This window comes from Bos grunniens, chromosome 1, assembly GCF_055505025.1.
Source record: "Bos grunniens cultivar Pamir isolate PY7600 chromosome 1, Bosgru_T2T1.0, whole genome shotgun sequence".
Classification (NCBI taxonomy): Eukaryota; Metazoa; Chordata; class Mammalia; order Artiodactyla; family Bovidae; genus Bos; species Bos grunniens.
The window spans coordinates 156,327,546-156,388,493 of NC_141165.1; the positions used below are offsets into that span (position 1 = coordinate 156,327,546).

At 46.6% G+C, this 60,948-nt stretch overlaps 4 protein-coding genes across 8 annotated transcripts; 3 read left to right on the plus strand and 1 right to left on the minus strand.

Annotated features, from left to right (window-relative positions):
* The first annotated feature begins 3,534 nt into the window (after positions 1–3,534).
* KCNE2 (potassium voltage-gated channel subfamily E regulatory subunit 2) lies at positions 3,535–12,473 on the plus strand. 2 transcript variants are annotated; one of them, XM_086413975.1, is made up of 2 exons: positions 3,535–3,669; positions 11,801–12,473. In XM_086413975.1, exon 2 carries the CDS (start codon positions 11,813–11,815, stop codon positions 12,182–12,184), a length of 372 nt encoding a protein of 123 aa, XP_086270101.1. In that variant the 5' UTR covers positions 3,535–3,669; positions 11,801–11,812; the 3' UTR covers positions 12,185–12,473. The 2 variants fall into 2 exon arrangements, with proteins under 2 accessions (XP_086270101.1, XP_086270113.1); XM_086413987.1 differs by having other exon boundaries at positions 3,537–3,669; positions 11,804–12,473.
* A 5,366-nt stretch (positions 12,474–17,839) lies between these two features.
* Positions 17,840–40,032, plus strand: SMIM11 (small integral membrane protein 11). Of its 4 annotated transcripts, XM_086414010.1 has the most exons (5): positions 18,121–18,179; positions 23,270–23,352; positions 24,185–24,284; positions 30,724–30,901; positions 33,381–33,562. In XM_086414010.1, the coding sequence occupies exons 3-4, from the start codon at positions 24,273–24,275 to the stop codon at positions 30,886–30,888; spliced, it is 177 nt and encodes a 58-aa protein (XP_086270136.1). In that variant the 5' UTR covers positions 18,121–18,179; positions 23,270–23,352; positions 24,185–24,272; the 3' UTR covers positions 30,889–30,901; positions 33,381–33,562. The 4 variants fall into 4 exon arrangements, with proteins under 4 accessions (XP_086270146.1, XP_086270136.1, XP_086270153.1 ...); XM_086414020.1 differs by lacking the exons at positions 18,121–18,179; positions 23,270–23,352 and adding an exon at positions 17,840–17,920; XM_086414027.1 differs by lacking the exons at positions 23,270–23,352; positions 33,381–33,562 and adding an exon at positions 39,660–40,032.
* C1H21orf140 (chromosome 1 C21orf140 homolog) lies at positions 36,314–37,321 on the plus strand. The gene has a single exon (XM_086413964.1). It carries the CDS (start codon positions 36,357–36,359, stop codon positions 37,110–37,112), a length of 756 nt encoding a protein of 251 aa, XP_086270090.1. The 5' UTR covers positions 36,314–36,356; the 3' UTR covers positions 37,113–37,321.
* An 18,265-nt stretch (positions 40,033–58,297) lies between the features above and the next one.
* SMIM34 (small integral membrane protein 34) lies at positions 58,298–60,379 on the minus strand. Its single transcript, XM_086414038.1, has one exon. The coding sequence runs from the start codon at positions 60,119–60,121 to the stop codon at positions 59,648–59,650; it is 474 nt and encodes a 157-aa protein (XP_086270164.1). The 5' UTR covers positions 60,122–60,379; the 3' UTR covers positions 58,298–59,647.
* Positions 60,380–60,948: the final 569 nt, after the last annotated feature.

Consider the following 60,948-nt stretch of genomic DNA (forward strand, 5'->3'; position numbering starts at 1 on the left):
ATTCCAGCTTGTGCTCCCTCCAGCCCAGTGTTTCTCATGAGGTACTCTGCATATAAGTTAAATAAGTAGGGTGACAGTATACGGCCTTAACGTACTCCTTTTCCTATTTGGAACCAGTCTGTTGTTCCATGTCCAGTTCTAACTTTTGCTTCCTGACCTGTATACAGATTTCTAAAGAGGCAGGTCAGGTGGTCTGGTATTCCCATCTCTTTCAGAATTTTCCACAGTTTATTGTGATCCACACAGTCAAAGGCTTTGGTGTAGTCAATAAAGCAGAAATAGATGTTTTTCTGGAACTCTCTTGCTTTTTCCATGTTCCAACAGAAGTTGGCAATTTGATCTCTGGTTCCTCTGACTTTTCTAAAACCAGCTTGAACATCTGGAAGTTCAAGGTTCATGTATTGCTGAAGCCTGGCTTGGAGAATTTTAAGCATTATTTTAATAGCGTGTGAGATGAGTGCAATTGTGCAGTAGTTTGAGCATTCTTTGGCATTACCTTTCTTTGGGATTGTAATGAAACTGACCTTTTCCAGTCCTGTGGCCACTGCTGAGTTTTCCAAATTTGCTGACATATTGAGTGCAGCACTTTCACAGCATCATCTTTTAGGATTTGAAATAGCTCGACTGGATTTCCGTCACCTCCACTAGCTTTGTTTGTAGTGATGCTTCCTAAGGCCCACTTGACTTCACATTCCAGGATGTATGGTTCTAGGTGAGTGATCACACCATTGTGATTATCTGGGTCATGAAGATCTTTTTTGTACAGTTCTTCTGTGTATTCTTGCCACCTCTTCTTAATATCTTCTGCTTCTGTTAGGTCCCTACCATTTCTGTCCTTTATCAAGCCCATCTTTGCATGAAATGGTCCCTTGGTATCTCTAATTTTCTTGAAGAGATCTCTAGTCTTTCCCATTCTATTGTTTTCCTCTATTTCTTTGCATTGATGGCTGAGGAAGGCTTTCTTATCTCTCCTTGCTATTCTTTGGAACTCTTCATTCAAATGGGAATATCTTTCCTTTTCCCCTTTGCTTTTCGTTTCCCTTCTTTTCACAGCTATTTGTAAGGCCTCCTCGGACAGCCATTTTGCTTTTTTGCATTTCTTTTCCATGGGGATGGTCTTGATTCCTGTCTCCTGTACAATGTCACTAACCTCTGTCCATAGTTCATCAGGCACTCTGTCTATCAGATCTAGTCCCTTAAATCTACTTCTCACTTCCACTGTATAATCATAAGGGATTTGATTTAGGTCATACCTGAATGGTCTAGTGGTTTTCTCCACTTTCTTCAATTTCAGTCTGAATTTGAATTTCTTCAGATCACATCTAACACATTAGCTATGGTACTTGGTTGTTGCTGTTGTTCAGTGTCCAACTGTCTGTGACCCCATGGACTGCAGCACGCCAGGTTCTTCTGTCCTCCACCATCTCCTGGAGTTTGCTCAAACTCATGTCCATCGAGTCAGTGATGCCATCCAGCCATCTCATCCTTTGTGGTCCCCTTCTCCTCCTGCCTTCTATCTTTCCCAGCATCAGGGTCTTTTCTAATGAGCCGGCTCTTCACATCAAGTGGCCACGGTACTTTGTAGGTCATTTTAAACCCCAGCCCTCTTCCACTTGCCAGCCAGAGTACTGCAATACTTATTGTTCAGAGTACCACGTAATGAGAAAATCCAAGATGAAACAAAGTTAACGTTCCTTTACACTGGAACATTACTGAATAATGACCAGTCCTGTGACTCAAGTGACTTTGGTGGAGTGTAACTTCTGCAGCCACCATTCAACAACCAGACTCAAACCCTGACTCTACTTCTTTAAAAACAAACAGGCAAAAACTTACTTTTAAAATTTACTCATTTGGTTGTGTCGGGCCTCAGCTGTGGGACAAAGAATCTTCCTGCGTCTTGGGAGACATTTTTTTGTGTGCCCCACAGAGTTTCCCAGGTGACTCAGTGCTAAAGAATCTGCCTGCCGATGCAGGAGACTCAGGAGACGTGAGTTTGATTCCTGAGTTGGAAAGATCCCCTGGAGAAGGAAATGGTAACTCAGTCCAGTATTCTTGCCTGGAAAATCCCATGGACAGAGGAGCCTGGTGGGCTACAGTCCTTGGGGTCACCAAAGAGTTGGACACGACTTAGCAACTAAACAACAACAACACAGACTCTCTAGTCATGGCTTGAGGGCTTAGTTGCTCTGTGGCACATGGAATCAGTTTACACCATCGGGAATCGAGCTTGCATCCCCTCCATTACGAGGTGGACTCTTAACCCCTGGACCACCAGGGCGACTTCCCCGGCCCTACTTCTATTTCCTCCTGACCTGTTGACCTTACTGTGCCTGGATTCCCTAGTTGTCAAGTTCACGGCACTTCTCACACTGGGTTGTGGAAACAATCACATGATGCTGATACAATAAAAGCATTGGAGAAGAGCTTGGCACATGGTAAGCACTTGAGTGTGTCAGCTTCTGTGAAGTCCCACTCTGCTCAGTTCCAGTGTCTCCAACTACCATAGAAAGGATCATTTAATAAGAAGAGTTTATTTAATTTTTCTTATTCTTTGCAGACTTGCTTCCATTTCCTCCATATAACACCTTTTGTGACCAGTTTCTGTTTTACCAGACAACAGTGTTGTTATAATTCATTTGGAAATTGTTCCCAGAGAGAGGTGAAATGAAGTGAAGTGAGAGTCGCTCAGTTGGGTCTGACTGTTTGCAACCCTGTGGACTATACAGTCTACGGAATTCTGCAGGCCAGAATACTGGAGTAAGTAGCCCTTCCCTTTTCCAGGGGATCTTCCCAACCCAGGGATTGAACCCAGGCCTCCCCATTGCAGGCAGGTTCTTTACCAGCTGAGCCACCAGAGAAACCCACAGTATTTAACAAAATTTGGCTTATGAGGAGGTGGTCAGAATAGGCGGTCCTGCCTTGAAATATACTGATCTTCTTCTCACTTCAGTTCAGTTCAGTCGCTCAGTTGTGTCCAACTCTTTGCAACCCCATGGACTGCAGCATGCCAGGCCTCCCTGTCCATCACCAACTCTTGGAGCTTGTTCAAACTCATGTCCATTGAGTTGGTGATGCCATCCAGCTATCTCATCCTCTGTCGTCCCCTTCTCCTCCCGCCTTCAATCTTTCCCGGCATCAGGGTCTTTTCCAAGGAGTCAGGTCTTCACATTAGGTGGCCAGTATAGTGGAGTTTTGGCTTCAGCATCAGTCCTTCCGATGAATATTCAGGACTCAACCCACACCAACCACCCATGGCCATATTCACGTCAGCTCTCTGGGACACATTCCCTCCTCATGAGGTCTGCAGGGAAGGGTGCTGTCCACTGAGATTTGCCCCAGGAAGGGAGGCTCCCGGTACCCCGACTGGAGCTGGCATCATGGGGCTGGAGGAGGGGAACTTGTGCCCAAGGCCAGACTCCACCCAGGCACACCCCTTCCAGACACCAAGGTGAATTCCCAACTGCTGGTCGGTATTTGACTTTCCACATAAGATTAGATTAAATATTTGGGTTCATAAACATCTAGGACTGCAGACAGCAGTCAGCGAGGGCTCGGCTGACTACAGGCGAAGCTGCACACAGGCCAGATTTATGCAGCACTCTGGAAGTTCCCCAAGCCAGCAGGAAGGTGCAGCGAAGATTTCCCTACCGCTCACACACCACACAGGCAAGTTTCCATCACAAATTCTTTATTGTTTGAGGAATTAAGTAACAAAGCTATTTTTTTCACCAGAAAATGATGAAAGGAATGATTTTCCCAGTACAAGACCTGGCCTTTCCTTCCTTTCTGCTTTCCTTCCTTGCTTTCTTCCTTCCTTCCTTTTCTGCACCCTTTTGCTCTCTCTCTCTCTTCTCTCTCTCTTCCTCCCCTTCCTCCTGTATTTTCTTCTTCTCCTTTCCCTCTTTTTCCTCCTTCTTCTTTCTGTAGGGCTTTCTGTACTTGTTTCTTCAGTAGTTGCCTTTGCCCGGGCACTTTGAATGTGTGTTTCTTTATTTTTTTTTAAATATTTTATTTAATTAATTGCACCAGGCCCTAGTTGCCATATGTGGGATCTAGTTCCCTGACCAGGAAACGAATGTGGGCCCTCTGCACTGAGAGGGTGAAGTCTTAGCCACTGGACCACCAGGGAAGTCCCTGAATATTTAATTTTCTAAATGGAAGTTTCATGGTAAATGCAGATACTCTTCTTTTTCTATTCCTGTTATAAAAGGGAAAGACTACTGCCTTTAGGTCCGGATGATACTGGTGAGCCACAGTCTTTGTAGGAAAGAGAGTTTTGGGTTTGAGAATCAAGGGCATGTGGCTTTCCTCATAGTGTCCCTTTGTCCTTGTCATGAATTATGCACATTTATGACAGGGGCTCCCCTGGCAACTCAGACAGTACAGAATCTGCCTGAGTTGTAGGAGACCTGGGTTCAATCCCTGGGTCAGGAAGATCCCCTGGAGAAGGGAATGGCAACCCACTCCAGTATTCTTGCCTGGAAAATCCAATGGACAGAGGAGCCTAGTGGGCTACAGCCTATGGGGTCACAAAGAGTCAGACACGACTGAGCCATTGACACTTTCATTGTGTGACAGTTTAGGGGTTATTATGTGTCCTGAAGATAGGGCTCAACCCACTGATGTGTGTGGAGTCCAGCTTGGATCTTGGTCTCATTTCTTTTTGCCCAGTGAGCTGACTGGTTGCAGGCGATGGAAACAGGGAGTTTCTGGACTTCGTGACCTCTTCTAGGACAAAGTAGGGGCTGGGTGCCAGCCTGGGTGAGTTGGGTTTCGAGACTCAGCACTGTGACCTTGGACAGGGGATTCCAAGGGCTTGTCTCGGGCTATAGTTACTCTCTCCCCAAAGCAGCAGACAAGCTCCAAGAATCTCTAGGGACCCATCCTTTTTTTTGACTGAGCAAGAACCATCTATTAAGAATGCCTGAAAATGTAGACCAATTTGTATTAAACTGTATGACCTTGCCAATATCCAACAATTTTTAACCTCTATAAATGGCAACTTCAAATGGTTCAACAGGATGTAAATAATAGTGGCCTCTCCATTCCTTCCTAAGGTGAATGCCTATTATGATATTCAACTTAGAGGAGGAAAAACTGTTTATACTAAATGTGGTCAACGTCTATCAGTTAAATAGTTATTCTGGATATCAGAAATGTTAATCTGTTTGTTTCAGCAGAATGTCCATCAATGAAACAGCTTTCACACACCATGATTTGGTTTTTGCCTGTGGGTATGGGATGAGTTGCCCAGCCATGTCTCATAAACAGCGTCTAAATAGTGAATCCTCCTTGGCCTTGACTTTTTCAGTCTGGCCAGGGGTCAGCACTGAGGCATTTTATCCCCAGAGGCCCTTTTCAGCTCTGTGCTTAAAAAGCACCTCCTGATCTGCTTATCAATGGCCTCTGTCCATATAAAAGAGCTGAACAAATAATCAGCAGTATTAGCTCTAAGAGGCTGGTCAGTGCAGCTTTGTCCACACCCAGAAACAAAGCCAACTCCAGGGGAACTCTGAACTCCGAACTCCTTCATCTCAAAGCTACTCTGTAGCAAAGATTCTTGGTTGGGTTTCAGGGGCCCAGGAGTCCCCCAAAAGTGAATGTAGAGCTTTGTGTCTGCATACATATACTTTCCTGGGGAAAAATAGTCATATTTTTCAATTTTGTTTTTCAAGGAATCTGGGGACCCTCCCTACCCTCCCCTCCCACAAATAATTTAAGAATCACTATTGTAGTTTCATGTTGAAATCTGCAGAACACAGGTGAATGAATGAGTAATAAAAGTCTGCTCCTCACCAACCCCGGGCTTTCCTAGGGGCTCACATGATAAAGAATCTGCCTCCAATGCAGGAGACCTGGATTCAATCCCTGGTTGGGAAGATTCCCTGGAGAAGGGCATAGCAACCCCCTGCAGTATTCTTGTCTGGAGAATCCCATAGGCAGTGGAGCCTGGCGGGCTACAGTCCATGGAGTCACAAAGAGTTGGACATGATTGACTTTCACTTCACCCAACAACCCCTGTGCAGGCCCAGGGATTCAAAGATGCATAAAATGATCCCTGCCCTCCAGCAGCTCCATTCTCTTGTCTTTTGAAACCAAAGGATTTATTCTCTAAACATCAGTTTCCTCATTTGTAAAACAGATTCAATTCAGTTCAGTTGCTTAGCCATGTCTGACACTTTGCAACCCCATGGACTGCAGCATGCCAGGCTTCCCTGTCCATCACCAACTCCCGGAGTTTACCCAAACTCATCTCCATCAAGTCGGTGATGCCATCCAACCATCTCATCCTCTGTTGACCCCTTCTCCTTCTGCCCTCAATCTTTCCCAGCATCAGGGTCTTTTCCAATGAGTCAGCCCTTCGCATCAGGTGGCTAAAGTATTGGAGTTTCAGCTTCAACATCAGTCCTTCCGATGAACACCCAGGACTGATTTCCTTTAGGATGGACTGGTTGGATCTCTTTGCAGTCCAAGGGACTCTCAAGAGTCTTCTCCAACACCACAGTTCAAAAGCATCAGTTCTTCAGCACTCAGCTTTCTTTATAGTCCAACTCTTACATCCATACATGACTACTGGAAAAACCATAGCCTTGACTAGATGGACCTTTGTTGGCAAAGTAATTTCTCTGCTTTATAATATGCTGTCTAGGTTGGTTATAACTTTTCTTCTGAGGAACAAGCATCTTTTAATTTCATGGCTGCAGTCACCATCTGCAGTGATTTTGGAGCCCCCAAAAATAAAGTCTGTCACTGTTTCCCCATCTGTTTGCCATGAAGTGATGGGACTGGATGCCATAATCTTAGTTTTCTGAATGTTGAGCTTTAAGCCAACTTTTTCACTCTCTTCTTTCACTTTCATCAAGATGCTCTTTAGTTCTTCTTCACTTTCTGCCATAAGGGTGGTGTCATATGTGTATCTGAGGTTATTGATATTTCTCCCAGAAATCTTGATTCCAGCTGTGCTTCATCCGGTCCAGCATTTCTCATGATGTACTCTGCATATAAGTTAAATAAGCAGGGTGACAATATACAGCCTTGATGTACTCCTTTCCTGATTTGGAACCAGTCTGTTGTTCCATGTCCAGTTCTAACTGTTGCTTCTTGACCTGCATACAGATTTTTCAGGAGGCAGTTCAGGTGGTCTAGTATTCCCACCTCTTGAAGAATTTTCCACAGTTTGTTGTGATCCACACAGTCAAAGGCTTTGGCATAGTCAATAAAGCAGAAGTAGACATTTTTCTGGAACTCTCTTGCTTTTTCTGTGTTCCAACAGATGTTGGCAATTTGATCTCTGGTTCTTCTGCCTTTTCTAAATACAGCTTGAACATCTGGAAGTTTTTGGTTCATGTACTGTGAAAGCCTGGCTTGGAGAATTCTGAGCATTACTTTGCTAGTGTGTGAGATGAGTGCAATTGTGTGGTAGTTTGAGCATTCTTTGTCATTGCCTTTCTTTGGGATTGGAATAAAAACTGACTTTTCCAGTCCTGTGGCCATTGCTGAGTTTTCCAAATTTGCTGACATATTGAGTGCAGCACTTTCACAGCATCATCTTTTAGGATTTGAAATAGCTCAACTGGAATTTCATCACCTCCACTAGCTTTGTTTGTAGTGATGCTTCCTAAGGCCCACTTGACTTCGAATTTCAGAATGTCTGGCTCTAAGTGAGTGATCACACCATCATGATTATCTGGGTCGTGAGGATATTTTTTTTTTTTTTCTAGTTCTGTGTATTCTTGCCACCTCTTCTTAATGTCTTATGCTTCTGTTAGGTCCATACCATTTTTGTCCTTTATTGAGCCCATCTTTGCATGAAATGTTCCCTTGATATCTCTAATTGTCTTGATGAGATCTCTAGTCTCTCCCATTCTATTGTTTTCCTCTGTTTCTTTGCATTGATCACTGAGGAAGGCTTTCTTATCTCTCCTTGCTATTCTTTGGATCTCTGCATTTAAATGGGTATATCTTTCCTTTTCTCCTTTGCCTTTCACTTCTCTTCTTTTTATAGCTATTTGTAAGGCCTCCTCAGACAACCATTTTGCTTTTTTGCATTTCTTTTCTTGGGGATGGTCTTGATCACTGCCTCCTGGAGAAGGAGGTAATTGTCTACATTTAAGAGAGGTTTTGATCATCCTGTGAATAGCACACAATGAACAGGAAATTGAAACTAAGCAAGCAAGCAAACATGACCAGGAGCTTAGGGAAATGCTTGTGTTGGGGTGACCACTGACCTAGGTTCCTGAAACTACAAGAGCAAACCACCTTTTTACCATGTGTGAATCTTGGGCTTTCCTGGTGGTCCAGTGGTTAAGAATCCATCTTGCAATGCAAGGGACACCGGTTCAATCCCTGGTCTGGGAAGATCCCACATGCTGTGGAGCAACTAAACCACAACTTACTGAGCCAGCACTCTAGAGCCCACAAGGTGAAACCACAGAGCCCATATGCTGCAACGATTGAAGCCCATTCACCTCGAGCCCATGCTCTGCAACAAGAGAAGCCACCGCAGTAGAAGCTTGAGCATTGCACCGAAGAGTAGCCCCCACTCACCACAACTAGAGAAAGTCTGCATGTAGCCAAAAGACCCACCACAGCCCCAAACTAAATACATCTTAGAAAAATAAAATAAAATAAAATGTGTGAATAAAATGTGTCCCAGCTCCCTCCTGTAGTGGAGCTGTATTTCTTCCTTCCTCTGCAGTGATCCTCCCCTCAAGATTCAAAGTGCCCCATCCTCATTCCCTTGAGGCACCCCATCCTGGATGGCCTTGCTAAACATCAAAACACGCCTCTCCTGTGACCACTACGTTCCCTCGGAGCCCTGAAGGAACAGGGGGCTAATGACTGAACTCTTCTTATGAGTCAGGCTCTGGCCCGGAGTGTTCATAGGTGGTGAAGAACTTAGGAGTTGCTTTGATGAAAACATTCACAGAACAGTGTTGGCAGTGAGCGTGACTGACATTACCGTCCCTTCCATGTGACACTGGGACTCTACTGCCTCTGCCTGGAGGATACAGGAATTACAGGCACAGAGACACAGCCCACAAAGGAGACTCATGGAAGGTGGGTAGGCCAAGGAGCTCAGTGCTTGGAGGAGCTTGTAATGTGACCACCTCTCTGGGGGAACCCCGATCCTACGTGGGCCTCCAAGGTGGGCCTCAGGTGGCCCAGGGCATGCTGGAGCCACTTCACAGAACAGCACTTCAATGAACAGAGACAACTTGAATAGTTCTCATCTCCACAACAACAACAACAACAACAACAAAACCACAAAAAACACAACAAAACATGAAGGGGATCCAGTTCTCTGCCCAGAAGAGGTCCCTTCTTCCCCTTCTCAGTTGCCTCCTACTCCACAGTCGCTCAGGGTCTTCTCCCAGACTAAACTTCCCGCGTCACCCACCAACCAGCCTTTTTATTTCGTAAACTTAGCTCTTCTGGGATTTTTGTTTGTTTTGCTGGTTTTTTTCCCCCCGTTGTCTCTATGTTCCAACCATTTTTCTACTTGACTTAACCAGAGGAAACCAAATTCTCTCTAGCGGGTGTGGCAGGGGGATGTATACACTGGGAAATCAGTTTTCTTTATTGGCTGAAGCTGTGGGAAAGGGCTGGAAGGACCAGAGGGTGAGAACACTGGTGGGTGAAGCAGTCGGGCTCCATCACATTTGAGAGGTGAGCCCCAGAGAATACGGGAAGGGCTGGTTGTCTGTTGATGCATGAGACACATGTGAGGTCCCCCCCGATGAGTAGACCTGGACTCTTAAAGGTGGAAGAAGCCAGTGGTGATGATGTCTTGAGTCTGGTTAAAGTCAGTTCAGCTACACTCTTAAACAGTGAACTGCTATTTTAAGGAGGACAAGCATACCTCTGTCACATTGCTTGGAAAATGTGCTTGGCAAGTTGTTGTTCAGTCACTCAGTTGTGTCCAACTCTTTGGGACCCCATAGACTGTGCATGACGAGTACTTCAGGGCAATCTGACATCTTTGTTAAATTTCTTTTTGACCCTCTCTGTTCACACCTGTTACAATGCTTTGCACCTCGCACGCTCCTTTGTGTCCATCTCTCCCACAACACTGAGGTTCCACAGGTAGAATTCTCATATTCGCTGTTGCTGCATTTCCAATGCCAGCACATACCTGGCACATGCATTTACTCATCAAACATCCATTGTGTGCCCAGTGTGTGCCAGACTCTGTGCCAATGTTTGCTAAACGAGGGTAGACAGAGGCGTGGTGACAGATGGGAAACATGAGACCACAAGCCAATAATTACACACATACAAAATGACATATACACATAATTACCACATATTGGAGAGAGTGCTTTGAAGAAAAGTAAAAAGACACTGGGCTTACCTGGTGGCTCAGTGGTAAAGAACTCATCTGCTAATGCAGGAGATGGGGGTTCGATACCTGGGTTGGGAAGATCCCCTGGAGAAGGAAGTGGTAACCCACTCCAGTATTCTTCCCTGGAGAATCCCAAGGACAGAGGAGCCGGGCAGTTTCCATAGAGTCGCAAAAGAGTTGGACATGACTTAGCAACTAAAACAACAACCAAACAACACAAAAAAAGACACTATTGGAGAGAACTGGGGGAGGGGAGAATGGCTGAGAGCAGGACCAGGGATATTTTCTCAGAAGCAGCAGCTAAGCTGGGCCCCAGAGGTCGAGGGGGTAGCAGAGGGAAGAGAAGGGGAAAGTATTCCAGGCTGAGGGAATAGAATGTGCAAATGTCCTGATGCAGAAGAATGTTTACTGACATGGAGGAAGGCAGGCCAGGCCAGTAAGACCAGTTGCCATAAGGGAAGAATAATTGGGGATGTGGTTAGGGGCTGGCCTGGCCAGGCCAGGAAGGAGGATTTTACTTTGAGAACAACAGGAAGGTATTGCATGTTTTCAAAACAAGGGAACGATATGCTCCCATTTCCCTCTTAAAAAGAGCACATTGACTGGGCAGAGATAGGCAGATGTGACCCCGGGGAGGCGGTTTTAGGGAGGGTTGTATTGTACTGCATTGTGTCCGCCAGGTGAGAGACGCTGGTGGCCAGGCAGTGGGAACAAGGATGGAGTTGCGAAATATGAGTAATCTCTCACGTTCCTTTGTATCACTTACTGAAAGTGCTTCGTTCAAATACAGAAGGACATACTCATACCTTAGGGATACCTGGAATAAATCACAGCCTACACATAGGAAACGGAGAGCATCACAATGTCTGTCCACGGCCCTTGCAGACTTCTGCCCCATAATTCCCTAAGAACACAGAACATACATCATCATTGCTCCCTTCAGCTGATGTCTGTGGAATATCTATTATGAATAAGGCATTGTGCTAGCTATTGTGAGGTGACCCGTCTATTTAGAAACAAAGTAATGGATGAAGGGTAATCGATGAAAATTTTGAAGGTAAGAAAAATATAAGGAAGAAAAAATCTGAGTATACCAGCCATGTTAACACTTTAACCTTATTTATTTCCAGGCTTTTTTCATTTTCTTCTACATATATTATTTATTTATATATGCAAATTGGGATCATAATACATATAGTTTTATATGCTCTGTAACTATTATGTGCTTATGTTACTTTTATTATAAGATACTGTGCATGAAAAACTGTTGCATAAAACATGCAAAATTTAAAGAATAATAAAATATGCACTTAATCACCAGCCAGGTAAAGAAGAAATAATATTACTCCCCCCACCTAACCTTGTCTGGCCCTCCCTCCATTCCTTAAGGCAGCCAAATAGAGAAAGAATTCATTTTCTTAAACTTGTTCACCTATTTTATTTAAATTGCAGCAGGACGGAAATATGCCAACTCTATCCAATCTGACACAGACACTGGAATATGTCTTCAAAAAGATTTTTATCACTTACATGGAAAACTGGCGCAGGAACACAACAGTTGAGCAAGAGGCCCTGCAAGCCAAGGTTGATGCTGAGAACTTCTACTATGTCATCTTGTACCTTATGGTGATGATCGGAATGTTCTCTTTCATCATTGTAGCCATCCTGGTAAGCACGGTGAAATCCAAGAGACGAGAGCACTCCAATGACCCATACCACCAGTACATCGTGGAGGACTGGCAAGGGAAGTACAGAAGTCAAATTGTGAACCTAGAAGAACCAAGGGCCACCATCCATGAGAACACAGGTGCAGCAGCGCTCACGATGTCTCCTTAATCAGAGGTGGAGGCATGGAGTCAACATCTGATATGCAAATAGGAAGAGATGCTGGTTCCATGGAGTCAATCCAAGTTGTCATGCTTCGAAGACACTAAGTTCCTCACTCTGTGTTGAGAATTTTCATTGAGATCCCGTAGCTGATCAGCTAAGAGGACATTTCAATCTCATGCTTCACGTTTGCTCTGTGGAGCAATAATTTATGTTGAAGACCTCTTTTCCTTTCTGTGCAATGTCAGTGTCATTTTAATCAATGTCAATAGTGAAAATAAAACCAAATTTGAAGTAATGTGCCTGGGCAGTGGCAGTGGGGATAGAAAGGAGAAATTAACAAATCATTGAATAGTCTCCCTTGTGAAACATTATTCTGTATGTTTGACTGACTCAGTTTATAAGTAACCAAGGTGTATTATTCTGAAATGGAGGTTCAAAAATCTATCACTTGCTCACTAGATTGAAGTAGGAGCATTTATTTATTAATTCATGAATATAGAGTCTGAAGTGACAAATGAACAGAACCACAGGTTTCCTTTATGTGTATTGTTTCCTTGGCATTGAGCTTATTTGGAAGTCGGAAGACAGAACCAACATTTCATAAGGGCAGAGTCCACACCAAATAGATAGAATCTTTAGGAACTACCTGGTATAACAGAAACATATTTTTAATTAACATTTTAAATTTTACAGAAGACTAACTTAAAAGTTCTTGTTATTATAGAAAATAATAATAATATGTGAAAATGCTGCCTAATAAACCACTCATTCTTTTCACTCAATTTATTTTCTTGGTTTACAATTACTTATTTGTGTTTCAAGAAATTTATTTTCATGAATGTATGGAAAGTGGCTGAATTGCTGAGGTCTATTGAAGAACTAGATGGTAACTGCTTAATATTTTGACCCTGGGGGTCATGATATTATAGAATGTCAGGGCCAAAGGGCACCTTGAAGATCACAGAATCCTTGTCAGACCATTTCACTTATGGATAGGCAACCCCAGTTCACAGATTAGGTGACTTCATTCCTTAATTCAATCAAGTACCATTTATTATCTGTCTACTTGGGTCAATGGCTTCCCTTGTGGCTCAGCTGGCAAAGAATCTGCCTGCCATGAGGGAGAACTGAGTTCAGTCCCTGGGTTGGGAAGATCCCCTGGAGAAGGGAAAGGCTGCCCACTCCAGTATTCTTGCCTGGAGAATTCCATGGGTTGTATAGTACATGGGGTCACAAAGAGTTGGACATGACTGAGTGACTTTCACTTTCACTTTCTGGGTCAATGGCCTAGACCAGGAGTATACAGATGAACGTGATTCTCTGAGCTGGAGGAACTCACTCAGCAGAGAGGGAGGCAGGCACAGAGAAGGAGTCAGAACATCCTGATGATATAAAGTGACAGGGTTATAACGGAGACCAACACAAAGTGGGAGGAGCCAGAACAGAGGGCCTGCCCACCTCGGGTTAAGGTCCAGAGAGCCGCTGAGAGGGGAAAGTCAACAGCAAGACAGATATATGGGGTGTAACCTCATGAAGCTTCATGCCCCCTTGCTTATACTCTGTTCCTTCCCCAGCTCCCCGTCTACTCAGCCGAGACAGGGCATTGTGAACAAAGCCTCAAGTCTCAGAGCACTGAGACAAAATTGAAAAGAGGAGTCCTTCTTCAGCATCTTATATGGATTACAAGATTTGTCTCTTTAGAGTGAAAGACACTAGGTCTGTTTCCTAATAACAAGCATGTGACTGTGCTAACAGAAGCATTCAGTGCACTGTGGAGGAAAGCCACCCATATTCCAAGAGCATATATGGCAAGGGTAGTTTCTCTCCTTAGATGAGAAACCCAGAAATGCTGAACCACACAAATTTTTTTTAAATTTATTTATTTATTTTGGTTGCATTCAGTCTTAGTTGTGGCATGCAAGCTTAGTTCCCTGTGGCATGTGGGATCATAGTTCCCCGAACAGGTATCAAATCAGTGTCCCCTCATTGGAAGGTAGATTCTTTTTCTTTTTTAATTTTATTATGAAAAATTGTGTTAAACATTTACAAAAGAAGAGAGTAGTTTGGAAGGCATATTCTTAACCACTGGACTACCAGGAAGTCTCCAGAACATTTTAATCAACGTGCCCAGAGCAGCAGATGGATAGCATCACTGATTGAATGGACATGAGTTTGCGCAAACTCTAGGAAACAGTGCAGGACAGAGAAGACTGGTGTGCTGCAGTCCATGGCGTCACAGAGAGCTGGACATGACTGAGTGACTGAACAACAACCAGAGCAGCAACTCGGGCAACAAAATCTCGGCTTTGGGTCTGGATCCAGACAGGAATCCAAGGTTTCTACTAACTGGTAGAAACTTCTGGTTTCTACTAAATTTGGTAGAAACCAAATTTATCTCCTTGACCAAACCCTGGTCAGGCTCCTTTGAACCCTCTTCTTGAATTGACCTCAACCTTGGCCTAAAAACCCTGAGGACTCTTGGCACAAAAGATACCATCCACCTCCCCACACTGAGAGACTTGAACAAACACTACCTACATCCCTAAGGAGATCCTGGCATGCTTTAAGGTGCCTGCCTAGGAAAACTTAAGGGGCCAGGAGAACGTACTATTTGTTCAGGCCAAAACCTGGTGGTAGGCAAATCAGCCCCTGAATCCCTGCTACAGCATTTACTTTAGAAACCTTTCAATTATAAATCCTTTTTCTCCTCCTTTGAGGTATAAATCATTTACCACCCAGACCACCCTTGTCTCTTTGATATGCTAGCATTCAAGGAGGTAACGGCTTTAACTTGCACCACTGCCTCCAGTCATAAAGGCTGAACTTTGTTTCTCCTCCAGGTAAGCATCTATTGACAGACTCAGATGCAGTTGACCCAGTCCCCTTCACTTTTTATAAATTTCCACTGACTCTGCTCAAGTACCTGCTGTCCAACTCCTTCTTATCATTTTTTTTTTTTTTTTTAATTTTGGCTGTGCTGGGTCTTTGTTGAGGCACATAGACTCCTCTTACTGCAGCACATGGGCTCAGTTCCCCCAAGGCAGGTGGGATCCTAGTTTCTGGTCCAGGGATCAAATCAGGGAAGTCCCCCTCCTCCTTTTAAAATGCTCAGTTACCTCTGTACAAAGCGAGCTTGGTTCATGCTGGGTTCTCTTCCCTATTGTGATAGTTACTGAATAAAGTCCATCCTTTACACTTCAATGGTGTCAAGCTTTTTTTTATCTTTGACACAGAAAAACAAAGGGGAAAATATCCAGGTTCCCCTAATTAAGTACGTTTTATTATCATCACTTAAAGTATATTGGGGCCAACCCAGATGGTTAGCAGCCAACTTTACTTTGGGGGAATAGGAGAAAAGCCCAATATTTACCAGCATTTCAGGTCTACAGCTGCTGGTACCTGCTCCACTTTGTCACTCCAGCATCAATTCCCACCGAACCCAGCCTTGCCACATTCAACCTGGCAACTAAAAAAACGCCAGTTCCAACAAATTGCTGGTTTTCTTTCCCACCCGTCTGCTTTTAGAGTTCTTTCCAGTTGATCCATATAAACTGAGTCCCACTCACTTTTTGCAGCAGAGCTCAGAAGTCATTTGAAAAGGAACCCATGGCAGTGGCTGCCCTGATAGTCAAGGTTCAGATTACCCAGATTCAGGTCTCAGCTCTGGCACTTGCTGGCTTTAAAACCTTGGACAGTTTAATCAGTTCATGTCTCCGTTTCTTCATCTGTGAAATTGTTATGGTCACATCATGTCTTTTATAGGCTTGTAAGACTTTTATTAGACAATAGGCAAAGTGCTTAGAGCAAAGCTATTTTTGTTACTCTCTCCAGGAAAACTTGGCAGAACTTGTTGACAGAATTAACCCCCTACTCCCCAGTCCCTCGGTTTGTCCTTTCCTCTGCACTCCCAACGGGATTCCACGAGACTGCCTGGGTTCAGATATCAATTTTGCCACTCCAATCCACACGTTTCCTTGAATCAACCGCTTAATCTCCCCCTGCCTCAGTTTCCTCAACCAAAAAAGGGTGAACTTCCCTCTTGTTACCCTGGAATTTTGGGTGTCCACTTTGCACCCTTGCTTGGGAGTGGGCTCAAATTCCACTCGGGTTTACTAAGCGCTTGTTGAATGAAGGAATCTGGGAACCTAGTAACTGTCACCCTACAACCATCCCAAAGGGAAAGGAATGCATTTTTGGCAGAGAAGATAAAGGCTAAATTTGGAAACTTCTGAGGACCTACATCAGACTGGTTCCAACAACAAACTGGTTCCAAATCAGGAAAGTATGTCAAGGCTGTATATTGTCACCCTGCTTATTTAACTTACATGCAGAGTACATCATGAGAAATGCTGGACTGGATGAAGCAAAAGCTGGAATCAAGATTGCCAGGAGAAATATCAATAACCTCAGATATGCAGATGACACCACACTTAAGGCAGAAAGTGAAGAAGAACTAAAGAGCCTTTTATAAAAGTGAAAGAGGAGAGTGAAGAAGTTGGCTTAAAGCTCAACATTCCCTGGTGGCTCAGATAGTAAAGTGTCTGCCTACAGTGAGGGAGACCTGGGTTCAATCCCGGGTTGGAAAGATCTCCTGGAGAAGGAAATGGCAACCCACTCCAGTATTCTTACCTGGAAAATCCCATGGACAGAGGATCCTGGCAGGCTACAGTCCATGGGGTTGCAAAGAGTTAGACACAACTGAGAGACTTCACTTTCACAAAACTAAGATCATGGCATCCAGTCCCATCACTTCATGGCAAATAGATGGGGAAGCAGTGGAAACAGTAACAGACTTTATTGGGGAGGGCGGGGTGGGGCTCCAAAATCACTGCAGATGGTGACTGCAGCCATGAAATTAAAAGATGTTTGCTCCTTGGAAGAAAAGCTATGACAAACCTAGACAGCATATTTACTTGGCCAACAAAGGTCTAGTCAAGGCTATGGTTTTTCCAGTAGTCATGTATGGATGTGAGAGTTGGACTATAAAGAAAACTGAGCACCAAAGAATTGATGCTTTTGAACTGGTGTTGAAGACATCTTGAACTGGTGTTGAAGACATGTTGAGAATCACTTGGACTGCAAGGAGATCCAACCAGTCCATCCTAGAGGAAATCAGTGCTGAATATTCATTGGAAGGACTGATGCTGAAGCTGAATGAAACTCCAATACTTTGGCCACCTGATGCAAACAGGACTCACTGGAAAAGACCCTGATGCTGGGCAAGATTGAGGGCAAGAGGAGAAGGGGACGACAGAGGATGAGCTGGTTGGATGGCATCACCGACTCAATGGACATGAGTTTGAGTGTACTCCGGGAGTTGGTGATGGACAGGGAAGCCTGGCATGCTGCAGTCCATGGGGTCACAGAGTCGGACACGACTGAGCGACTGAACTGGGAACCCTCTTGCCCTCGGCGGCACACAGCGAGGACCACCCAGGGATGAAAGACAGCTGAGGGGGAGGGGCCCCGCGACGCCCCGCTCTCCCGCCGCCGTCCTCCTCCTCCAGCTCCAGTCAGTGGAGAACAAGAACGTGCCCCCCCTCCCGCCCCCCGGCGTGGACGAAAATACCTGGCCCACGCCCCGGAAGTTCGCCCCGGCCCAGCCAAGTCTGTCTGGTGACCCATGTTGCGGCCGCACTAAGGCCGCCCCGGCCCATAGCGCGGATTCGAGAACCTGGAAACCGTCTCCGCGGCCCGGGCCCACTGCGCCGGAGGAGCCGCCTACCCGCCATAGCAGCGCAGGTGCGCCGGCGCGCGGAGCCGTGCATTTCGGGACGTGTAGTTTCCCCGCGGTATGGTGGGAGTCGTGGTTTGTGTGCGGCCCCGCCTACCCACCATGACGTGGAGTCGCCTACCCACTATGGTGGCTCAGGCTCCCTGCGCAGGCTTATTGCGCCGGTGCGCGGAGCGGTGCATTTCGGGACGTGTAGTTTCCCCGCGGCATTGTGGGAGTGGTGGTTTGCGCGCGGCTCCGGAGCTGGATCCTCCGCGGCCTTGAGCTGTAAGTGGGCGGCGTCGGTGTCCGCGGGATCCGGACACAAAAGCAGCCGGCTGCTCCTTGGGGGACGCCCAGGCGTCGCGTTCGCGCTTTCTCTCTTTGACGCTCTCCAGCGGGACCGCGGGGGTGCCAGCCACCACGGCCCACCCCCGCGGAGCGTCCGGCCTGGCTGGCTTGTCCAGGCACCCCAAAATGCACGGATCCAGTGGCTGGGGGTGGGAGGGGGGCGGCGTGTGGAGGCTGGCACGCAGGCCGAAGAGGGGGACCCAGATGTGGTTCCAAGAGAGAGAGGTTTGGGGGCGAGCGAATGTCCCAGAAGCCCTGTTGTGTAGGTGGGGTAAGCGGCCGTCGCCCTTGGCCCTCATCCTCAGATGTGAGCGGGGCAGGTTTTGCCCCCAACCCCAGTGTGGAGGCTGGAGAGGACCTTTACCTGGCCCTCCAAGTCACGGAGGGGCAGAGGCCCAGCCCCTTGTCCTGGGAACCCCAGCCGACCCCGGCGTGGGGCTCAGAAGTCAGCCCAACTGATAAAACCCGCTTCATCTGGAACTCCCCACCACCCCACCTCCTCCACGCACCCATCGCTACTTCAAATGATGGGGTGAAGGGTTGGGGTGGAAGGAGGCTGGGAATGAGAGCAATTTAGGGAAGTTCAGACTAAGGACACAGCCTAATGAATGGCTGGAGTGAGATACCAAGAGACGGACCGACCCTTGGGTCTGTTAGGTGGAGCAAGAATAAAATTGTGGACTATACCTTGTTCATATTGCTATAATTAGCCTAATCAAGATAAGCCAGTAGCTTTTCTGTTTTCTTTAGGAGGAAAAATCAGGATATTTTTGCAGGAAAGGAAATAGAGCCATCTCTTTCTAAGTCATTGTTATCTTTGAATTTAAAGCTAAGACTGGATAGTTCCAGAGGAAGTTTAAAACTTCTTGCACTTCGTAGATTTTATGTCTCTCAAAACTGTCCCCATCTGGTTGGCTTTTGTAGTTCAGCCCTCAGACACCAGCTGCCTCCTGGTTCTAAGATTGCATCAGGTGTACATATGGCAGCAGAGCACTAGCCTGCTGATATTTTTAGCTTTCTCAGTTCTCACTTGCTGAAGTCCTGCTGCTGCTGCTGCTGCTGCTAAGTCGCTTCAGTCATGTCCGACCGACTCTGTGCGACCCCACAGACCGCAGCCCACTAGTCTCCCCTGTCCCTGGTATTCTCCAGGCAAGAACACTGGAGTGGGTTGCCATTTCCTCCTCTAATGCATGAAAGTGAAAAGTGAAAGTGAAGTCGCTCAGTCGTGTCGGACTCTTAGCAACCCCATGGACTGCAGCCCACCAGGCTCCTCCGTCCATGGGATTTTCCAGGCAAGGGTACTGGAGTGGGGTGCCATTGCAACTCAAAAATGGCTGAGTTGCAACCTGTAATTTAGCTAGTGGAGGTGACGGAATTCCAGTTGAGCTATTTCAGATCCTGAAATATGATGCTGTGAAAGCGCTGAACTCAATATGCTAGCAAATTTGGAAAACTCAGCAGTGGCCACAGGACTGTAAAAGGTCAGTTTTCATTCCAATCCCAAAGAAAGGCAATGCCAAAGAATGCTCAAACTACTGCACAATTGCACCCATCTCACACACTACTAAAGTAATGCTCAAAATTCTCCAAGCCAGGCTTAAGCAATATGTGAACCATGAACTTCCAGATGTTCAAGCTGGTTTTAGAAAAGGCAGAGGAACCAGAGATCAAATTGCCAACTTCTGTTGGAACATGGAAAAAGCAAGAGAGTTCCAGAAAAACATCTATTTCTGCTTTATTGACTATGCTAAAGCCTTTGACTGTGTGGATTATAATAAACTGTGGAAACTTCTGAAAGAGATGGGAATACCAGACCACCTGACCTGCCTCTTGAGAAACCTATATGCAGGTCAGGAAGCAACAGTTAGAACTGGGCATGGAACAACAGACTGGTTCCAAATAGGAAAAGGAGTACGTCAAGGCTGTATATTGTCAGCCTGCTTATTTAACTTATATGCAGAGTACATCATGGGAAACGCTGGGCTGGAAGAAGCACAAGCTGGAATCAAGATTGCCGGGAAAAATATCAATAACCTCAGATATGCAGATGACACCACCCTTATGGCAGAAAGTGAACAGGAACTAAAAAGTCTCTTGATGAAAGTGAAAGAGAAGAGTGAAAAAGTTGACTTAAAGCTCAACATTCAGAAAACGAAGATCATGGCATCCGGTCCCATCACTTCATGGGAAATAGATGGGGAAACAGTGGAGACAGTGTCAGACTTTATTTTTTGGGGCTCCAAAATCACTGCAGCCATGAAATTTAAAGAGGCTTACTTCTTGGAAGGAAAGTTATGACCAACCTAGATAGCATATTCAAAAACAGAGAGATTACTTTGTCAACAAAGGTCCGTCTAGTCAAGGCTATGGTTTTTCCAGTAGTCATGTATGGATGTGAGAGTTGGACTGTGAAGAAAGCTGAGCGCTGAAGAGTTGATGCTTTTGAACTGTGGTGTTGGAGAAGACTCTGGAGAGTCCCTTGGACTGCAAGGAGATCCAACCAGTCTATTCTGAAGGAGATCAGCCCTGGGACTTCTTTGGAAGGAATGATGCTAAAGCTGAAACTCCAGTACTTTGGACACCTCATGCGAAGAGTTGACATATTGGAAAAGACTCTGATGCTGGGAGGGATTGGGGGCAGGAGGAGAAGGGGACAACAGAGGATGAGATGGCTGGATGGCATCACCGGCTCAGTGGACGTGAGTTTGAGTGAACTCCGGGAGTTGGTGATGGACAGGGAGGCCTGGCATGCTGCAATTCATGGGGTCACAAAGAGTCGGACACGACTGAGCGACTGAACTGAACTGACTGGGGAAGAGTTGTCATTTGGAGGCAGTGGGTGGGAATGAGTTTGATTAATTTGCCCTTTCCCCCACCCTCAACATACTCCTTCCACTGCTTTGCATATGGACTTTTAAACGTTTTTCTTTCCTGAAGAGATGGAATTTTGTCACTCTAGATATGACGATGAGGCAGCTGCCAGTAATGTTTTTACAGTTAGATGCTCTGTATCAGAGAGAATGTGACTTAGGAATTTCAGAGTTGCAGCGTTGTTCATTGAATTTTTAAAATGGTAACACTTTGGCTTGGAGAGGCTAATGGATTGCCCCCAGGTCAGATTCCTTGTCATTGGCTCCCGCAAGCATAGAGTACAGATCTCCAGTTCTTCTGGTCATCTGGTGGTGGTTCTTTATCCCATGCCCTGCTGTCTCATTTGCCCTGACCTCCACTTGCTTATGTTCATCAGCTTACCATGTCTGTTACTGGAAAGACATTTATCATAACAATTATGGTTGGTATTTGTTAAGTGCTTTTCATATGCTGAGCCTGGTGCTTAATGTTTTTATAATCTAGTCTTTGAAGGAGAATTTACAGAGTAGGGAGCTGAGGTTTAGAGAGGCCCAGCAACTCATCCAAGGTCATACTCCTGGTAAACTTAGCACATGATTCCCAGAGGGCCAGACCTCCAGGCATTCTTTTTACTTCCTCCTATAAGTTTTTTTTGGACCTTTTTGTGGTCCTTGACCTTGGGAATTAATATCTAACCGACTTCACTAAGGGAGTCATTTGGTCTCAGAAAATGTGTGGGAAACAGCCAAACCTGTCTACTTATATGTGTAGACAACTCAATAAAAATAGAGGTGAGAAAAATAAAATTGATACAACCTTCAGTTCAGTCACTCAGTCATGTCCGACTCCTTGCAACCCCGTGGACTGCAGCACGCCAGGCCTCCCTGTCTATCACCAACTCCCGGAGTTTACTCAAATTCATGTCCATCGAGTCGGTGATGCCATCCAACCATCTCATCCTCTGTCCTCCCCTTCTCCTCCCGCCTTCAATCTTTTCCAGCATAGACATTTTAATTTACAACATGGATCATTCCTGAGATTATCAGAGATTATTCGAAGTGAAAATTCCAGCAACAGGTTGTAACCTGTTGGGAACATATTTTTCCAGGGCGGGTCAAAATCTACTGTTCCTTATAGACAAATAAGTCTTTGATACACAAAGGTAATGAGCACCTTCAGGCTCCCCTGGTGGCTTAGACGGTAAAGAATCCACCTGCAATGTGGGAGACCTGGGTTTGAACCTTGGGTTGGGAAAATCTCCTGGAGGAGGGCATGACAACCCACTCTACTGTTCTTGCCTGGAGAATCCCATGGACAGAGGAGACTGGTGGGCTACAGTCCATGGGGTCGCAAAGAGTCAGACACGACTGAGCGACTTAGCACATGAGTGCTTTCAATCATGGTCATCTCATTTAAACAGATTTATAGTGTAAATTCCTGTCATGAGCTTATCTGACTTTGAAAAATCCTGGGGAAAGCTTGGCTATCTTGTGCCAGCTGCTCGCTTGTGTTCAAGATACTATGACCTTGGATATGAAGTTTAGATGCTTTTGTAAGTGAAAGTTTTCAAAAACACATGTCGGAAGTTTATCTCATTTTCCCCATTCTAAAGGCCTGTGAATTTTTCTTAATCCTAGTTGTAAGTCCATGTAAAGAAAGGCGTCCCCATGATTTTTTAGTGCAGAGCTCTCTGCGTTAGGATCAGAGCCTGGGGCCGGACTGGATGAGTTACAATCCCAGTCCTTACTGTGACTGTGGACGTGTCACTGTCACGCGAAGTGGCTCTAGTGTGAAGAGCCCGCCTTCCAGTTCAGGAGACCTAAGAGATGCAGCTTCAGTCCCTGGGTCGGGAAGGTCCCCTGGAGGAGGACATGGCGACCCACTCGTGTTCTTGCCTGGAGAATCGCATGGACAGAGGAGTCCGTGGGGCTGCAAAGAGCTGGACACGACTTTGTGCACATGCGCATGCGCACACACAGATACTCCAGAGTATAGACGATAAACTACACCTCTTGGGACAGGTGTGAAGACTAGCTGAGTTACTGGCACTCAGTGCACTTTAGCATGGCCGGGTACAGTAAAGTGAAGCTGTGATTCCTAACGCTGAAAGTCTCCGAATTGTAGAAGTAGAGGACCCCAGAGCCCGTGTAGTTGACACTCCCTGTCTTCATTTACAGATGGGATGGAGGCCCCCAGAGGGGAGTCACTTACCAGAGTGTGTAGGCCCTTCATCCAGAGCTCAGGTCTTCTGACTTGTGGGGTATGTGTCCTGGTCTAAAATAGTGACGTGGGAGGCCTCAGAGCAAATCCTGTGTCCCAGCCGGGTCCCTGCCTTGTCTCTTCCGCTTCACCTTCCCCTCCGTCTCCCTGACATTTTAGAGGGAATTTTAAGATCGGAATGACTTTCTTAATACCATTTCCCCCCATCCTTGAGTCCCTTCCCACCAGATATTTTTGAAAACCAATATTACCTTGAGGCTTCCCTGGTGTTCCAGCAGTTAAGAATTCATCTTCCAATGCAGGGTTCAGTCCCCGTCAGAGAACTAAGATTGCACGTGCTATGTGGCAGCCAAGCCCACATACCTCTAACTGCTGAGCCTGAGAGCCACAATAAAAGATCCCATATGCCGCATCTAAAACCTGATGCAGCCAAATTTATAAATAAATCAATAAATTAAATGAATACTAAAGCAAAACAGTATTCCTTTAATTAATACTCACAGGACCCGAGACATAAAATGATACCCCCATCCACGGACCAGCTCCTGTTCAGGGCAGGAGGTGGGGAGAGGGTCAGATTAGCGCCTGGGCACCTTTGTCCACAGATGAATGGAGTGGGAGCACGCTTTCCCTTAGGAGCGGGGCCAACACCTCTGCTTGGCTGTGCTCCCTTCCCCGGTCAAGAGCAGCCAAGGAGATCGTTCTGCTCAGCAAGAGCCGAGGCTGTCTCGCTAGTTGGGGTGGCCTAACCCTTCTCTCTGCAGAGCTTGCTGTCTTGGCTCAAGGGCCCTCTCTCCCCATCAGAGAAAAGTCTTCCTAAGGCGGTCTGTCTAGAAAACTCAAATTGACCTGTTTCTTCTCTTCCCCATCAGAACAGTGGGACCTGTCCCAAGCAGGTTCCCGCTCCTCCTTTGTCTGCGTGGCCCACACAACCAGGAGTGGAGCCCCAGTTGGTCCAGCATGAACTGGAAGGTAAGAATATCATCAAACATTTATGGCTTGTGGGTTTTCTTTCTCCTAATTGTAAAAGTTCAGAATAGTTCTGTAGAGATAAGTGGACTAAGAAAAAAACAAAAGAAGAAAATGCAGGAATTATATAATACTTTAAGTAAACACATAAATGTACATTTTTTTCACCAGACTTTTGGAGGAAGGCCTTTTCTTTGGGAGGACAATGACTTCCCTCAGACGTGCCTCACCTTGCTTGCAAAAACCACCCCTTTGAAGTTTCACCTATAATCTCACATTTTGGTTTCTTCAAAATGGATGAAAAAGATCTTAAGAAGCAATCGACATGCAAAATCCTTCCTGATTTTTACACTCTTCTTCCTTAATCTTTCCCATTTGTGTTGCCAACAGCATTTTTTTTCCTAATTCAAATTGAGTCTTTCAAAACAGACACCTTAGTTTTCATGGAAATAGCCTTTCTTTTCTGTGGTCATATTTCATGAGTGCCGTGTTTAAATAGATTATCCATTATGACATCAAGTGCTACTTAAATATACTGACTGGCATAAACACAGCTGACCCCTGTAAAACCTTCAATACAGCTGGTGGAAGTAGAAGTTCGAGGGCAACCAAAGAATGTCCTGTGAGCTGCAAGCCTGCAGAAGGCTGTGGGCCACAGTCAGTGGGTCTTATAGGGGCGGGGGGGGGGGGGGGGTGTCACATTATGTCCTTTAAGGAAGTGGCATGGGGTAGGTGCAGGGTGGCTACTAGGGTAGTCATGAAAATAGATGCTTTGAAAAGGATCAGATCAAGTCAAAATCGTATGTCTTTTCACTATCCAGAGATGGCTGCTATTAATATTAACAATTTTGGTGCATTTTCTACCCATGTTTTTCATATATATATATGTGTAATGTGTATATCTCCAAACTTAGGATCTCATTATATGTATTTTTTCAGTTATCATAAGCATTTTCTGATTCAGAACAGCCACTGGCTTTCATCACAGGAAATGGAAAGATCTGAAAGTAGGATCAGGGAGTCAGGAGACTACAGTTCAGTTCAGTTGCTCAGTCGTGTCCAACTCTTTGTGACCCCATGAACTGCAGCACGCCAGGCCTCCCTGTCCATCACCAACTCCCGGAGTTACTCAAACTCATGTCCACTGAGTTGGTGATGCCATCCAACCTCTCACCCTCTGTCATCCCCTTCTCCTGCCTTCAATCTTTCCCAGCATCAGGGTCTTTTCCAATGAGTCACTTCTTCACATCAGGTGGCCAAAATATTGGAGTTTCAGCTTCAGCATCAGTCCTTCCAATGAATATTCAGGACTGATTTCCTTTAGGATGGACTGGTTGGATCTGCTTGCAGTCCAAGGGACTCTCAAGAGTCTTCTCCAATACCACAGTTCAAAAGCATCAATTCTTCGGCACTCAGCTTCGGATCCCCTCCTTCCCCAGCCCCGTGGGGCCTGGGGGCCGCACAGTGGGGCTCTGGGGACTCTTCTCCAGGAGGAGCCTGGCCAAGGTTCAGGCGGTGGAGTGAAGACTCTCTGAGGGCTTAGAGATGTAGGAACGCACATGTCGCACGTGTGGGGTGTTCCAGAGCTGCCCATAGAAAGGCCAGGAAGGAAAGACGGGGATTAAAGCATGCGGGGTGATGGGGGCCGGGCTCAGCGTGTGCTGAGACGTAGTGAAGGGTTTGTAGCATGGGCAGAGGCTGAAGCGAGTAGTTGGTGACGGGGCGGCAGCTGGTACCAGAGGCCGCGTCAGCAAGGGCCAGCGTGTGTGCTTGGTGCTCCGAGGCCAGAGCACGTCTCAAAACCACCTCGGCAAGTTAAAATATGAATTGTGGTCCCACCTACTGGAGTTTGAGCGCGTTGGCCTGTGGGTGAACGAGTTCCTGGGTGGCGCTGATGTATTCCGGTGAGCCACTGCACAGAGAAAGCTTTCTTTTTAGTTGTGGAGCGACAGCAACGCACTTGACCGCCCAGGCCAACCCGACTTGTCACAGAAGAAGTCCTTTCCTGTGTCAGGAACACAGTTTTGTATAGAAAACTGTACAAAAACCGCCTGTACCTTCGTGACATTCGGGCAGACACACAGCTCCAGGGCTACCAGGGAGCCCTGCCAGGTAGTGTCTGAAAGGAATGGCCTTCTGCCCAAACTGCAGTGACACCCCCTGCCCCCTGCAGGAGATAAAGGACTGTGGGACGCCCAAGACATCCTGTGCTTCCCTGTCTACCTCCATCAGCCTGTGGCCATGAGCAGCAGTCAGCGACAGCAAGCACCCAGTGCCTTAGTACCTCAGCAACTGGGGGTTTTGAAAATGTCAGTCATTTGCGGGACTTCGCTGGTGGTCCGGTAGTTAAGACTCTGAGCTCCCACCACGGGCAGGAGTTTGATCGCTGGTCAGGGAACTAAGATTCCATATGCTGCAGGGCGTGGCCAAGAATAAATTTTAAAAGGCAGTCATTCTCATTACACGCGTATTGGCGTTTATTTAAAAAACTGATATAGAGCTAGACCACCCAACTGTGTTTTCTTGATTCACTTCCCTGAAGGTTTGGGAGTTAATCTGAGGGTTTTGTTAGAAGGGAAATCAAAAGAAGAGATTTCACACAACTAAAAACTAAGATCATGGTATCTGGTCCCATCACTTTATGGCAAATAGATGGGGAAACAGTGGCTGACTTTATTTTTCTGGGCTCCAGAATCACTGCAGATGGTACTTGCAGCCATGAAATTAAAAGACGCTTACTCCTTGGAAGGAAAGTTATGACCAACGTAGACAGCATATTCAAAAGCAGAGACATTACTTTGTCAACAAAGTTCCGTCTAGTCAAGGCTATGGTTTTTCCAGTGGTCATGTATGGATGTGAGAGTTGGACTATAAAGAAAACTGAGAGCCAAAGAATTGATGCTTTTGAACTGTAGTGTTGGAGAAGACTCTTGAGAGTCCCTTGGACTGCAAGCAGATCCAACCAGTCCATCCTAAAGGGAATCAGTCCTGAATATTCATTGGAAGGATGGATGCTGAAGCTGAAACCCCAATATTTTGGCCACCTGATGTGAAGAGTTGACTCATTGGAAAAGACCCTGATGCTGGGAAAGATTGAGGGCAGGGGGAGAAGGGGACAACAGAGGATGAGATGGTTGGATGGCATCACCAACGATGGACAGGAGTTTGGGTGAACTCCCGGAGTTGATGATGGACAGGGAGGCCTGGCGTGCTGTGGTTCATGGGGTCGCAAAGAGTCAGACATGGCTGAGCAACTGAACTGAACTGAACTGAACTGAAAGGTCTAGCACACCTGCCTGAGAGTTGCAGGAACAGTGGCCCTGAAAGTTTCGCTTCAGCCTGTGTAGTGTCCTTGACTCCCACTGCACTGCCCGCTCTCAGTCCCAAACTTCCGCCTCTTGCCGCCTCCTCCCCACAGCCTTTAAAAAGAAAGTAAATACCAAAACCACTTCCCTGGGTTTGTTTGTTGACATGCTTCCATTTCAGTGGGTTTCTAGCTTCTGATTTCCATGTACATCCTGTCACTGCTAGAGCTTAGTTTTGGGTGTAGATCTTGGAGAACATTGGGCTGGGCTTTCCCGGGTGGTGCTAGTGGTCAAGAACCTGCTGCCTGTGCAGGAGACCCAAGAGATGCAGGTTCGATCCCTGGGTCTGGAAAATTCTCCTGGAGGAGGGCATGGCAGCCCACTCCAGAATTCTTGCCTGGAGAATCCCATGACCAGAGGAGCCTGGCGGGCTACAGTCCATGGGGTCGAAAAGAGTTGGACACGACTGAAGCGACTCAGCACTCAGGCATGAACTGTGGGCTGCAATAGGGGTCTGATTATGACAGGACTCCAGGGGCTCATCCATAGGGATGGAGAGAATTGGGAGGGAGTGACTTGCCAGCGTCAGCGACTTCCCTTTCACTTTTCACTTTTATGCATTGGAGAAGGAAATGGCAACCCACTCCAGTGTTCTTGCCTGGAGAATCCCAGAGATGGCGGAGCCTGGTGGGCTGCCGTCTATGGGGTCGCACAGAGTCGGACATGACTGAAGCGACTCAGCAGCAGCAGCAGCAGCAGGGCTAACTAGGGCTCAGCCAGGGAAAGTCCCAGTGAACGTAAAATGAAGTTTATATCTCCACACTGGTGACTTTTGTCTCCAAGGAGGTAAAAGTTAGCATCTTTTCTTTCTTAGCTGGCTTATGACTGTAGAGCCAAGCCTCTCCTCTAAGCTGTGACCCTTCAAGAAGGTAGATGAATTAGATGGTTGGAGGGTTGTTGGGGGAAGTCAGGGAGATTAGCCATAGGTCTGAGGCAGGAAGGGCCTGGACACCAAGTCAGTGTTCTAAACAGCTTGTATTCGTCAGGGTAGAAGGTTTTTGCTTTTGTAACCTTTTTAGTCTTTTATACTTGTTTGCCAAAGTGAGCTTTCTGAAGTGTATCAGTTCAGTTCAGTCGCTCAGTTGTGTCTGACTCTTTGCGACCCCATGAATCGCAGCACGCCAGGCCTCCCTGTCCATCACCAACTCCCGGAGTTCACTCAGACTCAACATCCATCGAGTCAGTGATGCCATCCAGCCATCTCATCCTCTGTTGTCCCCTTCTCCTCCTGCCCCCAATCCCTCCCAGCATCAGAGTCTTTTCCAATGAGTCAACTCTTCGCATGAGGTGGCCAAAGTACTGGAGTTTCAGCGTTAACATTATTCCTTCCAAAGAAATCCCAGGGCTGATCTCCTTCAGAATGGACTGGTTGGATCTCCTTGCAGTCCAAGGGACTCTCGAGAGTTTTCTCCAACACCACAGTTCAAAAGCATCAATTCTTCAGCGCTCAGCTTTCTTCACAGTCCAACTCTCTCATCCATACACAACCACTGGAAAAACCATAGCCTTGACTAGATGGATCTTTGTTGGCAAAGTAATGTCTCTGCTTTTGAATATGCTATCTAGGTTGGTCATAACTTTCCTTCCAAGGAGTAAGCGTCCTTTACTTTCATGGCTGCAGTCACCATCTGCAGTGATTTTGGAGCCCAGAAAAATAAAGTCTGACACTACTTCCACTGTTTCCGCATCTATTTCCCATGAAGTATATAGGTTATGCTTATTCTTTACTGTTTAACCCGATTCTGTGGTTGAAAACTATTATCTAGTTACTCAGAGTGTTCTTGGGACATAATTTGTTGATGTCAGTTAATTCCACTTCATTGAAATCAAAAGTCAGTGGGAAGACGGCTGACGTAGGAGTCAGAGTGTTCGGTTCCAACTCTCGCTCCTCCTGAATTAGCTCTGTGACGCGGGGGGCTCACCACCGCCCTGAGCTTTACTGTCCTCCTTTGTAGAACAAGGTGTAGACCAAGTCCTTGTTCAGATCCTTTCACAGCCCTCCACGTCTGGGAGCAGACTGTTCTCAGCTGAAGTTTTCATTTACCCATTTCAGATCAGCTTTAGTTAAACCATCAGAGGGAGGGACAAATGCAGTCTCCATGGAAGAGTCTCCTTGTCCCAGTGCTGCATATAGTTAAGTGATGCTTGGCATTTCACCTAAGGAGTTCACTGGACTAAATCCTACTTGGTCCTCCGGAATAATGATCTCTCAATGAAGGCATAGCTTTTCACTTTATCTGGGAAGGAATTTTTAATCACACACAAAAAGCTCATACTTATTATTCAGGTTCTACTAATCGTGTTTCCCAGACTAGTATACTGTTTGCCTTGAGATACTTGTGATATATAGAATTTCATAATAAAGCCTGCTCATGCACAGAGAGTGATTCCAATCCCCTGGTTATTCCCCAGATCTCATCTTAGCCAGTGGGTTAAAACTTCCCTCCAACAAAAGAATTACAGGAACAGTGAATTAAGTAGCTAAGCTTTAACATTTTAAGTTTTACTTTATTTTACAGTAAAGTTTTACTGTATTTTACTTGTATATTTATTTTACCTTCAAATACCAGTGCTAACGCGTAGCTGGAACCAAGAGCCAATCATGGTATCCCATAAGGGTGGGGATTCAGAAGGAAGATTTGGTCCAGCCTCCCTTTGCAGGTGAAGAGGCAGAAGCTGGGGAAAGTCAAGTGACCGATGCGGGCCGCACGTGCTGTGCACGGGTCAGTGAGTGGCCCGAGCGGGGCTGTGCCCAGTCCCCCGGCTCCAGCTGCTCACTGCAGACCATGCCGCTGCCTCAGGCTCAGGGGGTGAGGGGCAAAGTGCATGGTCAGGTTGTGAGAGAGCACAGCCATGGCATCTGTGAAGCCGGCAGCCAGGGGGTGGTGAAGGGCACCTGAAACCAGGCTGCCCGAAACCTGGAACCGGGCCCTCATCTCTGCACCTGGGAGCCCCCACCCAGCCTGGTGCCCAGTGCTTAACACGGTGCACAGGAGACGTGTGCCAAGTGAAGGGACGTGAAAGAACATTCCTTATCCATGATCGAACGGCTCCACGAGTTTTCTTTCTTCTTTAAGGTGCTTGAACACTTCCCCCTGCTGCTGTATATCTTGGCGGCAAAAACACTAATCCTCTGCCTGGCGTTTGCCGGAGTCAAAGTCTACCAGAGGAAACGATTGGAAGCAAAGCAGCAAAAGGTGGAAGCTGAGAAGAGGAAGCAGGCGGAGAAGAAGGAGAGCTAAAGGGGAGTGAAAGGTATGGGCTTTGCAGACTGAACTACACGGCAGGTTAGGGCGGGCCTGCCCCTGGATGTGATGAGAACTCTGCCTCCCTCCGGCCTGAGGCTCTGGGACGGCGCAGGGCCCCACCTGCCCCCGGAGGTCGGGCAGCTCTGTGTCAGGTCCAAGTGCAGGTCCTGACCTTTGAGCCCCATCTGCTCTGGGGCCACAGGGGATGGACAAGTCCTCACCTCTGCTCCGAGCCTGCAATGGTTCTCCCTTCACAGGAGCAGGGGTGTTTGACAGAATTTGGGTCACAGGACTCTTGATACTTTCAGGAAAGTTGTGGACCTTCTCCCTGGAGAAGCTCACATACTAGAAACACCTAAATTGGACCTAACATTGCAGACAGGGATGGGGAGGATGTGGGATCGCAGGTCACATAAGACCCCTACCTGTACCTAAGATTAAGAAATCCTGCTGACCTCAAAATGAAGTCTGACTCCTAGATTCGGCATGTAAGTCCTTCTCCACTCGTCCTCACCCAGGTCACGTGTCCCCCGCTGCTGCCTCTCCCCATGCTCCTGCAGACCACCTTCACCACAGTAGACTCTCTTGGCCTTTGCTTGTTAGTCCCCTGGCCCAGAACGCCTTCCTTATGACCACTCCACCAGCACAAAATCTTCCTCATTGCTATAGCCTGGTGCCTGTCTCAGAGCTCATCTGTGTGTGTATGCGCGTGCACACTCAGTCATGTCCAACTCTTTGTGACCCCACCAGGCTTCTCTGACTCTGGGATTCTCTAGGCAAGAATTCTGGAGGGGGTTGCTATTTCCTACTCCAGGGGATCTTCCCAACCCAAGGATGAAACCCAGGTCTCCTGCGTTGGCAGGCAGATTCTTTACCACTGAGCCATCTGGGAGCTGCCCCATAGCACAGGGGCTGCCCAGAACGTGTTTGTTTTTAAGGCACCAGGAGGAAGTTATTCAACCCCCAGCTTACAGGCTGGACTAATGACGGTCAGCAGGTTCCTTCATTCTCCTGTGCTCGCCCAGTTTCATCACTTGTCAGGTTGAGGTCTGTGCTTTTCTCTAAAAAATGAGAGGACTCACATATGGTAGCAGGGAATCCTAGATCAGTGGTTTCCAAAGTTGATTAATGATCAGGTTGCCTGGGTTCTTTGTTACAATGCAGATTCCCAGGGTCCAGCCTCAGAGTGACTCCGTTACATCTGTGGCTGGATCTGGGCACCTGTTCTTTCGAAAACCTCTCAGGTGATTCTTCCACTGTCTTCTCAGCAGCTGGGTTTGGTGACCTCCAAAAGCCCTGTTAACCCTGAGATAGGCTTCTGTAGAGATGATTTCCTTTACAGGACTCATAGATTTTTCATTAATAATAATTGCAATATGTCTTGAGTGATCTGTGCTAGCATTTTCCTAAGCATTTCACAGACAGCCATGTTACCGACCACTCCTGGCAGCCCTGTGTGGTCCATTCAGACTGAGAACATGGCCCACCCTGTACACGGTCAAGGACAGACAAGCAGAATTGAACCCAGGTGGGACATCCAACCGCAGGGCCTCACCCCTGGCTGCACTGTGTCCATCCTCAGGATGGAGCCGTGGGAAACACTGGGCTCCTGGTCCTCCCTCTAGGATAGGGGCAGTCCTCTCATCGCCCACTGCTCCCTGGGCCTTGGCGAACTGTACACGTTACAGGCAAAGGAAGTTACTGTTATTAAACCTTGCCTTCTGGAAAAAAACAACATTTTTATTGACTGAAATTTAGGAGCAGGCACTAGAGTGGGGGGGGGTGCTTCCCAGGTGGTGCAAGTGATAAAGAACCCACCTGCCAGCGCAGGAGACAGCAGAGTCATGGGTTCGATCCCTGGGTCAGGAAGATCCCCTGGAGGAGAGCATGGCAACTCACTCCAGTATTCTTGCCTAGAGAATCCCCCTGAACAGAGGAGCCTGGCGGGCTACAGTCCATGGGGTCACAAAGAGCCAGGCACCACTGAAGCAACCTAGCACACACTAGAGCAGGGAAACGGGGAGTACTTGGAAATTAGAAAAGGTGAGGGAAGGCAGTTTCCATTGAAGTGTTGCCTGGACTTCTAATCCAGACAGAGTTATCATTTTGTGCGTTAACTGCAGAGAGGAAGCAGAGATCAGATGTGAGATCACAGATACTTCTTCCCTTCCCCAAATGTCCATGGCAGCCCAATGTGAAGGAGAGATGCCTGGCTTGCCCACCCAGCCCAGAACTGACCAGGGGGCTCCGGTTACCCTCCCAGGTAGGGGGCTTATCAGCGTTTAGCCTGGAGCCTTGTTTTACACGGAAGGGATTTTTAGATGAAAGGAAATTGTGGTGCTAAAAATACATGATCGATAGACAAGCCTCCGCGGTTTCTGTTTCAGTTTAAATAGCTGAGCATAAACGTAGATGCTGAGCAAGTAAAACATTCACAGTTATTCTGCCAGACAGTTCATCGTCATCCCTTTGGTCTTCCTTTCTAGATTTTGTGGTGTAACTGTCAGCTCAAGTGGACTCCAGCTGAGAAGAAAGTCTTAATTATTGAACAATATGTCAGAAGACAAACTCGCAGCCTCTAGTCTAACTGAAAATGATGTGAATTTTTATATGCTTTTAGAAGAACCAGTATTTTGTTTGCTAAAATAAAATAACCTTTGTAGAATAAGCCAGAGTACATGTGTGCCTGTCTTCTCCCTCCCCCTCGCTCTCCTCTGTGTAGTCAGAGGAGGAGGGAGTTTTGCGTTTCCAGCATTTCCTTGCCGTTGGCGCCTGATCAGAGGTGCCCCTCTGTAGAGGACTGGGCTGTAGATGGTCCCCATCACCCAGCCCTCCATCCTTCTTATCTGCTCCCTGGCACATCCACTCCTTGTCTCCTCTTTAGCTCCTCCTGCAAGCACTGTGGCCCTTTCTCATGTTTGCATCCTTGGGGTGGAGGGAGGCTGTTCAACCCTCCAGCAGCGTTGGCACCTCTGCTGAGCCTGTGAGGTCCTTGCAGGGAGGAGCTGGGGTGAGACCTGCCTGCAAGGGTGGGTACCAAGTCTAGGTCAGGCTATCGGATCCCTTTGCGAAGAAGAAAGAGGGGCCCACGTGTGCTTTGTCCTTTTCCCACCAGTTTGCTTGTTGGGATTTGCTGGCATGAGATGAAGGACAGGATGCCAAGAAGACTTTCAGATTTGAGATAGCGGGGCCCGTAAGTATTTTTCTCTGCATCTAACAGACTGAGGTCTCTACTAAAAAGTTCCTGTTTTTTCACTTCTCTCAAGATACCGGAGAGGATGGGGAATGAGGACACAGTAACCAAAGCCATAGATATGGTGAAATATTTGGTCTCATTGCTTGCAGCCACATGGGCAGTTTGCAATTTGCAATATTCGTAGATCTCCACCCCGACCCCCACGCCACCCTGGCCCAGATTGGTAGAACTTGGATTTTTAAGCATGAGGGATAAAAGGAATTACATTTTTCTTCCATTTTGCTATGAGTGCTGGATGCTCCTTGTCACAACTTAGAAAACGGAATTTATAGAGAATCAAAGTTTTAAATGGCTTCCCATGTGGCTCAGTGGTAAAGAATCCACCTATCTATGCAGGAGACATGAGTTCAATCCCTGGGTCGGGAGAAGGAAATGGGAACCCACTCCAGTATTCTTGCCATGGACAGCGGAGCCCAGCGGGCAACAGTCCGTGGGGTTGCAAAGAGTCAGACACGACTGAGCAACTGAACACACAACACACACACAGAGTTTTAAATATGGGAGATTTTGACTCTATAAGCTACAAATCCCAAAATAATCAGGGGGACTTTCCCCTGACATTTCATGGAGAATCTATGCCTACCTAGTTCAGGTTTATTTTAGGAAAATATCCTTCAGCTATTTTTTTTTTTAATTTTTAAACTTTACAATATTGTATTAGTTTTGCCAAATATCGAAATGAATCTAGTTCAGGTTTATTTTAAACACAGGTGATTGCCTAGACTTTGGGGTTTAAACCTCAGTTTTGGAAATTGTGGAACATCTTGCCATCTTGAAAAATTGGGTAGCAGATGACCTGAGCATGGGAATAAACCACTGACCATGCCCATGGGTTTTCTGTAAACTGTTGGGGGTTTAACTCCTTCTTTCTGATACTCTCTTCTGCCACTACAGCTGCTAAGTCACTTCAGTTGTGTCCGACTCTGTGCGACCCCATAGACAGCAGCCCACTAGGAGAAGATAATTAATCACTGTAATGTCGCTAAGTCGTGTCTGACTCTGCAACCCCATGGATTGCAGCCCTCCAAGCCTCCCTGTCCTTCACTATTTCCTGGAGATTGCTCAGATTCATGTCCATTGAGTCGGTGATGCCATCTAACCATCTCATCCTCTATCGTCTCCTCCTCCTGTCCTCAATGTTTCACAGCATCAGGGTCTTTTCCAATGAGTTGGCTCTTTGTATCAGGGGGCCAGAGTATTAGAGTTTCAGCTTCAGCGTCAGTCCTTCCAATGAATATTCAGGGTTGATTTCCTTTAGGATTGACTGGTTGATCTCCTTGCAATCCAAGGGACTCTCAAGAGTCTTCTCCAACACCACAGTTCAAAAGCATCAATGCTTCGGCGCTCAGCTTTCTTTTTGGTTCAACTCTCACATCCATGTGTGACTACTGGAAAAACCATAGCTTTGACTATAAGGACCTTTGTGGGCAAAGCAGTGTCTCTGCTATTTACATGGACAGAAACCATATGCATGTTCAGGCCTCATTAGATGTGTCATGACTGTGCCACTGGTGCTCAGAATGGATGAATGAATAAATATAAATATGACCCTCATGACCCACGTGGAAATGAGTCAGGAACTTGGCTCATCACTGTTAACAGGTTGCTGTCAGGGACTGAACTGTGTCTCCCCCAAATCTCATGCTGAAGCCCTGACTCCCAGCACTTCAGAATGTGACGATATTTGGAGATAGGGTCTTTAAAGAGCTGATTAAGGTAAAATGAGGTTCAAGGGATGGACCCTAATCCCAAAGAACTGGTGACCTTATAAGGAGAGGAGATTAGAACAGAGACAGGTGGAAAGTCCAAATAAGAACACAACAAGAGGGTGACCATGTGCAAGCCAAGTAGAAAGGTCTCAGGTGAAACCAGACCTGTGATACCTTGATCTTGAACTTCCAGCCTTCAGAACTGCAAAAAAGTTAATTTCAGCTATTTTGTTATGCAACCTTAGCAAACTAACACAACTGTGAGTCTCTCTCCAGACCTACTGCAGATGTGATGTACCATCATGGATAGCCAGCAGTTCCCATTCCCATATCATAGAAGCCAGACAGGAATTGTTCTCAGTGTGTTCCATGATGCTTTAAAATCCAAAGTGTATCCATGGGACCAGCTCAGCTGTAAGAAAGCCCTTTATGAGGTCATCATCCTACTCTGGCCAGAGGGAGGCAGGCAAGTTTTGAAAAACTCTTGAAGACCTCCCATGCCTCACTTTGCAAAACCTCTTTTGAGAAACATCATTACCAGAAATCTATTCAATAGCATCAAGAAGAAGCAATGTCTCCAGTATTTGCAAACACTGAGAACACTGCAATACGATGGGTTTACAACAGTATATTTTGGGGAAACTGATATCCCTGAGAGTCTTGTAACTGGGGAAGATTTTAGTGATGGTTATTACATGCCGACTCCAACCTGGTGTGTTGTGCATGCTGGTGGTAGTCAAGGATGGGTGCCATGGAAATATCGAATGTTCCTAAGGGATGAGTTATGCATCAAACAGGAAGACAACCTCTTCTTCGAGTTCTGTGATGTGGTGAAGAAGGCCTATGGCAAGTGCGCCATTGTGGTCAAAGAGAGAAGGCAGCAGGACGAGACGAGGCCGAAGGAGGGCAAAGAGACTGATGCCCAGGCCCATGTCCCCTCGGTGGTTAACTTAACAAGCGTCACATGTTGTCCTGAGGTAGCCAAGTCCTATGGCCATAAACTACTCACTCTGCCTTCTCCTTACAATTACCTGAACCCTTTAGACTCAGCCTGGTCTTCTCTGAAATGGTTCATCATCAATAATAGGAAGGAGTTTTGTCTGCAGTCTGTGGATGGTGTCTATTCTTACCAGTATATACTCTTCAGTGATTTAATCAGCAAAGGAATTGAAAGGATAAACCTCAGCAAGTGGAGGACAATAACTACCAAAGTACGAAGATGGGAAAATTACTATCTTGGTAAACTTTCTTAAGGGTGGTGATCCCTCCAACCAGTGGTAGGACGGTGCTGTGGGCATGATCTTTACTGATTCTGTTGGTCTTGATTCTGGACCACTGTGGCCAAAGACACTCTAATAATGACCTCACAGGGATCCTGTGAGAACTGAGGTTCCTAAGGGCTTTGGTAAAGTGCTGATGGGTTGCTGAGGGGTTTCATTAAATCTTGTTGGTAAATTAGTAATCTTGACTCTCATTCTCATCAAGGCCACTTTGAGGGCTATTATGTCCGTGGGAGGATTCAGGTTAACCCAGTCCAAAGGAGCCTGGTGGTGAGTTGAGGTGAACAGAGCTAAAGGTTGTATGGTCAAAATTTAGGTCTGGGAGAAAAAGAGAACCAAGTGTGTGGTCACAAAAAGTTGAAATTAACTAGTGTGCCTACTGGTTTCAGTCCACCAGAGTAATCCATGGGGAGGCAGTTTGCCATTGACAGTTGTGGTCTAAGTGGTGGCTGAACTGGCTTTTTCCTCCCATCGCTTGAAAGCAAGGAGGCAGAGGGGTGAGCAAGAGACACCCAAGGAAATTAAATCCCATGCAGATCCCCCAAGGCAACTTGGTGGTCCTCATGAGGAACCTGGGAAGCTATGACAGTAGTTGGTTCAAGTAGGACTTAGTGGGCAACTGGGTGACATAAACAAGAGTGTCTACAGCACCTACTTATCCAATTCATCTCCTATTCCAACTGCAAGAGTCCAAACAGTTCAGTTCAGTTCAGTCACCCAGTCATGTCCAACTCTTTGCCACCCCATGGACTTCATGAATTTACTCAAACTCATGTCCATTGAGTTGGTGATCATCTCATCCTCTGTCATCCCCTTCTCCTCCTGCCTTCAATCTTTCCCAGCATCAGGGTCTTTTCCAATGAATCAGTTCTTTGCATCAGGTGGCCAAAGGATTGGAATTTCAGCTTCAGATCAGTCCTTCCAATGAATATTCAGCACTGATTTCCTCTAGGATGGACTGGTTGGATCTCCTTGCATTCCAAGGGTCTCTCAAGAGTCTTCTCCAACACCACAGTTCAAAACCATCAATTCTTTGGCACTCAGCTTTCTTTATAGTCCAACTCTCACATCTGTACATGACTACTAGAAAAACCATAGCCTTGACTAGACAGACCTTTGTTGGCAAAGTAATGTCTCTGCTTTTTAATATGCTGTCTAAGTTGGTCATAACTTTCCTTCCAAGGAGTAAGCATCTTTTAATTTCATGGCTGCACTCACCATCTGCAGAATCCCAACAGGAGGTCATTAGAGCATCATGCATTTGCATCTTCGGACCCTGGTTGCTGAGCCACCTGTGGTTGATACAACAGCATCCTATTCAAGTTTGGAGCTGCTGTTGATGGTAGTTGTAAGGATTAGTAGTGGCATTTTTCACTTTTATAGAAAAACACCTGCCTCCTATTAAACATATCAAAAAACTCACTCTTGTTTATGTATGTTCAAGCATTAATTTTACAATTGAAGTGATTATGCTAGGGTATGTTGAAAACAACATCTGAAAATTGCTACCCAACTCCCAACAGACTTGCCTATACGTCAGATGGTGAGACTAGGTTTCTGCTAGCCAATATAAAAGTGAAAAATGCCACCACTAATCCTTACAACTACCATCAACAGCAGCTCCAAACCTGAATATTTGCTTGTTGCCCTGCCCTACTCACTTCCTAAAAGTCTTTGGATTATGCAGAAACATTCTGTCAGAAAAGAGATGTTCAGTGATTTTCAGCAACTAAGTGGTGGACTCCCACAGCATTTTGTTTTCATGCATTTTATCTGGGATGAATTTCACCCAGCACTGCCAGTCACTTGGAACCAGGCAGTCTCAGCTGCACCCCCAACTTTACAGCCTACTGTGCTGTATGAGTTTCTTGTGACAGCTGTAACAAATGACTACACACTTGTTAGATTAAACAAACAAAAACTTATTCTCTCCCCGTTCTGGAGGCCTGACGTCTGAAATCAGTTCCACTGAGTCAACATCGAGTTGTCAGCAAGGCCACCATCCCTCCATGGGTTCTAGGAGAGAATACATTTCTTGCCTCTTTCAGCTGCTGATGGCTGCCAGCATTCCTTGACTTGTGGCCACATCACTCCAAACTCAGCTTCGGTGGTCACATGACTTTCTTCTCTTCTGTGTCAAATCTTCCTTTGTTTCCCTTTTTTTTTTTTTTCCCTTGAGGACAAGTAATAGGACTCAGACCTGCTTGGTGACTTCAGTGTCAGGGGCCTGAGTGTGGGGATGTTGAATGCCCCCACCTCACATTTCTCTCACCCTGTCCAGAGTTCTGTATTGACAAGCAATAAGAGCTACACAAACTTATCTCATTTCATCCTCACAACAGCTGGCGATGTAGGAATTGCCACTGTCTCCCTTTCTCAGAAGGGTAAACTGAAGCACAGAAATATACATAACTTGCTCCAATGTGGAGGAGCTGAGTTTCAAATCCAGAGTTCCTAGTTAAGAGTCGTTATTCACACAGAGCATTCATTCATTCTCATAACAGTCCCTCTATTTTACAGATGGGGAAACTGAGACCTTAAGCAGACACTTGGATCAGTCAGATTCTAAAGCCTACGTGTCCAGCTGCATGCTTGGCTTGGTTAATGAAGCCCACCTTTTCTTTCTCACCGCACAATTCACAAGGCGTAAGGCTCTCTGACATCAGACAGGCATCAACCAACAAAAGAACTGCCTCCAACTGGACACCCAGTAAAATGTATTTCAGCACACAATCGAGCCAGAGGAGATGCCTTTTCAAGACACATGATTTTGCAGTGAGAAAAAAAAACAGAAAAAAGGAGGTTTTAGGTTATCGAATGAACAAGATAGACCAACAGGAGTTATTTTTCTTTGAAAGCCAAAATGATCAAATAAAGTGAGATTAGGATTGTATTCCTTCGAGGATTTGTTCAATCATTAGGAAAACAAGAAGGGGAAAGAGAACATTGGTGTAACTGGAGATCAAAGGGCCACTGTCAATGCGCTGTTGGGGTATGTAACATCAGACTCATCATTAAGAAATGCTGCTTTATGCCCAGCGTGGGAACTCCCAGCAGAAGAGAATGGTAAACGCACTGGGCTTCAGGAATCAGATGGACCTCAGTAGAAGCTCAAGTTTCCAGCTTGTTAACTAGGAGACTTTGGACAAGTTACTTTACTTCCCTGAGGCTCAGTTAACTCATTTGTAAACTAGAGTTATGGGCTTTAAATGCTTAGCACAAGCCATGCCACTACCTCAAGAATTCCCGTTATTACAGTACAGGCTGGGGTTCCAGAAACACATCCACAGTTAGCCCTACTGTCACTGACCTCATTTCCTTTCCACTCTTTTAGGAAAACTCTCACTGCTTTTTATCATTTGGTTGTAATAAGGGTAGACACAGCCATCTTAAGATACTTTAATCAAAGGAAATGATGTTCACTGGCATTTCTTTTCAGACCATCTGTGATAGGTTAGGGAAATAAGGATAATAAAGTTTCTCCTGGTGGGGTGGACCAGAAGGGATGGTGAGGATAGCCTGGAGTCTTTTGGGGGGGGCAGCGCTTGTATGAAGTAAACAGTGGGTGTCAAGACACAGCAACCCTGGGCGCATGGACACGTCCCCTGGAGGGGACTCTGTGATGTTGGTGGCACTGATTCCTTCCGAGAGCTTGGCTGATGGACCCTCTTGTCCTGTTTGGTCCTCACCAGCACTAACAACCATGTTGCCACTCCCTTTCCACAGGCCAGAGTGCTTCCCCCCACACGGCCCCAACTCTAGGAGGTGGGATGTTGGAAAATGGCTCTGCCCTGGGATGAGCCCAGAAGTAAATAGGAACACGGAGCCAGATGCCTCCTGGCTCTGGCTTTGACCACTCAAGGAAGGTCCAGGCTCAGCTGGGTTGATGGAGCCCACACCTGGCCAATCAACGGACCAAGCTGCACCCCCACCCCAGGCAATACAAACTCCTTCCATCTGTGACTGTTTTACAGAACATTTTTACATACTTGACCTCATTCAGTTTAGACAACCACCCTGTATATAGGCAGGACAGTGATCTTGAAGCTTATTTTACAAATGAAGACGAGGCCAGGTGGTAACTGACTCACCTAGGGGCATGCACACACCCCTGTAGGGACAGGAGGGTCAAAGCTAGAATCCACGTCTTCCTGTTAGGAAGTCCTCACATCCCTCTCTAGCTGGCTGTATGGGTCAGCCAGGATCAGGCCAGGCTACGAGTAGTGGAGCCCTAACCACAGAGGTTTAAACAAAGTAGGAGATAACCCCCTAACCCCGCAACCAACACAAGAAGTCCTAAGGTGCTAAGGTGGCAGTTCACGGTTAATAGGATGGATCCATCGTCATAAAGAGCTCAGCGTCCTATCTTTTTCTTCCACTGTCCTAGACTTGGTTTCGTCCTTGAACTCCTAGTCCAAAATGGCTGCTGACCAAGTCATTGCATTAGCATTTCCAGCAGAAGAGAAGGAGAAAAAGTGGAAAGAAGGACCTATCCTTTTTCTTTTAAGGGACTTTCCAGGAAGTCTCACCAACCAGACTTAGGCTCAAGGGAAGCCGGGAAAGGTAGTCTTTACTTTGGGTGGTGAGGCGGCTAGCTGAGCATCCCTGCTTTCCTTCCTTTGGATGTGACCAGTCGTCCACTCAGCAAAAATGAGAGCAACTTCTATGTGCCTACAGTCTGTGCCCTGGATAAGGGTCCAAAGAGAGCAAGCTCGGGTCCTGGGGGCAGTCAGGCTGGTGGTAAGGAGCACCTCTTGGTCAGTGAGACACTGGAGGTGAGGGAAGTGAGGGGTCAGAGTCCAGGGCTGGTGTGGGCAGAGTGGCAGGAAGAAATGAAGCTGGAGCCGAGCGCAGAGGAAGAGGTGTGGCTTATCACGGAGAGAGGGAAGGGACTGCCTGCCCAGGCAGAAAGTCAAGTGTGCCCAGGCTACCAGCTTCCTTAGTCGTGGGTTCTGTGAGCATGAAGCTGTGTGTGTGTGTGTGTGTGTGTGTGTGTGTGTGTGTGTGTGTGTGTGTAAGGGGGCATATTTAGAGTGGGGAGCAGTGTGAATGGAATGAATTAAGAATGCAAGTGTGGAAAGGACAGGGTGGAAACAGGAAACAACGCGTTGCGTGAGAAGAAGTCTGGGCTCTTCTAGAAGGAAAGGAAGACACCGCAGGGTACGGAGCAGGGCGGTGGGCTATGGTTTCCAGGTTATGGTGGGGAAGCATAACTTTGCCCAGTGAGGAGTCCAGCTCCTGGTTAAACACCCTTGTGTGGTTTTCCAGGCCCAACAGCGGCAGTTACAGAGGCATCACCTGGCAGGGCTCATGGGGACAAAGGCTGCCGTCCCCCAGCAGACTTGGAGACCAGCCGCACCCTGCAGTCTCTGCAGGGAGCTGTAGTCGAGGACTCAGCGTCCCCCTGGTCTGCAGGGAGAGGGGACTGCAGACCTCAGGCCCCCAGCCTCTGCCCACTGGGGCCATGGGCACCCCTCCTATGCTTGGAGCCGAAGATGTTGCCTCAAGCAAAGTGGAAACTGAGTCCGCCAGCACAGCTCCCCTGGGCACCCCCTTGGCCCACATTTAGCAAGGACTTTAGTGCCCAGGCACCTGGATGCCACCCACCCCCACCCAGCCAGCTTCCCTCCCCCACCATTCCTTTTGCATCTCCCTCACCCTGTGACCCAATGCAAGCTTACTCTTTCTGGAAAATCCTTTCCCTGCCCCCTGCCTTCCCCTCTGGCTCCCATTGGCTCTGTCCCCTCCTGTGAGGTGTGCAGCAGGCAGCAAAGCTGGGAGAACTTCTTTACAATTTTCAAATAACCAGCTTGCTGTGTTTTCAGGTGAAGTCCCTCCAAACTTAATTCAGTGGGGCTAATTGCGAATTTGGAAAAAAAAAAAGAAGTACAGTACAAAAAAAATCAATATATTAGTGTTCAACACATCTAGAAAGGATTGGGCCAAGAAAAGTGAAAAGTGAAAGAGAAAGTCACTCAGTCGTGTCTGACTCTTTGGGATTCTCCAGGCCAGAATACTGGAGTGGGGTAGCCTTTCCTTTCTCCAGGGGATCTTCCCAGCCCAGGGATCGAACCCAGGTCTCCTGCACTGCAAGCAGATTCTTAACCAACTGAGCTAGCAGGGCCAAGGAAAATATTGGGCCAATATTTGAAAACTAACTAGTTATTTGTAACTAACATGGCTCAGTGGATAGAGGAGCCTGGCTAACTACAATCCATGGAGTCACTAAAGAGTTGGACACGACTTAGCCACTGAACAACAACGAACCTATTGCTCAGGCATAATTGGTTTCCTGACTTTGCAGACCACACACACACACACCTTCACACACACACACACCCCTTCACATACACACACACACACCTTCACACACACACACACACACACACACACTGCCCTTCACATACACACACACACACACACACTTGAAATAAGAATGCAAATAGCACTGTTTCTTTTTTTTTTTAATTGTTCATTTTATTTTTGTCTGTGTCAGGATCTTGTCTTCTGCCCTGGGCTTAGTTGTCCCACAACATGTGGGATCTAGGCTCCCCGCTTGGAGATGGGACCCACGTCCCCTGCCTTGAAAGGTGGGTTCTTAACTGATTGACTACCAGGGAAGTTCCCCAAATGGGCGGTCTCTGTTTCCTCACGCCCTCCCCACTCTTCACAGCTGGCCTCTGTTCTCAGCGTGTCCTCTTGAAGACCTGATGACCCACGATTTCAAAGACCAAGAACTGCCTGCCCGGTCCTTGCTCGGGGGTGATAAGTGCAGCCCCAGAGCTGATCTAGAGGACCGTATCCTCTCTGCCTTTTACAGAGAGGTCAGCCTTTCTGTGCTTTTGCTTCCTTATTTGTGAGATGGGAAGATGACAACTGTTGGGGGTCATCGATGTCAAGCGGGTGTTCGAGTGAAGGGCTGAATGAGGATTCGCGGCTCCCTTCTGTCACTCACTCCTCATTCTACCTCTCCAGATGCTCTTTCCCAGCCTGGCTTCTGCTTCACCTCCCACTCCCCATATTTAAAGCCCCAAAGGAAGTTCAAGGACCATCTCCTTGGAATCCCCTGAGGGGGGGTTCAAATTTGTACACGATTACCAGTCTCCCCCACAAGGGTTCTGACGCGTTGGATATGGAGCCCAACCCAGGAAACTGCATTTTAAACAGCCTCTTGTGTGTGAGAACCCAGCCTCAATCCTCTTTTCCCTGCAGATGCTCCATCACCCCTGACTTCCCTCCAGGGTGGAGGAGACCTGCAGGATCTCAGCACATCCTGGGCCCCTGCAGGTGGTTGGGAAGATGTCCTCAGGCAGGTGCGCTTCCCTGAGATGAGAATTTCGGAGATAGACTGGCGAGAGGTGACCTTTTAATAAGCACCCCAGACTTTTTGTTTGAAATATTTAGCTGCCGAAATACATTATGGATGTCTCTGCCTCCTTAAGCAAACTTTCACCTTTTCTTAACCACTAGATTCATCCCGAGCAGGTTAACAATAAGTGGTGTTCACGATGTGGGCTCGGTGATTGTACAGTCGAGGTCTCAAGCCTGGTCTGCTGCTCACAGACTGTCTCTTTTGCTCTAAGCTATGTCTGCTGCTAACAGCCTTTCTTCATTTCTTAGGTCTAGTACGACCTAAGCTTGAAACCCAACCCCCCCTTCCAAATGTGTTAGGAGCTCGTCTAATAAGATTACATAGGATCCTACACTCTCCTGTATGTGGAGGACACAGATTTCAGTTGATGCTCTTTGAAACACCTTCCAGCTGCCCAGGGATGGTGTTCTTCTTACAGATTCATTCTCCATTATCGTCCAGAGAAGGGCTGGATAAATGCAATCAGATGGGATCCTGAGTGTGGGCTTCACCAGTCACTCCATCCACTGACATCTCTGTGCATTCATGTCTAACCAATTATTTAAAGTCAAACTAAAAATCTACTGACTTCATGTATACAGATTGGAATAGTATCAGTAACTCCAACAAGTGATTAGTTGTACAAACTACCATACAATTGCACTCATTTCGCATGCTTATAAGGTTATGCTCAAAATCCTTCAAGCTGGACTTCAGCAGTACGTGAACTGAAAGCTTCCAGATGAACATGTTGGCAGAGGAACCAGAGATCAAATTGCCAACATTTGTTGGATCATAGAGAAAGCGAGAGAATTTCAGAAAAACATCTACTTCTGCTTCATTGACTACACTAAAGCCTTTGACTGTGTGGATCACAACAAACTGGAAAGTTCTTCAAGAGATGGGAATACCAGACCACCTTACCTGTCTCCTGAGAAACCTGTATGTGGGTCAATAAGCAACAGTTAGAACCTTGCATGGAACAACTGACTGGTTCAAAATTGGGAAAGGAGTACAAAAAGGCTGTATATTGTCATCCAGCTTATTTAATTTCTATGCAGAGTACATCATGCAAAATGCTGGGCTGGATGAACCACAAGCTGGAATCAAGATTGCCCGGAGAAATATGAACCACCCCAGATATGCAGATGATACTACTCTAATGGCAGAAAGTGAAGAGGAACCAAAGAGCTTCTTGATAAGGGTGAAAGAGGAGAGTGAAAAGGCTGGCTTATAACTCAATATTCAAAAAATGAAGGTCATGGCATCTGATCCCATCATTTCATGGCAAATAGGGAAAAAAATGGAAGCAGTGACAGATTTTATTTTCTTCGGCTCCAAAATCACTATGGACAGTGACTGCAGCCATGAAATTAAAAGACACTTGCTCCTTGGAAGGAAAGCTATGACAAACCTAGACAGCATATTAAAAAGCAAAGACATCACTTTGCTGACAAAGGTCTGTATAATAGTCAAATCTATGGTTTTTCCAGTAGTCATATATGGGTATGAAAGTTGGATTGTGAAGAAGGCTGAGCGCTGAAGAATTTGTGCTTTTGAATTGTGGCATTGGAGAAGACTCTTTAAAGTCCTTGGACTGCAAGGAGATCAAATCAGTCAATCCTAAAGGAAATCAGTCCTGAATATTCATAGGAAGAACCCTGGAGAAGAACTGACTCATTGGAAAAGACCCTGATGCTGGGAAAGATTGAAGGTGGGAGGAGAAGGGGACGACAGAGGATGAGATGGTTGGATGGCATCACTGATTCAATGGACATGAGTTTGAGCAAGCTCTGGGAGCTGGTGATGGACAGGGAGGCCTGGCGTGCTGCAGTCCATGGGGTCGCAAAGAGTCGGACATGACTGAATGACTGAACTGAACTGAACATATGGACTTTGTGCCCACTGCCTGCCCACTTTAACAATCAAGAGTGTTTTTTCCAGGTGGCATAACGAGGGTATGGTGAATAGCAAAAGAAAGTCAGCCTGTGTGCCTGTCTTTCACTGGGGCTGCAGTTCTTGAGCTAATTCAATACCCTGCCTGCAAAGACTTAAATTTTGTACACTCGAGGCAAAATGACAGTTCACTTCAAACTCCAGCAGCCTCTTGCATTTCCTTTGTATTTTCTTATCTCCTTAGAGCTAAAGATGTTTCATAAATGTGCATAATGGATTCCGTCAAATGAAGATATGGACAAAATGATTTAGCAGGTCCTTTACTTGACGGTTGAATGGATGGGGATTTTCTTCCCAAGAAGGTTTTCTTGGGACTCAAGTTTAGGCAACACCAGACAATAGGATTGAATCCTGTGCTCCCCAAGCACCTTTCTCAGAGGATAGAATCAGCAGATTTGGGTTGACAATTGTGGCCATTTTCTCTTAGAATTTTAGTAACAGGAACCATTTTCAGATCAAAATTGATATGGTTGCTTAACATGGAGAAGAGAAGTCTGTTTGCTTGGGTGAAACGGTCATGGTAATCCTAGAGCCTCCCCTCTGTTCAACCACCCCTTTCTCCCCTCTACCCAACAGGGCCCTGTGGCCTGGAGTGATGTGAAAACATTGTTTAATACAATGAAGTCAATTCTAAGACAATAATTATTTTCTTCTCTCTCATCCAATCTTCAGTTATGTATGGATATGAGAAACATGCTCAGAAATATAGAAGAGACTGTATAATGTGACCTTTGTGTAAATACATGTGTGTAAATGATAAATGATATGCATATTTGCTTGCATCTTCAAATATAAACAACAGAAGAATAAACCTATCACTAAGTAAAAATGCTTACCTATAGGGGAAGGGACATAACAGGAGGGAGGAAAAAAGTAAGAAGTCTTTTCTGAATGTACCTTGTTTTATAGCTTTGACTAGAAAATGTAAACATTTTACATTAAAAAAAAAAAACTAAAACACAGTGATCTCTACAATATGCTAGAAAAATGAAGCTAATGAACCTAATTGCTTATCATGTCAGTAAACAAAAGAAACAAATCCAGTAGCAAAGTATACTCCTACCCTCCAGATTACAGTCTATTTATAGTATTTCCTGGGCTTCCCCGGTAGCTCAGCTGGTAAAGAATCTGCCTGCAATGCGGGAGACCTGGGTTTGATCCCTGGGTTGGGAAGATCCCCTGGAGAAGGGAACAGCTACCCACTCCAGTGTTCTGGCCTGCAGAATCCCATGGACTGTACAGTCCATGGGGTCGCAAAGAGTCAGACTCGCCTGAGTGGCTTTCACATTGTATTTCCTACTGGAAGAATCAGGGACCCTTTGATTCTAGGTCTGGGGAAGGAAATGTACAAGATGAGCTTGGGACATCTTGTTCAGCCTGACAACAAGGAAGCCAACAAAGACCACCAGGATCCACCCTCACTGGCCCAGGGAGGGGTCAAGCCTGCATCCAGGCAGGACCAAGAAGTAGCCTGCCAGGCAGCAATGTGGGGCTTCAGTTCAGTTCAGTTCAGTCGCTCAGTCGTGTCTGACTCTTTGCGACCCCATGGACTGCAGCACGCCAGGCCTCCCTGTCTATCACCAACTCCTGGAGTTTACTCAAACTCATGTCCATTGAGTCAGTGATGCCATCCAACCATCTCATCCCCTGTCGTCCCCTTCTCCTCCCGCCGTCAATAATTCCCAGCATCAGGGTCTTTTCAAGTGAGTCAGTTCTTTACATCAGGTGGCCAAAGTATTGGAGTTTCAGGTTCAGCATCAGTCCTTCCGATGAATATTCAGGGCTGATTTCCTTTAGGATGGACTGGTTGGATCTCCTTGCAGTCCAAGCTTGGACTGAAGCAAAGTATTGCATCATGGATGGCTAGAGAAACTCATAGAACTCTTCCCTTCGTTCCTTCTCCTGATGGGAGCCTTGTGGATATCCTCTTCTTTACTTCAAGTTCCACTGGGGGATACTAAGGGCTTGGGAGAAAGAACAAGGCTTTGCTAGAGTTAGTGACCCTTTGAAGATTTTTGCAGGGTGGCAGAAGGACCACCAGGGGGCAGTATGTGTATGTCTCCATGATGACTTACTAGGCCACACCCTGTCAATATCTCCCAGAACTGGAGATAGAACCTTGGTTTCTCAGGAGCCTCACAGTCCTACCCAATCTCAGCCTGCTCCCTGGGCCCTAAGAGTTACCACTATGTGCTTTTCTAGAAAATACTTCTGTACTTTTATTTTTGACTGTCACATTTAACTCACTGAAACGAATTTTGTATAATTGGGAGATCAAGCTTGTCAGTTTAAAGATTGATAGTAGCAGAAATCTGAATTCAGTTTGTAAGTATTAGTGTGGTTAAGACCTGGCACAAATCGTGCTTGTCATCAAAAAAAGGAGGAAACTTTGGTAACTGGTTTTACCAACCACAACACCCCGCCTCCAGAAAGATCCCCTAAACTAAAACAGTCACCATATATCTATATATGTATATATATATAAATAGATGTGTGCTTATGTGCGCTATCTTGAGTCTTATTCCACAAAGTTGGTTGTGCAGGAAACGTTAGGCTTATTGCTTTAAATCAATCACACTGGACTCCAGCATTGTTTGGGGCTCCTTACCCCACCTCCAAGGCCAGAGTGTTGGTGAGACGCTGAGGCCACCACTCTCCTATGCTAACTGTGCAGAACTATGGGTGTGCCCACATCTGACCCTGTGGCCCCAGCTCCTGGGCACTGGAGTCCTGCTGGGGGTCCTGCTGGGGCTAGCAACCTCAAGGCCAGGATCTGGCCCACAGAGGTGTGTGCCCCAAGGCCACTGGCCCAGGAGGCCCCAGCCACCTTGAGGGGTCCAAGAGTGAATCGGCCGAGGACCCTCTGTTCCCCCAACGAAAGAAGGTCTTTCTGGGCCCGGGCATGGGAACACCTCTGCCCGCATGCTCTCCTCTAGTCGGCCCTGTCCTCTGCCTCCCTCTGCAGGAAAGTAGCTCAGCCTGGGCTTCACAGGAACAGGGCCTGCCCTCAGGTTTATGGCCTGGCATCTTTATTCTCCTCCAGGGCAATGAGTCCAGCACCCCCTACAAATGGCAGGAAGGAAGCGCTGTTAGGAAGAAACCTAACTTCACTGCCCAGCAGATGATCCACCACTCTGTGTGTGTGTGTGTGTGTGTGTGCGTGCATGCACACACATGAACGTGTCTCACTTTTCACCCTCCTCCAGCCTGCTGTTGGGGGTCACCCCCAACCCACTGTTGAGGTGTTACCCCCAGTGAGACACATCTCTCATATGAGGTCACGAAACCCCTGGTCTGTTGGCCACTGGGGATGATGGTAATGTTTCTGAACACTCAGCACTGGGAATTGTTATTCAGTTGCTAAGTCATGTTTGACCCTTTGTGACCCTGTGGACTGCAGCATGCCAGCCTTCCCTGTCCATCACAAACTCCCAGAGGGCACTTGCCCTCCCCCTTGCGGTTGGGAGGACCAAGAGCTTCTTTAGTTTGTGAGTGGTGGGCTCATGTGATGTGTGTCTCTCCTGGGCTGGAGCATTTAGTCATCAAGAGAGACAGTGATTGCTTCAGAAACCCACGTCTCAGAGCGAGGCCAGCAGGATGCAGAGCAGAGCCCCAGCCAGCCCACTGTGTGCACAGGACCTGAGAGAGAAATGATCCTAGCCTGAAGCAGTAGTCTTCCCATTCCTCACCTTGGATGAAAATTAAGGCATGTTTTGGACAAATAATTTGGGAAAACATTGCATGAACTTAGCTTTGAGTCTCTTGCCTGCTGTTTGACAAGATACAAGGTTTCTTACCCGTTTTGCGCCTCAGCTCCCTAATAGCACCCACCTCATGATGTTTGTGAAAGGACCACCTGGGCTAGTGTACATCAAAGTGCCCAGTGTTTGGTAGTGATCATTAAATGTTCGTTTTCTTCTCTTCCTCTGGCACCTTTAAAGGACACGTGGTCGCCTCCCACTTTCCATCTTTCCAAACCCCCTCTACTGAGTGCCCTGAGTTCAGTTGAAGTGTTCACCTGTCTCCCATGAAGTGCAGGCTCTTTCGGAAGAGGCTGTGTCAACTCCCGCTCCAGACAGAAGCCAGTCAGCACACCGCATGCCTCCGGCCACCGTATGGTTCAGGGAGTGCTTGTGATGTTAGTGGTGGGGGTGGTGGTGGTGGTTTAGTCGCTAAGTCATGTCCAACTCTTGCGACCCCATGGACTGTAGCCCGCCAGGCTCCTCTATCCGTGGGATTCTCCAGGCAAGAATACTGGAGTGGGTTGCCATTTTATTCTCCAGGTGTGATGTTAGTAGCCCCCAGTAAATCTCAGGGTTCTTGCTAGGGCTTCTGGGCCCTCAGGACCCAAGAGAGTCCTACACTTACTTCCCTGCATCTCTCTTTCCCCAGGAGGAGATCTGTTCTCTGTCCTTTGCTCAAAGATCCTCACCAACACTTGCTCAGACACATCCAACCCAGCAGGGGACACAGCCTGGGATCTAGCTGGGACACGCCCACCCCTCCCCACACACACACTTACTTGTTTTCTGCTAATTAAAATTTCTAATACAACTCGTGCTAAGTGGGTTTACACAGCAGGGGGTGTGTGATAAAGGACCCTGCCTGGCCTAGAGGGGCTCTCCTCTGCACTTCCTGCTAATGAAGACACGCATGCATGAAAGTGCTTGCCTGGGCTCTGGGTTAGCTGAGCGCAGAAGGCACAAGGCAGTCAGGGTTTCAAACAACCCAGGAGGAACACGACTCGGGGGCAGATAGCTCAGCATCTCCCTGGCAAATAATAATTACAATACTCTCTGAAGAACTTCAGGATTTGTGCACACATGAGAGCGGAAAATCCATGTCATGGAAATGATGTGGCTTAATTTGACATTTGCGACTTTTATTGGAGGCTCATCAACATCAGCCTGCTGGTTGGTTTCATTTCATTAAATTTGCCAGTGTGTCGAATTATACTGCTAATGCTGATGGTGAATGACATAAATTCCCTTTTCTGCTCTGACCTGAGGTTCATTTAGCCGCTTTTCAGTTCTGTTGCAGCACATTGTCCCAAATCACTGACACTTTCTACATGCTTCTCTTACAAAGAGTGCATAGCCTGTGTCTTTCTTCCTATGAAGACACAATCCCATGGTAGCGGGTCCCACCCTCATGACCTCGTCTAAACCTTGTGTGTGTTCGTGCTCAGTCGAGTCCAAATCTTTGCTATCTCAAGGACTGTAGCCTTCCAGGATCCTTTGTCCTTGGGATTATCCAGGCAAGAACATTAGACTGGGTTGCCACTTCCTTCCTCAGGGGATCTTCCCAACTCAGGGATTGAACCAGTATCTCCTGCATTGACAGGTGGGTCCTTCACCACTGTGTCAGCTGGGAAGGCTTATCACCCCAAAGCCCTACATCCAAAAGCCCTTATCCCCAGAGCCCTGCATTCTAATATCATCACATTGGGGATTAGGACTTCAACACAAGAATTTGGTGGGAGGTGGCACAAATTTTCAGTCCATGCACAGTACCAATGACCCACTTCCCTACCAGCCATCCACTAGCCTCTGCTGGCCTCTGTCCTAGACAGCTGTTTTCTGTAGTCTTCCCGTCATGGGTGCAGTGTACACCAGACTGTGTGCGAACCTGCCTGTGAGTGGGCTCCCTACACTCTGATTCTCCATACCCACCCATCCTTCAGCCTTGACTCTCCCGGGCCAGAGAAACTGTTAACTGCTACTTAGAGACTGTGGACCAGTCAACCCTGTGAGCCTGTCCACCGCCCAGTGGCTGCAGCTACATCTGCTATAACAAGATCTGCACCCCAGCCTTGGGGAAGTGACCCCCCCGCTTCCAAGTTGGCTCTTCCCTGGGCACTCTCCCTCACCTCTAAGGTATACTTTAGTATTCTCTCTGCATTTTTATAGTTTCTTCCTTATCATCATTTAATCATTCTTTATAGAAACTGCCTCTGATCAAATGACTGTGTGGTTTATCTCCAGCTTCATTTGTGGGTGTTAACATAGAGGCGGTATAGGACCTGGGATGCAGAGGATGGATAACAAGGCAAATGAAATAATACACGTAGAACACGAATGCCTGGTATACACCAGGTCCTTTCATTTTAGCTGCTATTTTTAAATAAGTATTGCTTTTTTTTTAGCAGATCAGTATGATACTGGGTAAAGGGAAAAGGCTTTCTGAAGGAGAGGATGTCTGAGCTGGTTTGAAGAGTTTGGACGTATGAGTTTGGAGTATGGGTGGAAAGGGCGCCATCAGGGCCAAGACCAGGAGGGTAACCCACCTCCCATTTTTGTTCTAAGGACTAAAATGAGATTGGAAAGATAGGTGTACTTTGTCAACATAGAAATTATAAACAATAATAACCCAACTCCTTTTGCTTATTGAAAGCAGGCCTTAAACAACAACCAGCCTCCTTGTAGAAATTCCATGCTCATTATATTTTGAGGACTGGACATTTCCACCAGAAGAAAGTACCTAGAAAAAATTGTACCTACTGTCCCAAAGGGAATAGCACTCATTGTAAATAACTAAGCTGACACACTCATGTATGAATCATTCACTCATTCAGCAAATATTTCTTGTGTGTTCTGGAAGGAGTGGGTGATGTCAAAATTCATAAGATGTTGTCCTTGTTCTTAATGTCATGTTTTCATGGGCCACTAAGGGACACAGACTGGGGACCGATATTTGCAGTCTTACACGATTCGTGTTCTAAAAATGGACTGAGTTTTCGGGTCCCCCCTGAAGGCACTCACTCCACCCTCTTGCTTCCCTGCACCCACTCTACAGGGATTTGGTTAAATTTGACACCAGCTTCCCCATGACTTTTATTTCTTCTTTTTTTTTATTAAAAAAAAACTTATTATTTTTAATTGGAGGATAATTGCTTTATGATGTTGTGTTGATTTCTGCTGTATAACAATGTGAATCAGCTATATATACATGCACATATCCTCTCCCTCATAAGCCTCCCTCCCCCATCGCCTATTCCACCCCTCTACTTCATCACAGAGCACCGAGCTGGGCTCCGTGTGCTATAGAGCTGCTTCAGGCTGACGATCTAGTTCGCGCATAGTAGCATATATACAATATACGGCAATGCTACTCTCTCAGTTTGTGCCACCCTCCCCTTACCCCTGTGTGTCCACAAGTCCATTTGCTACTTCTTGATGTTTCAGCTAAAGCTAAACTGGAATTAAAGTGCTTCTGTCCCCAGCATCCATGTCCGCCTGCTGCCTCAACTTTGCTTGCCCCAGACTCAACCCATCACCAAGTCCCTTCACGGTCTCCCGGACCACTCACTTCAAGCATTTGTCTCATGAGTTTCCTATCATTGTAGATCAGGACTGGTGGGCATGATGGTGGGCCAGTCGCTGGAGACATTTTCTCAGCTGTCCTGCCGTCCAGCGAGATCCCTAAATCTCTCCGCCGTCTTTTCCTCCTCCCATCTCTCTTGAGAAGCAAATTCTACTCCTTGTCTCCTGTAGAATAGTCCCACCCATACTCAGGAGGCTCTGAGGTCTCACTTCCTGTACCAAATACTTGGTAAACAAATGCAGTTCCCTCCTTGGAGAAATTCTGTTGTGTAAAATTTTCTCTTTGACCCATCCAAGTGTTTACCAAGTGCTATGGAAGCCCTGGAGGAGCAAACAAATCTGCCTTTGGGGTCAAGAAAGTTTCAGAGGGTGATACTTGAGCAATGGCTCTGTTTGTTGGCATTTTCTTCATAGACATAGTGCCCCTGCAGGTCCTGTGAGTGAGCACGTGACCCAACCTCAGCCAATCAGAGCTCTGCACTCCCTGGGTCCTCCTTGGTCTAAGGGGCAGACACCTGGTATACCTGATCCCATGCAATGCTCTCCTTTAACATTTGAAACATGAGCAGAGGCACAAAGAGACGGCATGGGAGCTCGCCATCTTCTGGGAGGGCCTTGGAGAGAAGGCCCTTCAGCTGGGGCCACTCAGTGAGGGCCTTGGGTGGACTGACCTCTCTTCTTCCCTAGGCCTGGGAAAGCTGCTGCCCTCGATTCTGTGACCTCGCTCAGCTGCCTTCTCACAGATCCGCCACCCCCACCCCCCCACCACCTTTTTTTTTTTCATGAGTGAGCTAAAATTGGTTTCAATTTCGCCAGGAGAAGATCTCTAGCTTTAATTGAAGGGCGAGTTGACATTTCTGCTCTGATTGAGGTCTAGACAATCAGAATCATTTCTGAGAATCAGAGCCACCTGCCATTATATGAAGAGTCAGGTAACTATTAACAAACGTTTCCCCTCTACATTATCTTTTTTTAATACTTGTCTTGTGATAATTATGTCACACCAGGTAAGTCATAATGCAGCAGAGCTTATTAGACTTCTATTTCGAATAGATGTGTTCTGGACTTCCCTGGTGGTCCAGTGGTTAAGATTCTGCACTTCCAAGGCAGGGGGCAGAGGTTCAACCCCTGATTGGGGAACTAGACCCCACATCCCACAGACACAGTGGGGGAAAAATGAATCAATGTGTTCCAGTCAACCAGGGAAGCTCTGGTAACCTCGATTTTTGATTTGGTACAAATCAGGGCTTCCCTGGCTCAGACTATAAAGAATCTGTGTGCAATGCTGGAGGCCCGGGTTCAGTCTCTGGGTTGGGAAGATCCCCTGGAGAAGGGCATGGCTACTCATCCCAGTATTCTTGGCTGGAGAATTCCATGGACAGAGGAGCCTAGAGGGCTACAGTCCATGGGGTCACAAAGAGTCAGACAGGAGTCTTTCACTTCACTAGGACCATAAGCCACAAACCCAAGAGGAAGCCATTCCTGGAGACAGTGAACCAGATTCATTCTACATCAGTTTTAAATAATTTCCATTTCAGAGGAAGACATTCATCTGACCTGATTTGCTGATCTTGGGGGAAACTTACCATAGCACAATGAAAGCAAAAGTGTCTAGAATATTGGGACTCAGTTTGCTGTTCTTTCATCTCCACCAGGGTTGATGAAACATGCATATCTCTTCCCCACTCGCTGACTTGAACACAGGCTATGGTGCGGGTCCCTTCCCTACTGGTTCAACTACATAGGCTTTGCACAGAAAGTGATTAATTGCTATAAGCCTGAACAGTTTAGATTTAAGGGACTGGGCACAAAATATCCTTAATACCTGAGGTTCTTTCCCACCAGACTAGCTTAAAATGGAGCATACACAATTCCCATCCAAGAACACGTCTCCCTGGCAAACACTCAGACCAGCTCCCCAGAGAGTGATGAAGTTGGATCAGGCAGGAGTTAAGTGGCCAGGGAAGATGTGCTTGGATCCCATGTACCTGTGTCCGGGTGTCAACAGGAAGACAGTGGTTTTGGTTCTTAGGAAATACCCTTAGAGCCAGTCCTGACCTCACGTCTAACATGACAGGCCCTCTTAGGAGCTTCCATGACAAGAGTCAGGGATGGGGATTAAATGGAATGAAATCTCACTGAATGCCCTTTGAGAGGTCAAATTATAAGAACTTGCAAGTAACTAGTGAGCTTACATAAGCATAGTGTGTTTTCCCCGTAAACACAAAATCATATAAATATAAAAAATCTTGGTGAAAGACGTGATCCCACTTTACCACATCACATTGCTTTTATCTAATTCCACTCCAAGGTCCACTTCCCTCAGGAGATGATTTCCCCAGTGGTATCATTAAGGATATTTTTGGTTGAGGGGGACAGGAAGCTTATCTCTAAAGGACTTAATAAAGGAAATTTATTGGCTCATTAACTAAAACAGTCCAGGGGGAAATGAAGCCTTTGGGCACAGTCTGATTAGAAGTCTAGCCTCTGTAATTTCCTCATGTATCCACTTTATGTTGGCTTTTGCCCTCACATTGGCTTTGCCCATGATGACAGAATGGCTCCAGCAATTTCAAACTCAGCTCTGGATTTAACACCATCCAGCACAAGAGAGGGCTTCTGTATTCCATAATTCCCCATGGAAGTCCTTCCCATCATTCTAATGGGGTGGGCTTACTTGGGTCATGGGTCCAGCTTGGTCCACATTCGTGAGGCTGGAGATAAGATGCACTAATGGGATCAGGTCGTGAGCTGGGAGTAGTTTCATCTTTCTTAGATCCATCAGATCAGATCAGTCGCTCAGTCGTGTCTGACTCTTTGTGACCCCATGAATTGCAGCACGCCAGGCCTCCCTGTCCATCACCAACTCCCGGAGTTCACTCAGACTCACGTCCATTGAGTTAGTGATGCCATCCAGCCATCTCATCCTCTGTCGTCCCCTTCTCCTCCTGCCCCCCATCCCTCCCAGCATCAGAGTCTTTTCCAATTAGTCAACTCTTCGCATGAGGTGGCCAAAGTACTGGAGTTTCAGCTTTAGCATCATTCCTTCAAAGAAATCCCAGGGCTGATCTCCTTCAGAATGGACTGGTTGGATCTCCTTGCAGTCCAAGGGACTCTCAAGAGTCTTCTCCAACACCACAGTTCAAAAGCATCAATTCTTTGGCGCTCAGCCTTCTTCACAGTCCAACTCTCACATCCATACATGACCACAGGAAAAACCATAGCCTTGACTAGACGAACCTTTGTTGGCAAAGTAATGTCTCTGCTTTTGAATATGCTATCTAGGTTGGTCATAACTTTCCTTCCAAGGAGTAAGCGTCTTTTAATTTCATGGCTGCAGTCACCATCTGTAGTGATTTTGGAGCCCAGAAAAATAGTCTGACACTGTTTCCACTGTTTCCCTATCTATTTCCCATGAAGTGGTGGGACCGGATGCCATGATCTTCGTTTTCTGAATGTTGAGCTTTAAGCCAACTTTTTCACTCTCCACTTTCACTTTCATCAAGAGGCTTCTGAGTTCCTCTTCACTTTCTGCCATAAGGGTGGTGTCATCTGCATATCTGAGGTTATTGATATTTAGATTAGATTAGAGCCATATGCATTCCCAAATGCAAATTAAGGAGATGTTGGATTGAGGAAGAGGAAGATCCATTAGAAGGAAGCAACCAACAAGACAGAGTATGTATTTTATCTTCAAATTCACTACAGTTCTGACCTTGTGCTCCCATTTTAGTGCATTCTGCATTCCTATTCGAGCTTCCCGGGTAGCTCAGTGGTAAAGAATCTACCTGTGATGTAGAAGACACAGGAGATGCCATGGATCTGACCCCTGGGTTGGGAAGATCCCCTGGAGGAGGACAGGGCAACCCACTCCAGTATTCTTGATTTGGAGAATCCCATGGACAGAGGAGCCTGGCAGGCTACAGTCCATGGGGTCACACAGAGTCAGACATGATGGAAATGACTGTACACACACACATTCCTATTCACTGTGGATTACATTTTTGTCTGTCTTTGTGTCTACTGTTTTATCCTGCCCCGTAAGAGTCTCAAACGTGGGTGATGCCCAGCCCTAACTATATAAACAAACCAACAAACACTTTTGCTGGAGAGCCTGTAAGATGATCATGTGGAAAATATGAAAAAAAGAAAAATAGTTGGAAGTCTATCTCATCCTTTAAAAAAAAAAGCATGGCATTTAATTTAACCTTTATGAAATCATGCAGTTGATTATAGACCACTGCGCATAGACAGGGGAAAATTTTTTTATTTGTTGTTCAGGGGACCCCTCCAAAAGCCCAGCCAGATAAACTTCACAGAGGTTGGTACAAAACATACTTTTTCTCTTTGCCTACTGAAAGCCACTTGTAGAAATTCAGCTAATCACAATCTCTCTAAATGAATCAGTCATGTAGGCAAGATCTTATTTCTTTTTGAAGCAGAGACAAGAATATAAGTTACAGATGTTTGTGAAACATTTGAATGAATCATATGATATCTACAGTAATGAAAACTAAAAGTGACTATTTTGTCTACGTGTACAACTTGAATCTCATGGAATTGATTTAGAGCACACATCATCAACTTTGATGCAGATGGGTTCTCCTTTAGAATCAAGTAATGCAGCCATTACTTACAGCTATTACCAGTAGGCTAGTCATTTCCTGGACCACAGTAGCATCACCACTACCACCACCACCATCAACAACAGCACCAACCCCTACCAACAACACCATCAACAACCACCACCACCACCACCATCAACAACATCAACATCAACCACCAAGACCACCATCAACACTATCAACCACCAACAACACCAACTACCAACACCAACACCATCAACAACCCCCACGACCACCATCATCAACATAAACAACCAAGACCACCATCAAGACTGACCATCAACCACCACCGATGCCATCAATAACAACACCAGTCACCACCACCATCACCATCATCAACTCAACTGTCAACCACCAAGACCACCATCAACCCTGACCATCAACCACCACCAACCCCACAATCATTAACACCACCAATACTACCATCACCATAATTTAACATCAGCCACCATCATCACCACCACCACAATGAGGTTTATATTTGCATATTTATTTTACTTTTCAAAATACATTCATATACATGATTTCATAAGCTCTCATCTGCTTTGCAAGGTTGGCAGAAAACTGGCATCGTTATCCTCATTATCTGTAAGGAAACTAAGGTTGGGAGAGGTGAGTGGTGTGTGCAAGGACATCAAAGTGGTCAAGAGTCTAACTCAGAGTAGGGTCTGATTCTTCTGACTCCAAAACTAATACATTTTTTTAAAATGGATCCTGCACTCTCAATGAAAATGAAGAACTTCTGAAAATTAGGATGTTGATATTGACTATTTTGGTTCGATATTTTAGACAGAGTTTTAGAATGAATGGCCCTTTGAGACCATATATCCCAACCCTCACATGTTCCACGTGAGCCACCAGCCAGTCAGGCTCATATGACCCTCTAGAAGTTGAATTTCATCCAAGGCATTTGACTCCAAATTCAGCCTTCTTTGTATGACAAGAGGCTACCTTCACACATGCCCCAGGAGCCTACCAGATTCCTTTGAGAACAGTGGATGTCCCATGTCCTTGTCTGGAGCATAAAGTTTTCCAGTGAAGGGTGAGTAGGGCTGAAAGCTGCTACTCCTGCTCATCTCAGAGCATCAGGAAGCCTGAGAAGGAAACAGGATGCTGGCTTTTGGGCCCACCCCCATGCACCTGCGGCCCCGCTCAAGGGCTCGACTCACCTCCCAAGGTTCCAGGTAAGCCCAAAGCTGCTCCCTCAAGCAAGAAGTTTGAACCTCAGCTGTAGAGGCCTCCTTGCCTCGACTTTCAAGGGATCTCTTGGATTTCAGCATGGGGGCTGCTGTTCCCACCTTTTGTCTCTGGGCTGGCCTGGTTGGGCCACAGGACAGCTCTGTGGCTAATGGTCAGTGAAGAGCATCTGGCTGCCTTGCTCTGGAGCCCTTTCTTTTCAAGTTCAAATGTCAGATTGGAGTAATAAATGTCTTCCAAGGGCTTTTCATTCTTTCTGAGGATGTTGCTGGCCAATCGGAAGAGGAAAATCAGCCCATAGATGCCAAAGATGGTGAGGATATACCAAGCGGCTCTGGTCCCATCTGAAAGCTTCAGGGCCCTGGTGGAATTGCTGCTGTTTCTTCCCTCCATGCGGTCCCCCAGCAGGTGCCCCAGGATGCGGCTGGCTTGGGTCTGGTTGGCCCAATGCCCTGAGAAACAGAGATGTCTGTGTGAGACCCACATTCTGGGCTGAAGGCTGCCTGGCCAAGCCAGTGGCCGTGTGTTCATGTCAGTGGGGAAATGGGACTGCTGAAAGAGGCTTTTTCTGCTCAATAGGTAGAAGCCTCACAACACACATGTCAATATATTTAAAAAATTTTTTTAATTGGAGCATCATTGCTTTACAACACTGTGTTCATTTCTGCTGTACAATGAAGCGAATCAGCTGTATGCATACCTACATCCCCTTCCTCTTGAACCTGCCTCCCACCCCTGCCATCCATCTCTCTAGGTCATCACAGAGACTGAGCTGAGCTCCCTGTGCTATACAGCGTCTTCTCACTCAGTTCAGTTCAGTTGCTCAGTCGTGTCTGACTCTGCGACGCCATGGACCGCAGCACTATTTTACTGTATTCACTATTTTACACATAGTAGTGTGTATGTACGGAGAAGGCAGTGGCACCCCACTCCAGTACGTGTATGTATGGAGAAGGCAGTGGCACCCCACTCCAGTACTCTTGCCTGGAGAATCCCAGGGACGGAGGAGCCTGGTGGGCTGTAGTCCATTGGGTTGCTACGAGTCGGGCACAACTGAGCGACTTCACTTTCACTTTTCACTTTCATGCATTGGAGAAGAAAATGGCAATCCATTCCAGTGTTCTTGCCTGGAGAATCCCAGGGACGGAGGAGCCTGGTGGGCTTCTGTCTATGGGGTTGCACAGAGTTGGACACGACTGAAGTGACTTAGCAGCAGCAGCAGCAGCAGTGTGTATGTATGTCAATCCGAATCTCCCAGTTCTCCCCACCCTCTCCTTTGCCCACTGTGTCTGCATGTCTGTTCTCTGTGTCTGCATCTCTATTCCTGCCCTGCAAATAGGCTGATCTGTATCATTGTT

Coding starts and splice junctions, on each gene's coding strand:
- C1H21orf140 (XM_086413964.1), top strand. CDS start 36,357: ATGCCTCACTTTGCAAAACCTCTTTTGAGAAACATCATTACCAGAAAT.
- KCNE2 (XM_086413975.1), top strand. CDS start 11,813: ATGCCAACTCTATCCAATCTGACACAGACACTGGAATATGTCTTCAAA.
- SMIM34 (XM_086414038.1), bottom strand. CDS start 60,121: ATGAACACACGGCCACTGGCTTGGCCAGGCAGCCTTCAGCCCAGAATG.